The sequence below is a fragment of the Anopheles nili genome, chromosome 2, assembly GCF_943737925.1.
Source record: "Anopheles nili chromosome 2, idAnoNiliSN_F5_01, whole genome shotgun sequence".
NCBI lineage: Eukaryota > Metazoa > Arthropoda > Insecta > Diptera > Culicidae > Anopheles > Anopheles nili.
This window is the reverse complement of record NC_071291.1, coordinates 38,520,160-38,589,978: the sequence shown is the minus strand read 5'-3', so window position 1 is coordinate 38,589,978 and position 69,819 is coordinate 38,520,160. Positions and strand designations below refer to the sequence as shown.

At 50.5% G+C, this 69,819-nt stretch overlaps 5 protein-coding genes across 5 annotated transcripts; all 5 read left to right on the top strand.

The window, feature by feature from the left end:
• Positions 1–1,466: 1,466 nt before the first annotated feature.
• On the top strand, positions 1,467–7,773 carry LOC128730675 (uncharacterized). The gene is made up of 5 exons (XM_053823748.1): positions 1,467–1,836; positions 5,435–5,544; positions 6,673–6,803; positions 6,875–7,158; positions 7,245–7,773. The coding sequence occupies exons 1-5, from the start codon at positions 1,770–1,772 to the stop codon at positions 7,394–7,396; spliced, it is 744 nt and encodes a 247-aa protein (XP_053679723.1). The 5' UTR covers positions 1,467–1,769; the 3' UTR covers positions 7,397–7,773.
• Positions 7,774–9,618: 1,845 nt separating this feature from the next.
• Positions 9,619–12,017, top strand: LOC128731213 (protein takeout). The gene is made up of 5 exons (XM_053824319.1): positions 9,619–9,691; positions 9,991–10,109; positions 11,239–11,494; positions 11,584–11,736; positions 11,869–12,017. Exons 1-5 carry the CDS (start codon positions 9,619–9,621, stop codon positions 12,015–12,017), a joined length of 750 nt encoding a protein of 249 aa, XP_053680294.1.
• Positions 12,018–14,552: 2,535 nt separating this feature from the next.
• On the top strand, positions 14,553–26,216 carry LOC128722676 (uncharacterized). Its single transcript, XM_053816356.1, has 10 exons — positions 14,553–14,868; positions 18,928–19,011; positions 19,078–19,318; positions 19,420–19,553; positions 19,637–19,786; positions 19,859–20,003; positions 23,949–24,160; positions 25,045–25,137; positions 25,212–25,546; positions 25,624–26,216. The coding sequence occupies exons 2-10, from the start codon at positions 18,936–18,938 to the stop codon at positions 25,864–25,866; spliced, it is 1,629 nt and encodes a 542-aa protein (XP_053672331.1). The 5' UTR covers positions 14,553–14,868; positions 18,928–18,935; the 3' UTR covers positions 25,867–26,216.
• Positions 26,217–34,887: 8,671 nt separating this feature from the next.
• Positions 34,888–41,927, top strand: LOC128722015 (protein takeout-like). Its single transcript, XM_053815826.1, has 4 exons — positions 34,888–35,219; positions 40,793–41,167; positions 41,247–41,396; positions 41,470–41,927. Exons 1-4 carry the CDS (start codon positions 35,132–35,134, stop codon positions 41,622–41,624), a joined length of 768 nt encoding a protein of 255 aa, XP_053671801.1. The 5' UTR covers positions 34,888–35,131; the 3' UTR covers positions 41,625–41,927.
• A 5,333-nt stretch (positions 41,928–47,260) lies between these two features.
• LOC128731853 (MFS-type transporter SLC18B1-like) lies at positions 47,261–50,183 on the top strand. The gene is made up of 7 exons (XM_053825001.1): positions 47,261–47,381; positions 48,080–48,728; positions 48,804–48,969; positions 49,057–49,152; positions 49,222–49,560; positions 49,690–49,815; positions 49,933–50,183. The coding sequence occupies exons 1-7, from the start codon at positions 47,271–47,273 to the stop codon at positions 50,015–50,017; spliced, it is 1,572 nt and encodes a 523-aa protein (XP_053680976.1). The 5' UTR covers positions 47,261–47,270; the 3' UTR covers positions 50,018–50,183.
• Positions 50,184–69,819: the final 19,636 nt, after the last annotated feature.

Below are 69,819 nucleotides of genomic sequence, written 5' to 3'. Positions count from 1 at the left end.
ACATACCATCTGATCAGCAACAAAGATTATTACAAGTCAAAAAATGCTGCAAAAAATATGCCCAATTTTTTGTTGTAACAGCTGACATGGCTGTTGGCAATAGCCCAATTCAAATAAAAAAAGCTCGTCGAACTCCACCCAAAAGCTCGTCGAGGTCCGAATGGAAACCATACAAAAATTCAAATACTTTTTATTTGCCATCGAAATGCAAAAAAAAGCAAGGACGGACGGAGGCGCAGAAACTTTCGCTCAAAACCCTCCGAAAACGCACCGCAGCAAAGGGCTGTTCGATTCGAAGCAAACGCCCGTCAAACCACCCCCGTCATAGCGCATGGGTAGTACTTCCGGTCACGGTGTCGATAGCATTGAGCTGACGCTTTCCTTTCGAGCCGTACGTAGGGCCGTCTGCTTCAAGGCGCGCATGTCCGGTTCAAGGTGCGGAAAATTCGCTCGATTCTAGTTTGCGTGCTCCGTTTCGATTATCATCTTGTTCTCTTGTTGCCGCACGATCGCCATAACCAACCACCCGGTCGCAACCGGATTCCTTCACCTTCGACGCCCTTTACGCGGCTTATTTTCGTCTACGAAACGCAAGAACACTCCATTTCCTGAAAACCACTCTTTTTGTTTTGTTGTGCTTCCGTCGGACGTCATCGCTACGGGGATGGATTTTCCGCAGCACAAGCAATCGAAACATTATGGCTTGATGCGAAAACAAATGCGAGATTAAATGTATACCTCGTTGCTGAAAGCTAGCTGGCAAAAAGCAAACAAAAAAAAGGCTAACCTGCCGGTAGCAGCGTGCATCAATTTGCAGCTAATTATCCTTAAATTCAATAATGGAACACGATACTTCGGCAAGGGTCGGCCTTGAAGTTTTTCGCTCTTTGTTAACCCAGCCAGAATGACCGTGCGATACAGGTGCGCGAAAGATAAACAGGGCCTAGGATTTCCTTTAATTTAATTCCATTATTTTGCTACGAAATCTGCACCCATCACCATTTGAGACTCATCGATACAGGGCACCTTTGATTACGTGCGCCTGATCCAAGCGGATGCAACAAAAAAAAACACCAACCCAAGTTAACATCTGACCTGCTCGTCATCGTATCCCGTGTAACGTGTGAGAAGTTACAGCTTGCCCTGTAGCTGCTAAGGGTAGCAAAATCACGCTTGTACACCCTTACCAGACAGGGTGGAACTATTATACCCCCTGATACCACCCGAGGGATGCTCGAAAAAACAAAATTCAAGCCCCCGTCAAAGTACCCAGACTCCGTGGGGTTTGCCCTAAGAGTGAACCAGAACGCGCACGATCACCTTTTCCTGTCTCGCTCGCGCTAACACAACGCGCCTAATCGTGCAACTGCGAATAGCGCGCGCGGGCGCGCGAATGGAATCATTAAAAGAGCGGCAACGCACCGCACGGACCAACAGACACCGGTGTGAGCTCGACGAACGCGGATCGTCGCTTTTTTGGTCAAACGTTCAAGCGCTCTGAACTGCGATCGCACTACCAGCCAAAAACACAGCAAAATCCTCGCAGCATCCGCAGCAGTGTAAAGTGGTTGCGTCCAAAACGGGTCGACCAAAGCCGACTCGGAAGTGTACGGAAGTGTCGGAACGTTGCAGCTGTCAATTGATAGCCGCCAAGTGGTCACAAAAAACCCCCATCGGTCGGTGTGCGTACGCTTTTGGGTCGTATCTGAGAGCCAGTGCCGTGGTCGTTAATCGTGTTGCCGTGAAGCCCTTAATACGCCTCAACCACGATGCTGAAGTACGTCACCGTGTGCTGTGTGTTGGCCTGTGCTGGTTTCGCCGTGGGGCAGGAAATTCGTAAGTACCCCCAATTTGCGGCTGATTTGGTGCATGATGATGATCGCTGATGATCGCTGATCGCTCGTTGTGGGTTAAAGGTATGCGGTTTTGGTTGGGGAATCATTGCGCCCTTCGAACACCGACTTCCTTTTCTGTCGGTGGCACGATCAATCTCCTCCTTGGGCGTGTGTCCTTTTGGGACGCGATGTCCTCTGGTGATGCTTTCCGGGGCACTAAGGGCCACTACCCGGCTCCCTTTTAGAATGCTGATGAGTTCGCCAAGTACTGATCAATCTCGCATCCGACCGGACGTGACTTGGCGTATTCTCGAGTGTCTCGATTCGTCGTGATGTAACGCGTTTTTTTTTGTTCGCTCAGGGTGTGGTACTCACCGTTGAAGATGATGTCCCCGGTTAGGGCGTTGGGCCAGCATCCGTTTGGCAAACGGACGGCATCTAAACGTGTCCCACTTACGATTGCACCAGACCTCAACGCAACGCACGCAACTGTACGCTGTTGCTAAACGTCAGGCTTCGGTCTCGCAATCGCCCACCAACATTCCTGGCGTGGCGCAATTCACTCCGATTCTGGTCGCATTTTTTCCCCCCATCCTCTTCTTCTTCTTTTTGACCCCATGGGACACTCCAATGGGGGTCCTAATGAGGGAATGAAAATAAATAAAAAAAAAACAACATTCCACATCGGGCGGATCACCTTGCACGGGCGCGATTGCAGTTGGCGGTGAGAAAGCGTTGTCGATTGCAGGAAGTAACCTTTGGCTTTGGGTGTGGTATCGATGAAAAGTCCTCTATCAGGTGTGGCGGATCGCTAGAGACCCTTTTCGTAATTGATATTCCGTGAGCGTGAGGTCGAACGATCGACAAAAGCCGATCATACCCGTTGATAGATGAGTGTGTTTTCCATTTTTTTTTTTGCGATCTGCTTTGGACGTAGGTTTTTTTAGTTGCTGGGGGCCATTTTTGAGAGGGCTTTCTTCGTTTCCAAAACGACATTAACAGCCTGCGAGCTGCACCACGAACGGTCATGTTAACCTTTTTCATCCGAGCCGGGGGCTGCCGGAGACTTGGGGGCTGCCTCAAACACATTCGCTAGGTAATTAACCGCTGGAATGGGAAGGTGTAAAAAATAACTCAAATGAAGACATTAATGTTGCCCATCAGTTGCTCGAGGTATCTCGCACGCCCGTGGTTTTTGTTGGGCCAGCCCTCGACCGTCACTCTGCCGAACTTAATTTATTATTTCACCGCCAACCGGCGAGGTCCCGCTGCGGCGAGGTGTCAGTGGGTCAATGTCGAGGCACAGATGCGCGCGCGCAGATGCGTCCGCCCCTGACCAAACGGTCAGCAACAGCAGCAACAGCAGCAGCAGCAGTAGTTCGAAGGTCAGACCAGTCCCGAGACGAAACGCGCTGGAAAGCGATCCGAAAATCGACCCGTCGTGATATCGTGCATGCGGTTGCCGATTGTGTGGTTGCGTAATGACGCCCCGAGGCACCCAATGGCGGGTAACCTGGGAAGCACAATTTCCCAGACCATTGTTTGTGTGGCTGGTTGTGTCTCGAGTATGCGCGTTCACGGGGCGATACTAATCGCGCGCGATATGTGAGGTGTTTTTATTTCCCCATCTTCCAACGAAACCGGAACGTTCTGGGAAGCACGAGAATACGCGATGCCGATCGTGATCCCGGAACCGGTCGGTATCTTAGGCATTTTATGGTATCTCATCAGTGTAAAAGCACCACGTCGGTGGGTGCACGTGCCGTGGTGCAGGCTGCACTCGGCGATGGGGAAAAAAAGGCGTATGGAGAAGAAAAAATCCCTTCAACCTTTCGAGCAGGCTCCCTCATTCGCTGTACAAGCACTCACACTCACCGTACCGGAGCTTAAACGGGAACTTAAACAAACTGACCGAGCCACAGGTGGTATGTTTTCACAACCAAGCAGCCAAGTGTTATGCAACCCCTTTAAAGGGTTCGCCACGGAGGTTTAATAGGGGTGCGGAAAAATTGCACCCGGTGTGAAAAATGTCGCCCGTCGCCCGACGAGTGAAAGTGCAGGAAGTAAGTGCACGGACTCGTTCGCGACCACGCCACTACTCACGGAGGAGGTCTCAGTAGGCGGCGAGATTTGACAGCTGTCAAGTAGCACACTCACCATTGCGTCTTGGACGCACCGTGTCAGTAGATCGTAGCCCCACGATATCGGCCATTCCTCAAGGCCAACCAGAACCGGTGAACCGTGACAAAGAACCCACCCGAAACAGGCGCAGTGACAATCTCGGCGTATTCTTACCGAACATCGACGTGTTGTAGGTCGCAAGCGCGAGACGCTTCTCGAAACGGTCGTCGAACCGGCTGGTCACAGCGCTTCAATCGCACCACTCTAAGTAGATGGTATTTACCCGCTAAACAACCTGCCTTGAGTCCTTGAGGGAGTCCATGAAGTCGAATCTTCACGACATGGCTGACGCATACTGCGGGCGTGCGTTTTAATGGCCGGGGTTGGGCAACGGAACGGTCCGTTGACGGTTTTAGGCGGCTTTTGGGTTTGGTTGGGGTTTTTTTCTCTCTCTCTGACTCGTCACCATCTCCGACTCCGACCTTCCCAGCCGATGACACATGTGCTTAGAAGGCATGATGTACCTCGAGGATGGCCCAGCACTAATTGGAGGGTCGAATTGACCATCAAAAGGAGGCGTATATTTTGTTTTTTGTTCGCTTCTTGTGTGTGCGGTTTTTCATTCCTCCTCCCAGGTAATGATACTCTTGGAAAGCTTTAAGTGTCCACTTACTACCCGCTTGCGATGGCATGTAGACCTCCTTCATAAAGATTTTGCCCTCTTGCGCGTGTAAGACGTAAGCATTGGCGTATCTTGGGCCCAAATTTGCTCAACCAAAGGTCCGTGGGCTTTCTTTCGATTCGAAACCAACCGGTTTCCATCCACTCCACCGGGTGCTGGTTCTCCTCAGGCGCCTGGTACTGTGAGAAGTCGTTAAACTTTTGGCCCCCCGACCTTGATTCGGTGTTCGACCGCGCACGGATTCGTAAGTACCAACCACGAGGTGCCCTCCCAAGCCAGTGGGAAGGCCGTAACGCTCAAATGATGGGGAAGGAAATGCAACCCTCGCCAGACCGCTCGATCGTGCGTTGTTTTCCTCATTGCCATCGGTGTCCGGTTTGCTTTCGTTTAAATTGGTTTGTTTATGGTGCGTCTGAGCACACCGTACACCTTGGTGTAGGACCGTATATTGGGCCCTTCTTTAGAGGTGTTGGACACCAAAACGCCTGTAAACATCGTGAAGCAAATGGGTAAATAAATGAATTTATTTTAATGCTGTTTCATTAGCCGATTTGCTCCATTTTTGGGGGGGAATTAGACCAGATTGAGACTCGTTTTCCATTATGCGATTGGTGCTTGAAACTTCTGTAATCTAAAGCTCTAAGATATTCTAATGCAAAAGAGAGTAATTTACGCTAAAATATAGAGCCGATACATCCTGCTCACCATCTTCTAAGCCCCGTCGTAGTGTTCCATCCAATAGGAGTCTAAAAGCTAACGTTCTCCTTATTTGTCTTACTTCACTTTCGATCGACAGCCCCCTACATCAAGCAATGCCGCCGATCGGAACCAGATCTCCCCGACTGCCTCAAGGGAGCCCTGCAGCACCTGCGCCCGTACCTTTCCAGTGGCATCCCCGAGATAAAGGTAAGCAAGAACGATCGTTGTACAACCCGCCACCTGCTGCTCACCAAATAAAACCGGATCACTTTCGCCAAAATATCGCGCTTTGACCGCGAAATGTCCGACCGGCACGTGCTCGGGGGGTCGAGTTTCGCGGGCTTTTTCTTTTGCCCGAGATCACGATGACGGAGGTGACGGCGGCTCACGGTCGACGGCAATGCTGCATTATGCAATCGCGAAACCGAAAAGTAAATATTGACCACCGAAATCCCCCTTCCAACTGTGGAGGAGCATCGCACGGCACGATTCGCCCACGGCCAGTTCACCGTGAAGGCGAAGTTCAGTGTCAATGGCGTGTTGTTTTCTTAATCTTTCTTTTTTTTATTGGTGCCTACTCGAGTAGAGTCCGGCGTGTCGTCTTCCACCGTCTTTGAAGCCGTTTTTCCGAGATTTGAACGAAAAAAAACTGTGAGTCGGTCGTGAGTTTGGCTAAGAGAGTTTTTTGCTCTTCTGCAAACGATCGATCAGAGATGTTTGTGGCGCAGTTTCGGACCTCTAGCTCGTTTTTTTTTCGTTCCTTTCGCGAAGCTCAAACTTACCGGATCACATTTCTTTCGGCAGAAAACCAAACCTGTTTCCAAACTGGAATTGAGGCTGGTGTTTGAAAAGCGCACGTTGGGTAACCGGACGGTTTTGTGATGTTTACAATAGAAAGAGGTTTCGTGCTCAGTCGCGTTCATAATCTACCAGTACCCTACAAGGCTTCTCCGTTATTAGTAGTACAACCCGCTGTTCACTGCAACGGGCTGCGATTATTTACCGCCAACGTGCTGCGGAACAACGAAACGGGGCCATTGAAGGACCGCTTGTCACGGCGAAGGTTTCCGTCGATGAAGTTCACCGTATGCTTTATGTTTTCCTTATTGTTTTCTAATGGCGGCACGTCCGGTCGAACCGTTCGTTAGCTACCGGTGCACTAACGAGCGCTAAGCGTCACTCTGGTGACACTGAAAACGTCACCCTTGCCTTCAACGGCGTGGCGGGATGTTTATATTTTCGTGAGCCGTGTGCCTCTTTCTCGCTCATTCCGATTCAATCACTTTCGAAACGTTCCCGCCTAATGTCCGTTCACTAATCGGGTTTCCCTCGCAGCTGCCCTCGGTCGAACCGTTCGTGATGGATCAGCTGTCGCTGCAGCTGACCGGAGGACCCCAAGGATATCGGATCAACCTAAAGAACATGGAAGTGTTCGGTGCGAGTAACTTCACCGTCCGGTCGATCAAGTACGTAGTGGTGCTCTCGTAGAGGGTGCTAATTAATGGTAATCTAACATTGTGCTCTAAACTCTTAACAGACTCGCCGACGGTAACAAACCGTTCGAAGCACGCCTGACTATTCCGCGATTGACGATCCACGCCAAGTACACGAGCAGCGGCGTGTTGATCATCATCCCGGCCAGCGGTTCCGGTGACTTCGATGCCGTGTTTGATGGAGTGACTGCCGACGTGAAGGGTCTAGTTTCGACGAACGAAAAACCGACCGGGACGCATCTGCGCGTCGACAAACTCGATCTCAACCTGTCGATCAAGAAGCCGCGCCTGAGCGTGTCCAAGATCTTCAACAACAACCGCATCCTGAGTGAGTTTGGCTTGCACGAGCCGTCCTTGAGCGTGCGTCTCACTAACAGTGTCACTTTTTGTGTCGTTTGCCTATCCCCCCGACAGCGGAAGCGACGAACCTCTTCCTGAAGGAGAACGGCCACGAGGTCCTGCGTGCCCTTCAACCGCAGCTGCAGAAGAAGTTGTCGTCCGAGTTCACCGGCATCGCGAACCAGCTGCTGGACAACGTGCCGCTGCACTTCTTCGTCGTGGACTAGACTCCCTCGGGTTCCGGGTTGCAGGTTTTCCAGGGAAAGGGCACTATGTGATACTGTTGTTGTTAGCCTTAATCTTGAGCGGGCGCCGTTCGGACGCTGAGTTTGTTTCACGCGTTTTCTATCGCGGTTCCAATTGCTTTTGGGATGTCCCTAGCGCTGGCGGTGTGCGACGAGTGCGCCGTCAAACGATCTTTCCCCTGCAGTACAAAAAATAAAAGCAAAAAGCAGTCGTTCGAAATTACTCATCTTATGATGTCGCGGACGCAGTTGGATTGCGCAATCGGGCGCAATCGTTGTTATTCGGGTTTTCATATGAGCGAGTTGCGCAATCCTATTCAACGATGCGAAGAACTTTATAATAAACGTATTTTTATGAAAATAAATCCCCGTTGTTGCTTTGTTTTGATTGATGACAGTGATATGTAGAATGTACCACAAGAATAGTATTGTAATAATTGTACGATTTGGTAAGGAGTAATAAGATGTTTGAAAATTTATTTAATTGGGTTTATTCTGTTAGAATTTATGTTTGTTAAGCTCTGTATACATACCTAACTGCTTAACAAAAAATATATGTGCAATATAAATGTTTGTGCACGAATGTTGAGTGAGTAAAAATGAATATATTAGACATTGTGTTTGAATGGTTTCGCACAGGAAGGGCGTTGAAGGAAGAAATACAAAGAAATTTGCTTTTATTTATTTTATTTTAGGAAAAATGGTTATCATTTCCGCGACTTTACAATCCGAATTACACGACACGCTGGAAATTAGTTTCTATCCTCAAGTATTCCCGCCATGTGGAACCACTAAGGACAAATCGTAGCGCAGATGATTTGGTGCTTCCAAAAGCTACCGCTAGAGTGCACTGCATTGGGCACATGAAAGCTCACTCACAAGCATGTAAGCTCGACGTACTGACAGCATCTGCCTCCCCATGGCTCTGTTGGGGGATGTTTTTACCATCGTTTTTCTTTTGCTTCTTGTCCGGGGGTGTATAACCGATTTCATATCGGTTGTAAACACCAGGGCAATAATTAAAAGCAATAATAAATCATTTGTAAAACTAGTTCAATATCAGTCATGCCCAGAAATCATCAACTTGTTTTCTTAGACTAAGATCAGTAGTTGAGCATATATCTTCATCGTCTCCACAAAAAAATTTGCCTAACTTTTTTAAAACTACTTTAAGATGTGAAAGTTGTATTAAAAAAATGAAAACGAATAAAAAAAGCCCGTTCGTTGTATTATTTTGTAATATTTCAAGCATCCCTCGCTTCAAGGAAAGTCAACTTCAACTAAGTGCATACGATGTTTTTCCAAAGCCGAGTGGCTTACGTGTTGCTTATTTTCATTACCGTTTCATCTTCTCGCTGCACACCACGAGAGTCCAAAGAAAGGCACACTCTTGGGGAGGGTTTCTTACTCTCACGGCACCGTTCGCGGTTTCAGCTCCACCGGAAAGCGTGCTCTCGCTCCCGGGAGAAAGTAGATAAAACAAACATTTTACCACGAACCGCAAAACATTCGCAACAGAACCGCAGCACCAACCACACCAACCATCGTCATCAGTTTGCGTCATCGAAGGGCAACCCGTGGTAAGTACAGCACGAATTTTGGACCTATCGTCGACTAGCTGGCCCTACTGCCGTGACCGTTTGTTTTTGTGTGGTTCTCAGTGTGTGTTGACGAGTGCTGGGGATTTCCACCCCCAACTCAACGGTACAGAGACATTGTTGGCACCGCACGCCCTTTGGCTACTCTCTGTAGGGTGTTGAGTTAGAAATTGGACAGTACACTGCAGGAAGTGAAACCGTGGTCCATCGTTCGACTCGACCGACGTGATGAACGTTGTCACCAAACGCGTACTTTCGAATCACACAAACAAATACGTGCGTGCGTATATCCGTGAGTCACGATCGCGCACATTCAACGGTCCGAAACAAAGAGCCGAACCATTCTCGCTAAATTTGCAGACAAACCAATTAAGTGAGCATAATTTTTCCTCCTTTTATCGCTGCTCGTGCGTGGCGATCCTCTTCCAGAACAACCAGACGCACGCCGCCGCAACCAACGGTACCGACATAGCAAACCAGCAAAAAGCCTCCCCAACCGGTACTGGTGCTGCTCGAGAACATCCCAAGAACTAGTCCAGGCTCTAGCCACTTCATTCTCGCTCATCTTAACCACCGTAACCGACAAACCGAAGCCACCAACGTACAATGGCGGCCACAACGGCGCGTTCGTTGACTCTGATGTTGGTCTGCCTGCAAGCGGTGTTTTCCCAAGACACACGTAAGTAAACCCCCCAGATCCGGATCCTCAACGCGTTGCTGGGTGGCTCCTTTGCGGTGTTACGAAATCGAATCCGCAAAACCGCAGCCCCCAATGCTCTGTGCCACTGTCTTTGCCAATTGTTTAACTTTCATTTGCGGACGTACTTTTTTGTGTGGTTTTTTTCTTCGTCATCTTTTTTGGCTTTCCTCTCCTTACGAGACCGTGGCTCTTTGGGAGGGTGGGTTCGTAATCATAGGCGTGCAGTGAGGCGAAATTAATGTTGCGGCTCTGCCTGCTCTTTCTATCCGCTCTTTCAGCTTACTACATGCACCGGTGTGATCGAGACGCGTCGGACGTGAACGATTGCCTACGGTACGCGGCAAACAAGCTGGCGAGCTACATTCGGCAAGGCATCCCCGAAATTGGCATCGTCGACGTAAGTACCGGATGAATCCGGCCTGATCCAGGTCCGGATCCAGGCGGGGATTGCAAGTAGGGTGCAGCCTGAAAATCGCGTATTGCAGATCATACATCATGCTGCAGAGAGTGCTTCGTAATGGGTCGGTTCGTTTCGGTTTGCTTTTGGCAGCCGCTTCAGTTCATCCATAAAACCTGATCGATGGAACTGATTGATTGCGAGCCCGGCAAACGGTCACATTGGGTGTGTAATGAAGCGAGCAATGATCGCGCGCATTTGCTTCAATTCATTAGCTTTCGGGCACCATTTACTGGGTGTGAAATCAACCGAGCGCGGAGCGGACGAATTTATTTCAATTTAGTGCAGTTACCGTGCAAAAGCTTGCGAGAAAGTAACTAAAATTAAGATTTCAATTTTCCAAACCACCGGAAGCTCAATTTCTTACAATGTTGATCGCAAATAGAGATCAAACCCCCGCCAGACAGTTAATTAGCAACATTCGTGGAGCACACATGGTAGAAAATTGATCATTCGCCCAAAGATTGCCACAGATCAGCCGGATTCACTCGGTTCAGAATTTCTCACGTCAAACTGCCGTTGCGCAAGGGAATTGTAGAATTATATCACCCCTCGAGCGTGAGAGTTTCGTGGAATAGCGAACAGGACAAAAAACCGGTGTGCTGGAGGAATTACCACACCTAATCGATGGGCTTAATCAAATTCTCGACTAAACCGATCGTGTCACTTCAGTAGCGGTTGCGTTAATGAGCCTGTCGTGACGTGATTGAGCGAGGTTTTTATTTATTAATTTCTGTCCGTTGATTGGCATAGATCGACGACGTGATACAAAAGCTGTTGGAAGAACATTTGTAAACATTCTAGAAGCTCCCGTTTGGGTGAAGCTTTCGATGGAAGCAACACGATCCCGTCGAGTTCTCGTTCGCATCGACCATTTCGATCACGTATCAGCGAACCGATCCGATTAACGGACGTAAACGTGGAGTGGCATACATGATTAAGCGTTTTTTAGGGTCCCTGTCCCTCTCCAGCCGGTCAGTGGGTCAAAAGGAAGAGTCCAAGCGGTAGCGATTTGCATGCACACCCTCCATTTTGCATTAACACCCTTGCCCTTTCTGATCCGGCGTAGGTGGAGCCAGTCGTTGTGGATGAGATCAGCATCGCCCTTGGTAGCGGTCCGGATGGTTACAGGGCCAGCTTCCGCAACATCGAGGCGTACGGTGTAAGCAACCTATCGATCGTGAACGTGCGTTCGGATATCGACACTATGCAGTACCAGATGACGATCGAGATCCCGAAAATCAAAGCCACCGCCCAATACCAATCGTCTGGTGTGCTGCTGCTGATCCAGGCATCTGGTGCCGGCGAGTACTGGGGCGAGTACGGTGAGTATGGCGTTCTGAGCCGTTCGGAGTGTGTTCGCCCCCTGACACCGATTGTGATCGTTTTTCTTTCTCTTCCCAAAACCACACAGAGGGTGTTAAGGCGAAGACCTACTTTAAGGCAACGCCGTACCAGGGTGAAGATGGATTGACCTACCTGACGGTTGACCAGACGAAGATGGATTTCAGCGTGAAGGAGATCAAGATGGGCGTGGAGAACATCGCAAACCAGAACGCCATTATTCGTGAGTGTGCGCCGTTCGTCGGCGGTTCGTCGCTTTCTCGACCAGCGTTGAAATCATTCGTACAATCTTTTTTGTGGGTTTGTTTCTTTTTTTTGTTGTTGCTCCGTTGTGCCCTTGTGCCCCTATTTGCAGATGCTGCGATGAATCTGTTCATCAACACAAACGCCCAAGAGCTGCTGAAGGAGATGAAACCCCAGCTGCGAACGAAACTGACCGAACATTTGCACTCCTTCCTGCAGCAGCTGTTCGATCGCATTCCGGTTGAGCAGTGGCTGGATTAGCGCGGAGAAGGAAGCCCGAACCGGCCGGTGATTTTTCCGGTGCTGATATTTATTGTACTTCTAGCCATAAAATGTCGAATAAATTGCTGGTGCCCGCCGTGCGCTTGATCCAGCAACCGTTGCCGGTTGGTTGTGTGTTTTTTTTTTGTTCGCTCACTGCCGTCAATAGCATTGATTCGCTTTGTTCCTGTGAAGGGTTAGGTGATCGGTTGGGTGATCGCCTGCTGGAAGGGTAATTACGCTTCCGTAAAGCGTTCAGTTCACCGACGATGGCTATCATTGAAGTATTGACGCCATAAACGCCCATAAATTATCGCGAATCTCGATCGCGAAGGGTCGCTGCTGATTGGTGGGCGATTGTTCTCGATGCTGCCGTCACTGACAAGGATGCGACGGTGTACCGTGGATAATTGGGGAAAATTTCCATCCAATACAAGCAACACCACACACTCTCTCATCCGTGCCAAGTCGTCTTTAAAGATCACGTCGGGAGGATTCGGGAGGTTCTCCTTGCTGGTGAGGGCGCGATCGTCAATCATTTCAAAATCCGCGAAACGCGTGTAGAAATCAATCACCTACCGGTCTAAGGGCCATTAATATTCAACATCGCAACGGGGCGCGTCCGCAAAACGGGTTTTGCGCTTCGAGCGAATCCTGACCGATGGATCAGGCCGGCTTGATTTGCCTAATCGCCCCGAGCTCATCGTTTGATTGATGGAGCATTCCGTCAGCTTTCATCACACCGTTTCAAGTGATCACCGTGACCGTCGTGCCGGTACGCACCAACGTCAAGGTCAACGGCGTGTTGTCGTTGATTTTTTGCGCATCCCTACCACCCACAAGAAAAAAAGTGTTGGTTGAGTTTCAAGTGACCCCGCCACCGGAAGAGAAGCGACGAGCTTTGTGCTTTTCTTTTTTGTTGGCTTCCTTTTTTCCTTCTTTTCGGGTGTTTACCTGTAAACAGAGCAATCGCCCCATGACGTCAGTGGTGCCGAAAAATAATTCCAAACCGGTAGATAAACATATCACATGCCGTTGCCTGTCGAAGTACGCTTTATGGCCCTCGAGTTTGATGTTTGAACGGTACGAGAATGCTTAAGGCGCCTCGTATGTGTGTGTGTGTGTGGGGGGGGTTGCTTCTGGTAGGTTCTTCCGCGGACAAAATCGCATCCACGAGGAGGGCGAACCATTGTTCAAGGCCAACCCCCGGATACGCGGATGATTATATCGTTTTTGCCCCCTTCTCATGCCAGAGAGGCGTTGTGTAATCCGAACTGGAGGGAAGATGTGATGTTGGTTGCATTAACACCCTCCGATCGGAATGGGAACGTAAAGCGGCTGATCTTTGAACGATCGCGATCGTCGCTGGATCATTATGCTAATGCTGGTGGAGGGAGAAAAGCGCCCTAGCTAAGGGTTAAGACCAGTGTTGTTTGTAAATCGTCTGTTGCCCTATGCAGCCAGCTAAAGATTAGCGATAAAGCCGATTGAAGGAGGTCGATTAAGTAGCAATAATGTCTGCACATTGCTTCGATCGCAAAAGGTGTATGTCGATGTCAATGTTTCGCACAATATTCAATACAGCGTCTACAAAAAAATTGATTCAATAGCGTAGAAGAACGTGTGAAGCTTAATTGCACACATTATGATCAACGTGTACGGATTATTCTTTATATAAATCCTCAGATGACTGTGCACTTGCATTCAAACATGATCTCTCATTTTTTTATACGCCATTATCGAGACAGCGTTTAAAGGTTAGAAAACGGCTTTTCATGCGCATGATCGTTGTGCATGCACTCCGCCAAACCGCACTGCATCGACCCTTTCGTCCATCTACGCCGTTGTTAGGGGCCCTTTTTTTCCGCCACCGTCATCCCTATTGCTCAACCCAAAACGACACGGAAGGAGCTGGAAATGGTGTCATTCGCTTCCTCGTCACGCCACGACGAAGCAAAAAACTGTCCCCAAGCCCACCGAGCTCACGGAGTCCACCTCCACCTAGGAATCAGGCCGGAATGTGACGTACCGTACGTGGCTGGGGGGAAGGCCGGTGGCCATCCGGTGGAATCCAGAATCCACCCTAGCCCTACCTTCCCCGGAATACATTATTTCACCCTTCGATCACTTGCGATCGCGATCGTGCACGCGCTCGGGCAGAACATCCTATCGCCATCCGGCCTGTCTCGTTCACCTACACCAGCCTGGTAGCAACCCCTTAAATGCCCATCCCCTCAGCTGGTGCCCCCGCAAGAGATGCCCCTACCAACGAATGAAAGAGCTGAGCGGGTGGCACGAACGCACGATCACGGCGTCGCGGTTGTCTCTCTCCGACTCCGGCTGCCCTTGCCGTGGTATATAAAACTTATGCTGCCGATTGCCACATCCCGCAGTCGGTCGCTGAAATTCTCACCATTCCGTTTCGGGCGGTTCATTTGCAAAAACGTCACCGTCTCGATCGCACGCGAACAGCGCTGTGATCTTGAGCGCGCGCGCGTTCGCTAGCCTTCCAACGATCCTTGCGGTGGTGAAGTGGTGAAGTTTTTTTTTCATAACGTTTTTTCCTGTACGTGCTGGCATTCGGTGGGATTTACGCGCAAGTGCATCTAGTGCGTCGGTGATCGTCAACCTGCGTCACCTGGAGCCAGCTGGGATTTGTGTGTGTGTTTTTCCTGTCGAGTGACTTCAACGCAAACAAGCGACGAACTCCCTTGCGCGATCGCTAAACGTTGATCCGGGTGTCCCGGGTGGGTTATTGCGCGAGTGCCACTGCGCGTCGGTATTTTAGGTAGCTCAAAAGAACGTCCGAAACCAGTCCTTCTGCCGTTGCCAACACGTTCCAGCCTGTAAGGTAAGCACCTCCCAAACAGACGATCCTTCCCAGGGAATGGGACTCACCATCGTTTGGCCGTTTTGCGCTGTGGTCACCGTGGTTCGATCGCGTGTATGTGTGCTCGTTACTTTTCTCCACTTCGACCCCGTTAGATGGCGGGGCCACTCGCAAACCCCCTGAGAGGCCCGCGGTGCATCGTGTGGAGGGTGCGCGCGTGCACCGTGCACCTGTTTCGGTGCGTTCCAAGGCGAACCGGTGCAAAAAAGAAAAACTTTTCGCGTTCCACCACGGCGTTTGATCGATCCGCGGTCGGTTTACCGTACGGTGCGTTTTCGAAACCCCCTCTGCGGTTGCCGTAGATAAAAGTAATCAGCGTGTGTATGTGTGTGCCGGGGACGCCTAGACCGAGCCGACCGCGCGTTGTTTTGGGGTTGCACAATCCATCTCGCGGGGAACGAAAGGTTGCTCGGTGGAGGCGCGAGGTGTTTTGTGCAACGGAGGAGAGCTTCGAAATAGGATGCCACTCGCCAGGTGGAGCCTTCCGGAAGGGATTCGAAACGTTTCCAAAAAATGCACGCATCCAATGAAACCGTTAGCTCGAGTTCGATCGACGAATCAACGTCATCGACGGAAGAATGCACAATCAGCCAGTCCGGTCGGTTTGGTAGGAAAACTTTGAATGACCCGCTTCAACCCCCGGTGGGTTGCCTCATCACCCGTGGGGTGAGCGAACATTTTGCCCGCAGCGGGCGCGTTTATTTTCGCCACATTTCCCTGGCGGAAACTCGGAAGGTCAGCTACACCGAGAGCGCCAGCACGAGATTGCAAACATCTTCTCCCCCATTTCGGGGGCTGGCTAACTGCCGGAGGATGGTAGGGCTCACTGGAGTGGCGATCCACCCCAAAATGGAAACCCCACCCTTTAGCTCGTGGATAAAAACCACCATAAGACACACACGCACACACACAAATATCCCTCCCCACAGTAGCTCACGGGAACGCCAATCCCACCGACATAATCCGAACCCGAGAGCCGGTTTAGCTGATTCCGACCTTCTCAACCGGGCTGTCGACAGGCCTTTCCACCCCCCCCCCCCGTCTTTCCTCCCCCTACCAACCCCACCCCTTTCTCTCATTCCTCCAGCGTTCCATCCTAGCGTCCTTCTCAGTGGAGTATTTCGTGAAGTATCCGAAAAAAAGGCCCCACCTATGGGTGGTGAGGCTGCAATCATGTTCCACTCCATGTAAGTGTGTATTTGTGCGTGCGTGTGTGTGTGCTGTGTTTTCCCCACCGATCGCAACCCGGCGCATCGATGGTGAGGAATTCAAGATTCAAGATCACCCGGCGACACCGAAAAACTGCATTTTCAAGGTTCCCGAACTTACAAAAACAAAAGCGCCCCCCGTCCCCGTCCCCGTCCCCTTTTCCCACCCTTCACTCTCACCTCCCTCCTACCACCCCTCCCGGGGTGAGTGGAATGCACATGCAGCCGTGTGAGGAGCGCTGCACCAGCGGAGATGCAGCACGCGATCGCAGCCACGTGCTGGTGGAGTGATGCAACGCCACATCGGTGGAGTGGAAAGGGCTTCACGGGATGGGGTGCTGATAAAACGGGTGGTGGAAGGGGGGGGCGGGGGGGGGGGGCACCGGACGGAGGGAGGCTACTTTTCCAAGGCTAAACCCACCCGGTGGGGCTTTTCTTTTCCACTCACCGGCCGAATTCCACCACGAGCCGTTCGGACCCAGGATCACCGAAATCGAGCCTCCCGGTGGTGGGAGGGAGGGAAGAGCGTCCCCTCCCGTAAACCGGTTGCCGGAGGGTGCTTTTGGAAAGGTACCAACCCGCTGGCTCCCGTCACTCGGTGGCGCCATTTTTGCTAAGCTCATCTACTTTCATCCATCCGCTCGGAAGACAGCGCGCTTGGGACGTCAAGAATCGACGCAGACAGATAGAGAAGATCACACCTTCTGAGAAGTGACACCACACCAACCCATAGTACTGGGCAAACGGAATGAAAGGACGAAGCTTCTGCCGAAACAGGCCCTCTCCGAACCGGGTGCATCAGAATCGGGCTGCCGGTTGGCATTCGGCTCACCTTGACGGATGGTATTAAGTTCTGTCACCGCTCACGGTGTGGCGCTGCTGTTTCTCTCTCTCTCTCTCTCTCTCTCTTCTCTTGCCCAGCAACCGTTCTGATGTAATCCACCCCACTCGGTTCTGTAGCCGGTCCCGCTCCTTTCGGTTTCGTCAGCAGGCGCGTATCGATTTCTAGCGCGTCAGCGATGGCACACCACCAGAAAGGGGTGAACCTTGAAAAGTACATGACTTCAACATCCGCCAAGCGACGAACCCCAACGCTCGGGGACCCCTTCGCGGGTGCCACCGCAGCATCCCTCGACGACGTCGGGGGGGGGGGGGGGGGGGGGGGTTGCATGCGAGCGAGCGAAGGAGAAAAGAAGCTCGAAAAAAAAAATAGTGACAGAAACGACCGCCACCACTCGATCTCGATGGTGTAATGGTGGTTTTGCAAAACCGTCGGGGTTTTGTTTATCTGCTCGCCGCGCAACCGATGATGAGGCAAGAGTCCTGTGGAAATCTCGTGATAGTCGCTCGATCGAAGCAGAGCGGGCGGAGGGAGGCCCCCACGGTTGGGGCACAGTTGTTTCTGCAGTTCTGAGTGCCAGCGTTGAATTGGACGCGTTAAACGCGCGGTTGGAAGTGGCTTATGTACGGTGGGAAACGTCATGTTGTGGTTTACTGATGCTCCATCAAAGCAACCGGGGTGGAAATTTGAAATGGAATTTGAGATTATCCCGTTTATGGGAGAGTGGGAAAATTCATCGAATTAACTCCTTCTGACTGAGATCATTCGTTACTCGTCAACTTACAAAAGCGAACACCTCCGTGCCATTCTCGCGCTGTTAGATCAGATCCAGTGAGAGGCTTTTTAGTTGCATAAAATTGATTTGCTAATAGAAAATAATACGGTCTCGTAAACAACACCACAGTTGAAAGGTGCAACGGTTCACGCGCTCGCTTAATTACGATCCACGACAAGAAAGTAGCTTCTCGATCGGGATGTAATTATTCGTTCAATGTCAGGCGTCAGGCGCGTAAATCACCACCCCCGACCAGCAGGATGGTCGGCCCTTTAGAACACCGAGGGCCCATGCAGCTGATCGCTATCTAGAATGCACCGGTGCAGCTGTGAATGCACCGGTTGGTTGGGTCAACCTTGCGAGGGCACAAGAACTCGCTGGCTAATTATCCGCCCTCTCCACGACCGGTGTGGCACCGTTTGGGAATGGCGTTTGGCAGAAGAAGAAGAAGAGAGAGAGAGAGAGAGAGAGAAAAAAAAAACAAAAACCCGCACACGGTCAACCTGCGGAACCTTTGATTAGTGTTTCAGCTCGCGTCGCTTTTCTTCAAGGGTCTAAGGAGCCAATTAGGAGGCGTGAGTTTAAAAATAAAACACCAACCAAAGGACACACAAACAGGTGGTTCGATTTCGCGATCGAGCAGGTCGGTGTTTGCAATTAACCACACCGTGGAACAGCGACCCCGAAACCGACCGACCGGGGACGTTCTGCACACACACACGCGCGTCCCCAGGTCGACTAATAGCGACCTCTAACGAGCGGCTCATGATGATGGGCTAACGATCGGGCACAATCAACCGTTACAGAACGTTGTGGTATCTCCTCCGCCATTGACCCTCCGTGATTAGGGCTGTTGACTTCTTGTGTCAGAGGTGGCTGGACCTTTGGAAAGGGAGAAGGGAAAACGCCACCGGAAGGGCAGCTCTCAATGACCGATCGGTACCGTGTAATGGGGGAAAAATTGCAACAACCAGTGGGTGAGTTGTAATTGTTCTGGCCGTCCTCCTAACTGACTGACCATTAGAAATAGATGAAAGCCACCGTAACCTCGGAAGAGGAGGCCGATGCGATCGTCATTAGTAGTAGCTAGCACATTAGGGAGTGGAAAATTACCCGGCTCGTGAGGTTCTGAGCCTCTTATACGCTTGTCACGTTACCGACGCTCACACACGGGTGGTTCTTCTTCATCTCCTCAGATCACAAAATGCATCACTTCAACGCACTGTGGCTTTCGGTGGCATTGGTGGCTTTCCACGCGACTGTCGGAGCTGTCGATCTGCGTAAGTCGAAGTAACTGCTCGTGGGTGTGCCTCTCAAAAACTCACGTCTTTATTCGTCCTTTTCAGCGGAATATCTGCACGTTTGTCACCGCGAGGACCCTAAGCTGACGGAGTGCATGAAGGAATCGATCGAGACGCTTCGGCCGTATTTGGCTCGTGGAATCCCCGAACTTGACATTCCCTCGATCGATCCGATCCACCTAGGGGACCTGATCGTGGCCGAAAGTGTGCCTGGCCAGGGCGTTAGCATTTCGGCGAAGGACATTAAGGCGTATGGACCGTCGAACTTCAAGCTAAAGAAGCTCAAGTAAGTACAAGGGGCTGTCTGAATCGGACCGATCTGTGTCGTTTGTATTCCAGGATCAGGATATACCATTTAGTTTATCTCATTTTTCTAATCATCCACAGTGTCGTGGAGTATGGTAAGATTTATTCGTTCGAGCTGGAGTTGCCCCACCTCTACGTCGAAGGTCGATACGTTGTGGACGGTCGAATTCTACTGCTTCCTGTGAAGGGTTCGGGCAAATTTACCGGAAACTTCAGTAAGTAGAGCGGTGTGGCATGAAATGCCAGAAAGGATTTGTAAGGATGAAACTGATATATACTTTTTTCTTCCCTGCACCAGCTCAAGGCATCGGCAGTGTGCGTATTAAGGGCGATCGGAAGCGCATCAACGGTAAGGATCACCTGTCGCTTGCCAAACTCGACATCAAGATCCGGGTGTCTGATGGTCGCGTGAAGCTGGAGAACCTGTTTGGAGGTGATCGAGTGCTAGGTAAATGATAACGAGCGACTCTGTGACCATGGTGCCGGTACTCAACAACTCCACTTTTCGGCTTTTCTGCAGGTGAGATCATCAACGAGACCATCAACCAGAACTTCAACCTGCTCAGCACCGAGCTGATCCCGCTGATCGAGAAAGCCCTGCAGCGGATATTCAAACGGACGGGCAACAAAATCCTTGAGCGTTTCCCCGAGGAGGTTCTCTTCCCGTGAGCCAAGCAGGGGGAACTCGAACGTTGGGCCAAACATTATTTGTGATTAGCTATCGCTTAAGTGGTGTACCGTGTAGATTTTTATTTGCGCCATTTGCCGTTGGTTTGATTTTGTTTTGTTGTGTTTGCATTCTACCATCTCTCGTTATAATTTTCTCTATTACCGTATGTGTCTAGGGCGTTGCAGAACGCGTCGTGCCAGACACCAAAACGGTCGCACTTTCACATGAACTGTATATAGTAAGCTTAGTCAAAATCGGATACTACTTGGATCAAAGTGACACGTGGCAATTGTGACAATGGTTATAATAAAGAAAACTCTCTGAATTTTATGATCCAATATTCATGCTGTATTATGCTCTCAATAGCCATCATATCACAAGTTGCTTGATTAAATGATTACAAATCGCACAAGAGATACGCTGTTATGCTTAATTCAAATATAAATGATGAAGCATGACACGACAATTTCAAGGTCAAGCGTTGTTTAGATGCTAGTGAGGTACAATTGTTGTCCTGTATACAAATCACATGGTTATGCATGTTTGAAATTAGATTACAAAAACATAAAAAAACCGCTAAAAGCTTCGTAATTCACGACTAATCACGCGGACTGCTGGTTGAATGAAATATTTCAAAAGTTGTATCAGCCTGAAGTTATGCAATGATACTGCAGTCCATTTACATCAGCCCAGGCTGAACTAATATTTAAAACATGTCATTTCATTAACGCTATCCCGTAATGTGTAAAGGACAACATCACATGGATAGAAATTTTTTACAAAACCTCATTCAACCTTGTTGGCTACATTTTAAACGAATGTTACAAAATAAGTACACCTTGTATTGGAATGCTGGATGCTTCGGCAAAGTTCTCTACTATCTGCGACTCATCTTTTGCAAACATTGCAGTAGCTATATTTACGAAGCGCCTTGCAAAAACTTCTCGCATGCCATTAGATTGCGGCATGTGTAATCATTGACGGTGCGAAAAAAAAGATTCATTTTATTTACAAGATCGATTACAATTCGTTACCACAACACGAAATGTTTGATCAACAGCCCGCAGCCTGCGGTACCCACCTACCATTCCGGGCGGCTAACTCTTTTGCGTTCTGCGATCGCGTCGTCCAAGCGTGCAATATTATAGACAACATTTCCTATACACACCCTCTTCTTTCTTTCTCTCTTTCTCTCGCTCTGTCTCTTTCACCTTCAACGTTTCTTTCGGCGAATTTGAATGAGTTTTCTAAAGGCAAAAAAAATCAAACATCATAACGCGTGACATAACGTAACACACCGAGCCAGACACAATTATGCCGCTGGACGACTTTAGCACCTCATGCGGAACCCCAACTGGTGACGCGAACGCATGTTCTTGCAGTACGTGAATCGGGTCGGTTGGAGTGAGCAAAAAAAATCCCCTCACAAGTAACAAATTGATTTTGCAATCCGACACCGTACCGAACCGGGACGGCAACGCCAATCGCAAATAAACGGTTCATTAATTGATTAATATCGGCAAGTTAACACCCGGCTCGTGGCATCAGCTGGGCTACTGAACCCACTCACAAATGTATGTTCAATTCACGTGCGCAGAGAGAAAAAAAAACAGGAAACAAAAACTCAACTGCCTTCACCAGCGTAGTGAACGCATCGTTACATCATTTGTTGCTGATCCCACTCGGAGTAATTGAATCATCGTTTCGTGACGTTTTCGCCAACATTCGCGGTAAAAATCACAAAAACAAAACGCTTAAAACCTACCTAATGAGCCCAAACACACATTAATCGAGCTTCGGCTGGCCAGCTAAAGCGTTGTAAAATAAACACCAGCAAAGGTGCCGGCGCGAGCATAATGTTTCCGATTTATTCATGAGCTTTTTTTTTCCGCGCCAGCCGCATAACCCCGACGGTTAATGATCGCGATCGCGAGCCAACATCGCAGAGTCAACCGACGCCGGATTGAATGATGGTCAGTAGGTGAATCTACACAGATCTCGGAGGCACTCGGGGGCGAACGAGCTGGCGAGATGACGAGGAGATGATGAAATTATGCAACACCCACAAGCCAGCCGGCTCGAACCGGCCTAGCACCATCGCGAGAAGGCATCGCTCACTTATCAACCGGACCCCGGCACGTTTCGTAAGCACTTATCGGTCATTATCGGTCCGCGGTTCGCCAGGAACCAGGTGCGATCGGGAACCATTTTCCCGCTTTCCAGAGAAAGTTCACCCACGGGGTGTCGATGGCCGCAACGACGATGGTTAGCTCTCTCTCTCTCTCTCTCGCTCACTCGATCGTCTGCTTTGTTACAGCATACGAGCATCGATCGCGGGTCGAACTCGCGCCTTTAGGTCACCGTGATGCGAAGCTTTCCGTGGCGCTTGGCAGCGGGAGTAAAATAAATCACGAACCCATCCGAAACGGTGAGCAGGAAGCGCGAGACCTCGAGCAGACAGAACCGTTTCGAGCTCGTACGAAGACGCTCACCATCGGCTTGTTGCGTGTTTTGTGGCGCACGGCACCAAACGCGGCACCGAAAAGTGCGGCCAAAAAGTGTACGGATTTGGAGGTTTATTTGCCACCACGAGGAAGTGGATTATTATCAACACGTTGCACAACCCCTCGCTGGAGCCTTGTATGGGGTTGGGTGGTGCTTACGGCTAATTACGGCGCACGCCACCGATGTAATAGAGGTGCATTGAACGCAAGAGCGTGCCCATGTTAGTGGCTGGGGTGCCAAAATGGGACGAGGTGTGCACATTTTTTAAAACCCTTCTTTTTTAAACGAAAGGTGTTAAACGATACTTCATTTCCGAAACGAATGCTTCTAATTTTATGATCCACGGGCTGTAATAATGAGGCGGAAGCGAATTGAACCACTTTTGCTGGAAGGTCATTTGAGTATCGGTGTCAATAGCGCCTCATTTTCGCTCATATATCGCAATCCAGTGGGAGCTACTTTTACTCTCCCCATTCCAGGTCTCTGAAAAGTGAAAAAACGGCGTGAAAAATCCACAATACCCAGGACGACAACGAAGGTAGGCCGCACGAGGTGAAATAGAGAATGTGAAATTCCTTCAGTGAAAGAGCAAGAGAGAGAGAGAGAGCGAGAGTCATGCTGGTGCACAACGATGGTGCATTAAAACAATCACCAATGACGGCAGGATAGCTAGGGGTTTGGGACCCCACCGCCATCGGAATGACGCCCCTCTCTACACAAGCGCACCAAACCGATGGATGGCCGCGTGGACGAAGTGGGCGCCTCGTTGTCCATTAAGCGCACAACCCTCGACCACAACGGACGCCTGTCTGTGATCGCCAAAGTGATCGTGCCCGTGATCGTACCAACCAATTTGCCGTTCCGTTCTGAGACGTTTCTCGCTTGCCGGTGCGTTGAAGTCTTTCGTTGAAATATTTCGTTGCAAAATCGCCGTGCTCTCAGTGTTGCGGTTTTTTTTTACATTCTTTTTCGAACGTCATCTGTTCAGTTCGCGTGTTTGTGATTCGGCGTCCATCGTGATCGTTAGCTGCTGGTTCGGAACTTGTGCTCGTTTGCATCGTGGGTGCTGCAAGGTGCGTTTTGCGCAAGCACACGCCACCGGTACGCCACGACGGTGTACGAAAAGTCGGAAAACCGGCACTAACCGGCGTAGTGGCGCAATCGTGCAGCGATCGCGTAGGCCGATTAATTCTAACCAGCATCGTGCGCGTCTAGGGACCGCCCTGGCAGGACCACCACCGCGTTCGGGTTTTCATTTTTTTTTGTTTTGAACGTGGTGTAACTTTTGCGAAACACACTGACTGACGAGTCCCCCCATAGTCGACACAAAAAGGAACCACATCCTCCGGTGGGGCCACAGTTTAACCAAACCAGTGACACCGTGCAGAGTGCATTGCACCTGTGGCAATTGACAGGGGCTTCGGTTCAGCGACAGGTTCTGCGTTGTGATGGAACGTTCTGGAGGTGCACAGGTCGATTCCGGTCGAGGCCGGTCACCGTGGTTGACACGGCGCAGGCCCAATATGGTCATCGGTGTGGTGGCTTGGGTCGCCGCGATCGGTTTGCTGTTGCCGATTGTTTTTCACCCGATCGAGGCGAAGGAAATCGCCATCAGAAATAAGGACATGCCGCAGTTCAAAACAAAACGTGAGTAGCCAGCAGACTTCTATAGCATGCGGTTGTTAATTTGGGCTCAGCATCATCAGATCGCTGGTATTATATAATGATCAATAGCCATAGCTAGCGTCCGGTCTTCAGGCTACAAAACCAATAGGCATTTCCTTGCCACTTGTCGGTCGGGGCACATATTTTAGGCTAATTTTCATTGCCCTCAGTCTACTGCACAAATTAGCAGTGTTAATTAATTACCACTAGAAGGAAATGCATGTGATAATTTCTCTGAAAGGCATCTAACCGTCCGTGCGAAGCAGGATTCATGTTTAATTAAACCGTTCCCCACCATGATGCCGTAACACTGGCTCCTGCAAAGCGTCCTCTCGATGCCACCAGATCAAGCAGACGGCAGCACAAACGACACCATACCTCGCAGTACGTGCAGGCAGTTCGGTTATCCTTCACCGCACGAGCGTACATCGTGGCAAGTGGTGGTTGCGTCATCTGCACGCCACCTGCACGCTGCATACCGAGCGTATTTTTGCATCGAATCAGCACCACCAGGAGCCACCCGGTGTGTAGCGTGCCGCGAATACGACCCACCGGAATGACCGTATCGGGAGGGCGTACGGGCGCTCACCGGCCCCAAGATTTATCGGTCAGTAAGTCAGGCGTCGGACTCGAGGAGAAAGCCCGACCACCGTTACCGATGGAAAGTAAAAACGAAACGGGCCGCGAATCCTGACGTAACGAGGCGCGCGTTATGTGTTATGGGGTTTGTTTTGGTTTTGAACTTCAAAGTTTCTTTTAACCACGCGAAATTGCATCACGTTCGCTGGTAGAAGATGTCGCGCTAGCATAACGTCAAGGAGCAGTTGTGCTTGGTTTGATCGGTTTTTCTCTCCATTTTCCCACAGCTGAGTGGTTGCGAGTTTGCAAGCGAGCGAACCCCAACGAGGACGATTGCTTCCGGAAGCTGTTCGAGGGCACGTTCCCTTACATCGCGAAGGGTAAGTGTGCGCCTCCATTGAAGCGCAAAGGCAACGTTAAACAGTCAACCATCTTTCACTCCCTCATTCTGCAGGAATTCCCGAGATCGGTGTGCAACCGTTCGACCCGTTGCGGATAGAATCGATCCAGGTGTCGCGTGGTTCCGGTGGATTGACGCTTAGCGGTGGCTTCAAGAAGCTGAGCATTAAAGGACCCTCGAATACGACCGTCCGTCGGGCGTTCCTCGATTTCGACAAGCAAGCGCTCAGCTTCGAGCTGGAGATTCCAAAGTTGCGCATCGATGCCAGCTACAATCTCAAGGGTAACGTACTGCTGCTGCCGCTGGTTGGTGATGGGGATGTCACGATGACGCTCAAGAACGTGAAGACGACGGTTGTGACCAAGTTTTCCGTGCGTCCGCTACCGGAGGTAAGTTTGCGACGGCTCGCCCATTCTCACCCAAGCGCTGATGGCTGATACACCGTTTCCCTGCTGAAAATTTACAGGATGCCATTTTTATTGAGGAAATGAAAGTGACCTTCCACGTCGGTGGAATGCGCATTCATCTGGACAACCTGTTCCAAGGGAATCAAGTGCTTGGGGCCTCGCTGAACCTGTTCCTCAATCAGAACGCGAACGAAGTCATCGCCGAGCTGCGGTCGGATCTTGAGCACGGGCTGGCCGACATCTTCACCGGGCTCTGGAACGAGCTGTTTAACAAGCTGCCGCTGAAGCTGTGGATCGCCTGAGCACCGGGAAGTGCGATGGTTTGATGCCTTGGCGACGTGTAAATAGTAGATTGATAATAGCTGATAATATCGGACGCTGCAGGCGGTGCTGGGGTTCTTCGCTGATCGGGAGGGATCCGCACGAGAAACACGTTCAAATTATAGTGATGTTAGTGTAGGGATTGCACACGACATAGTATCCATTGTCCCAAGTGCTGTACATATGAGGAGAGGAAATAAATTAACAACGGAACGTTGTTCGTTTGCTGTTCGTTGCAGGTGATGAGTATAATACAACGCATAAGAATATTGATACTAGCAATATAGTGTATTGATGTATGAGGCTAGGTAAAAATATAAAATTACGCTTTAAAAATTTAACGAACGTTGAATCATGTGCACAAAAATCGAAAGAATATTCCACAAGTATATGGGTGAAAATACCATTTAATTATTGCTAGATTAACATTTTTTTAATCTACATAGTGGTACAAAATTGGTAAGAAGCCAATTTGTGACAACTAAGGCATAAATGAGCCACACAATATCGTTTTTCCTATCTCGAAGATATCTCATAATCTTCGAAAAGTTGATCGCACATATTTTAAATTCGTTTCCAGCTCTTTTGCTCTATAAATAATACATTAAAAATCAGCGCTCTAAAAGGGTTTTTCATGGAATATACATTCAAAAGTTAACTGTGCATGAAAAAAGATATTAATGAAATCAATTTGCAGCAGTGTTCGGCTAAACCCTGTTGAAATACACTTTGCATAACCAAAGGCGCTTTCTATTTTCGAAACCAAACATGGTGCGCATTTGACCGTTGGCTGTAATAAAAAAATCCAAAAATGAATATTCTAATCATAGTCAATTAGCACATTGATAGCGCATTTTAAAGCCACGTTTGCTACGTTTGCCACAAACAACCGGTGGAATATTCCTTCCGCAAAACAGTAATAATATTTAAGCTTCAAACATCGCCAACCTTCGAGAAGGGGCAGATTATGGTCATACCATCGCACCGTTGGCATGCGCTACGCAAATCGGATACGCGGATCCGGCTGAGCGTCGGGTGTGGCTTTCGATTCTAGGCACTTCGGCTGAGGTTTCCTGGCAAACAGCGCGCTCTGCTTGACATCCCGCCGAGGGGTGCAAACATTTACCTTCGGCAGCGACTGGCAGCTTCTCCACCGAAACAAAGCATGCGCATAATTTACAGACAGCGACGGAAAAAAGGCAGCACCCGTTGGACACAAAAAAAATATCAGCACAAAACACGTATGCTGAAAAACGTGCTCGTTGATGGATAGCAAATTTATGATCATACATCAAAGTGGTCTGGCTAGTGCAAAAGGTCAAGAATGTGCTTGCGGTGATAATCGCCCGGTTGTAAGGCATGCATCAGCGTAATGAACACCCATTGAGGGACTCCCGTGACACTGGGAAGGAACTGGTAGTAGCCATGCGGTCATCCGAGTCGTAGCTACATGATTTCGCTAGCGTTCGGGATCATTTGAATCGGTCGATCGAGGCGACATATTCGACATTGAACTTTATTGATCGCGAAGGCACTGTTAGTAATCCCTGCCCGACACACGGGCCAATATTTCGTCACCTTCGGGGTTGGGTTGTGCAAAGATTTCGTACGATAAAAAGAAAACGCAACAATCGCATAAACCTGCGCCTGTTGGCAGGTGCGAGCATGACGACGCAGAGCATTCATACATCAAGCTGTGCTTGTGAGCAAACCGTGAGCCTTTTCTCTCCCACCGAACGATTGGAAACGCCTCTCTGAAAGCCTGCCGAACCACTCCATACATTAGAGAGATGCCGTCCGGCCAGCTTAACCTTCTCGTCCTTGACTGGTGCTCCCGGGGAGGGGTGTTACTGTGCTATCAATCGGATCGGCATGTGAGGGAGTTTAATTTACGATTTAATCTCAACCTTACGAGTTGCTAATGAAAGGTTACATCAGGCGCGTTTCAAGATGGATGAAAGTCTTTAACCCACTGGTTGAGTTCCTGAACGAGGTAGCCCTTGGAGGGAACGCGCGATACCATCAACTCGTTCGCAGGCACGACACGAGCGAGGTCCTAACAGAAGATTAATGTGATCGAAACGGTGCAACTGTCCTGTCGGCACCGGAAAAAGGGTCACAATCGTGTCACGGAAGAGCCCCTGCTCGAGCGAATGCAAACGCCGAGTACCGGGAGGTCGTACACGGTTCAAATAAATATGTCGCTGCCACGCGGTGACAGAGGACCTCAGCTCTCGATCGTGCGACTGTTACGCCTCGGTAACCGTCAACTGACTCCGTAGCTGACTCCTCACGCAACGGTGTTGCTCCGGTTGATGCGATTTAGATGCGCTTACCGGCAGATAGAGGCCATCGATGTAGAATCGGTAACGAATTGGCGAAGGCTTCACTAATGCCATTCATAGACGCGAGCATAATCCCGCTTCGACGCCACGTCGTTGATTCAAGCGACGGGGCAGTATTTTAGTAGCCAGTGGCTGGGCGATCAGCCATTTGCATAAAGGCTAAGAACCAAATGGCATCATCTCGTGGAGGGCTAACCGGCTTGCTCTCGCTAACGAGGAGCACATTTCGTGTCACATTTCCACCGAAGCGCGTCACATTCGCTTTTCTTCGGCAACCTCATTTCCCTGCTGCTGTTTCCAAACGTTCGCTAAATTAATTCCACTTATCGCATTTTCCGCATGCTCGCTTCGACGGCAACGTCAACGCCGGGCAACCTTGGTTGAGACTCGCAACCTTCTCGCCACTTATCAGCCACAATAGAGAGTGAGAGATAGAGCAACAAAAAACACACAGCCCAAACACAGAATGCCACGGTTGAAATCAATTCTAAATCATTCGCAACGCGGCGCGTGAAAAGGCGAGTAGAAGAGCGACTATAACAAACAAAAAAAACACGCACAAATTCATCCGGCTTTCCTCACGCCTGTCAGGCGCTCGACCAGGTTGACCACTTGGGGGTTGGGTTTTTCGTGGTCGTGGTCACCCCCGGGACAAGGACAGGCCCAGAATGGGCATCCGCGGATTGGTTTTTTTTGGTTTATTTCGATAGATCATTTTTTTTCATCTTCCCCATTCACTCGAATACGCATATCAACCCGATTGCGGATGCCGTCCATGGCCTTCTCTGATTGCGAAGTGTCAAGATCAATGAGATCCGGTCCAGTTTTCAAGCGCGCATGCGTATCGATTTGGTGAGATGGTGGATGGTGCCAACAGGGTGACTTTTTTTGCGTATCGTAGTTGGCTGAGTCGCGTCGAGTTTGGTTTGAGACAAAGGCCTGACTGACAGTAACGCGCGCGCTAAAAATCCCCATCAAGCCCCCATTTATGGGGTGGATGGGTTTCGAACGCGCCCTTTCAGTAAAGCAAACAAAAATTTGGAAACCCACCGACGGCCCGTTTGCGGTGGGAATGCGGTTCGTTGAGCGGTGGAAAACAATCAACCCTTTTTCCACTGACTCACGAAAACGAATGGAGCCGCATGGTGATCCAGAGGGACGGGAAACGGGGGGGGGGGAGGGCAAAAAGTGCACTATGGGAATTCCTAAATTCCACCGACATGTGGAAACGGCCCCATGCCGGTTGCTTCAATCGCGAACGATAAATCGCCCCACTCGCGCGGTGAAACATTGACCTGAGAACCGCACGGCGATGAAACAATGTTCGAGAAATAAACCCAAATCAAAACCGGCGCGTCATTCGATTGTTCTGTTTCGCGGTTCAAATGCAAGCCTCATTACGGTGGGCAGGTGTTTTTTTTTCTCCTCAACAAACTCAAATAAGCTTTATAATGCCCCGTGACAACCGCGTTGCATTCAAATTGGATTTTCGACATTTTTGCAGCCGCCAACGCAAACACCCGAAAGGCGTTTCAAACTCACTTTCTTCCAGCCGCGGTCAAGAAAATGCCACCAAAACCTGTTGGTGCGGAAACGATATTGGATTGGAGATTGGATGTTTCTCTCTTCCTATCAGCCTCTTCCCCAGAACAAACTCGTTCTGCGCGCAATGTCTGCTGGTTCTGCTGGTGGCGAATATTCTCGACCACATTGGACGTTGATGGCGTCAGAAGGCATCACCGATCGGGCTCGAAAATGCTAATAAACCTCGCGAACGAATCGCTCGATGCGTTGGTGCTCGTGCTCGCAGGCGATTAGCATCAAAATGGCGACAAAAAGAAACCCTACCGAGGTTCCAACGTGATTTTGCTTCCGATTTCCATCGCTCGTCCTCGACGCTCAACGACAAAACGACACGATCTACCCTTGAACGATGCTCTGGAACGATGGCCACCCAGAATGGGGCCAATAACGGGTGGGCAACGACAAAAAACAGGATTCCCACACGGTGACACGCGCAAAATTACGCCCATCGTGTGGCTAAAGGGCACCAAAGGGCCCGATAACTGTAACGCTCCATTTACGCGAAGGGCACTTTTAATCGGTGGTGGTTTCGCCCAACCCAGCACCGGCGATCGGTTGGGTGATTTTATCTTACGCAACCAGCGCGACCCTACCTTGACTCAGATGCTCGCCACGGTATCATAAATGGTGAGCTGTTTTGTTTTTATGCCACAACACCCGGCGTTGCTGATATCAGCGTTCGCGGGTGCGATCACTATCGCGTCACTGATTTGGATAACTCTGCTGAATCAATTTGTGTATTTGCCGGTCGTTAACAGCAGGCAGCATGCGCGATGAACAACTCGCCCAATGTCACAATGGAGCATCGTGTTCACTGGGCCTAAAAAGGGCACGTTTAATGCGCATGAGGGCGGAGAGCTTTCGAGCTAATAATACATCGGGTTTTGTCGCATGTTAAAACCACCCCCATAGGAATGAAAACTGGAGCGTGTCGCGTGTGTCCGGCATCGATGCTGTGCGCTTCCTTTCGCGAAACAAACCCCCAAAAGGTGGTCGAAAAAAAAGCACCATCGTCGGAGCCATCCACCCCGGTCGAAGCCATTCAAGGACATGCCGGTGTGCATGCACCGACGGAAACAACCTTTCGCTCGTCCTGTGGCGTCTTCTCCTGGAGGTGCCGAATGCGCCAACGTATCCGGGCGTCCTCCAAATCTGCATTCCGTTTAATGCACTTCCGTGTCTTTGAGTTTCATCGAGCCACGATCGCACCACTCGGTTGATAACGTGCCATTCCCGGTTCGAACGGGGACGAGTTCCTTGAACTGTTCGTGATCCGATTCCGGCGAGTCGAAGCTTTAGGAGAGCAAAAAAAAAACAACAACCCCTCCGTTCGCGAGACTATCGGAAGCGTCCTCATGCTCGGGGGTCGATTTGGTTATCAACAAATAATTTGTGGTCACGATCGTGGCTGAACGTGGAGGCCGCACTGGTTGGGATCAATTATTAATTCTCGCATCGTTATTCAATCGTCAGTGTAACGACCGGAAGTTAATCGAGGTACAGGGGCGCTTCTCTGGGACCCTGGGAAATTGTTTACAGCTCGGGGAGGTTTTTTTTTTTCACCCCACCGAAAATGGCCAACCCTAACAAAGGGGGTGACTATTTTTAGCTGCACCGTTACGCGTTCGAAATTATTACATTCGAAGGTCACGTCACGATTCGGCGCACCGGTAACGAGGGAATTTGTCACCAAAACCGGGCTCACATGGAGCTGTTTAGCTTAACTTTATCAAACATCCATCCATCAGCCACACTCTACCCGATCCAGGCGGGTGCAGCTTGCTATGGCCAACCAGGAACATGTTACGGAAGCGTTATTGCGAGAATATGCTGAATTAAATGCCACTCTTGTAAACCGGTATTTACCCCATACCGACACCAGGGAACCGAGAACGCACCGACCGATCCTTTTCTGCCGTACAGCGTGCACAAAGAACTGGCACGACGCGACAAGCGACGAACCGGCTCGATCTGCGTTGGTGGACGTTTTCCGCCCAACCGAATCCAAGCAGCCCGTGATTCGAGCAGAAACAACTTCTCGCACCCTTCCAACCGAGTGCGCGTGCTGGTTTCCATCGCAACGAGAAGGAATGATGAAAAACAACCAAAAAAAAAAGAGCTAAAAAGGAGCACCGCCTGCTGCTGCTCGGTGAGGTGAATTTTCGTGCGGAGAAGCACAAATTCGAGCAGAACCGGGCGAAAGAGAGTTTCACCCTTCCTGCTATTGTTTTGTGGCCCACCGTGGCCTGACCGGAGAGTCCGAGAGCGTGCGTGAGTGAGCCCCAATGGTCCGGTTACCGCTCGAACCGCGCGCAAAAGCACGTGCCATATAAAAGTGTCCCGCGACGAATGTGGCGCCTCCATTCGTTCGCGCGCAGTCGTACGTAGTGCATCGCCGTAGTGCGTATTGTGAGTGTGATATTTGTGCTCTGTCTGCCTGTTTTTGTTCGCACCTGTCTCGATCTCTCTTTCTCCCTTGCTCTCTCTCTCTCTCACTCTCTCGTGGTGGAGCAGCTTCTTGGGCGCCTTTTTCGGCGTTAACCCGTCTCGAACGTGAACCATTTGCAATAGGGTGGGAACAAAAACACAACCGAAACTCGTTAGCATTCGGCCTTGCCGTGGGATTACCAGACTCCACGCTTGCTTGAAGAAAGGCACAAGCGACAGCGAAAAAGTTACCCTTAACTCCCTCCTAAAGCCTCCTTTTACGACACGCTGAAAATGGCACTCCGTATCGTGGGGTGGGACGTTGTTCGCTGCGTTTACCCAACCGAATGTGTGTGTGTATGTGTGTGTGTATGTTGGTTGTTTGTGTGCTTGTGGCTTATGCGTGAATGAATAGTCCGTACCCAGGCACGGTGGTCGCCTAATTTGGTGGAAATGTCTCGCCCCTGTGGGGAACAGCAGCAGCAGCAGTGCGAAAATCCACCCCCAGGGCTGCTTTCGGGAGGGCTAGGAGTTCGAGCTACGACTCAGCACCATTTACGCCAGCTCGCTAGTGCATTTTCTATTATCCAACAGCGCGTGCTCGAAACGGCCGCGGCCAAGACTCCGACGCCGGTTTTGCCAATCTCCTTTGGGAGCACCGTTTTAAAAAGCTCTGACTGACTCTATCTGTCGATCAGCTCGGTTGGCGATCGGTGATTTGCGTGACCTCAAGCTCCTTCCACCGAAAGGACGAACTACCACCACCGAAAGGGGCAATATCGAATTGAACCCGTGGTGCGTAAACAAAGCACCTAGCCCTCACGCGGATGGGAAGATCAAACAAGCCTTTCGGTGTGGCTCTGGCGTCATTCGAGCCGCGTCACCGATCTTCACCGGTGCCGGTGGAATGAAATGCGAAATTGAATAATAAACAGCCCGGGACTGGCGAACCGGACTGACGTTATATAATTCAATTACTACGTTACAAGTTCGCTTCTCAGTTTCTGCCACCACCCGAGATGCGGCCACTACTGCTGCTGGTGCGACCAGAAGCTGCCCGTCCTGTGTCGTCTTTGGTTTTGGTCTTGTCACAACCGCAGGTCTACGGTCCACGAGCTTTACGGTGCACCGGCTGCACCGAAACCACGAGCCGCCGGTGTGTATCTTCGGATTGCAAGAAGCCGGTTTTTCCTGCTACCACCACTCGATTGGGGAGCGATCCGCTCGGACGGACAGAACTGGGTCAAACCGAAAGTCCACCCGAAAGGGGGTTGCTGCGAAAAATGTGAAAGCGAGAGAGTGAGAGAGAGAAAGAAAGGGAGCCATGCATCAGTTGATCAACACCGGGCACGGTGTGGGTCGCAAATCCAGCAGGGATTTGTGGGACGATCGTCAAAGTGATCTGCCACGGGCGAGATTTGCTCTATTTCCAGAAGATTCGGCATTGGAGGTCCTATGAACCGAAGATTAGGCTTGGTTTCGGCATGGGGAGAGTTCCAAAGCATGTTCAAGATGACTCCATGTTGGATCACTTTTCTCTAGCACATGGATATGCACTAGTAATAGCTAATATTTTTTTTTATTTCATGCTTGCAGAGAATGATGCAAGGTCTGGTTCAAATTAAGACGTTCTGTTTGATATTTTTTAGCAGCGAAATTGATCAAACATCGGCTTTATCACGCCTTAATCAAATGGCGAAGAAGATCTATTTTTAACCGTTCGAAAAATGGCCCACTACAGATGTTTGAGATCTAACTCTGTTTGGTCTGATTAAATTACACAGGACATTAAATTCTCAACATCCTTTATGAAAGGATGTTGCTAGAACTCGTTTCGTTTAGGCATCTGCTCCACCGTTTCGACATCTTGGGAAACATATCAATAGCATTGTGAGCAGACGCAGAAAGTCCATCCCCAGGCTTCTTATGAGCTTCTACGCCCCAACGCGCATTGTCACGTTGCACGTGCCGTGCTTTTGATGCGTGCCTTATGCGGAAGACCACCCGAACACCCGCAATAAAGCCATCCGGCTGCGATGTTTTGCGAGCCAACCGTTAGCTGCGCAATCCAAGCAATCAGCCCTAACCTCCACTTAGAATCAGCCTCTCAGTTAGCACGAACGAGTCGTTAATATTTACGACGTTCGACGAATCTACCCGCATACGGCACCCTTACGGCAGGGCGCTCGATTCTCTGACCCAAACGCATCGACACAAGAATTTCGATACAGGAATGTGCTCCCAGGGGTCCCACATGGTCACAGGAGGGTGCAATTTAGCTTCTCGTATTATGGTCTAATGTCCCTCAGTGTGGTTCTACGCCGGCACATTAGCGTGCACGAGCAGTTAATCACTGATCCCTGCGTCACGCCCGCGGGAACGAGGTGATTATTACTAACCGGACAGCCGAAGTGCTTCCACCCGAGCGAACAAACCCACCCCACAACTGGTTCACTAATATACCACCCTTGAAAGGAGGGAACCGACCCGATGATGATGTCAGGGGTGCAAAGTGCACAAAAGGGGTGGACATAATGATACCCGGTTCAGGACCCGATCGGGTGCGCACCTAAACCTGGTTGTCCTTCACAGCCAACTCGATCCCCACTCACTCGATCGTGATCCTCGATGATCCTCGCGAGCTCAGTCACCCCCTTTTCACTCAGCATTTTTCTTTCCATTTTCCGTACCCCCACGAACGACGATGTGCTCTTCAAGACATTAAATAAACATTCGTGTCAAGTGAAGTGTGCAACTTAGTGCGTCAATTACGGTGCGAGGCGATACAACACCCAACTGACAGACCTTGACCGATCGGTCCCGAAGGACTAACGGAGACAGCTGCCGGAGAAAACAGAAAATCACCCTCTTCAGCAAAAACCCGCACACGATGCAGCCACCGATGGCCGTCCGATGTCTGCTGGCCTGGAGCCTGCTGCTGATCGTCACCACCACTGCCGCTGGGTTGTATGAAAGACGTAAGTGTTTTGACCCAGCTTCCAAGGCCCAATCAAGGGGGTGCCGTTTTGTGTCTGGTGTATGTGTGTGTGAGAGAGGTGGAGGAAAAATTATGTACACTCAAAAATGACAAAAGCATGAAACGAATCCCACTGGAGTGACCCTTTTGTCGCGATCGACACGCACGCGCGCTCGCAATAACCTTCAACAGTTCGCCTACCCGCCACTAGGGGGCGCGCCGTTTTATTCGTTTGTTATCCATTTGCGTTCGGTTGTAGCGCTTGCCGTGGATTTTGAATTTAAATTGTTAATTTTGGAACCGTGCTCCTGCCAAGGTTGGCGCGATATCGTGAGGTGGTATCCCCAGGCACGGTTTTGGCGGTGAAGATGACTCAACCGGCGCGCCTTGGCGTTGGCTCGCAAACACACTAGACGGGGGCGATTTTCTTTTGAGTTCAAGGTGATCCTCTCCGATTGGGTGGATGCGCATCCCCGAAAAGATTACCCTACTGGGTGTGATCTTGAAACGTGCACTCGCGCCTGTCGCTGTGTGTGTCCTCTTTGGTTCCTAGGCTCTTATACGTGCCTCGTGCCGGAAAAAAAGGGACCCTCAGTTAAGCGTGCGCGTGTTGCGTGTGCACAATGCACAAAACGAAAGTGGCCTCCGTTCGTGCGTGAGCTGGCTTCCGTGGGCCCCCCTTTTCGATGCGGAACTCGGTTTGCGGACGCTTTTACGCTCACCACGGACGATCGGGACTTCCTTGATGCCGGGGCGTTTTGGTTTTTCCGCAGGCGCGGGCGCAAGCGATTTGATTCAATTCGTTTTGAGGTTTTTTTTTACGCTTTTAGTGCCGTATGGGTTTTACTTTTTCTTCTCTCTCTCTCCGGTTTTATTTCCCCCACGTGCAGTGTTTTCCTTTATTTCTCTTTCTTTCTCTGGCTCTCTCTCTCTCTCTCTCTCTCTCTCGGAATGCGTTTTTATTTTCATCGGTTTTTTTTCTCCATCGACCGTGTGTCATCATAATTTGATCGCACGCGTTCGCGCTATTACATCAGGCTGGCCGTTTTCTTCTTTACTACCGACTCGTTTCATTGCACGCTGGCGTTTTAAAATTAGCGCTCATCCGAATGAAGCAGGCGTATAACAAAAGCAGAAATAACAAGAAGCGGCCAGCCGTCCACGGCCAACACGGCCGGGTGCGTCACGTGAATCGCTCAGTCAGGCGCGCCAGGAAAGCAACATAACCTGCCCTCTCATCTCGTATAAGCGCAATCTGATGATGACGGCAAACGCAACACACACACACACCGGGCACTCGCATAGGAACCGGAGCCGACCTACAAAAACCGTGCGAGAAGCGCCACACCCGTAGGGCTCGGCTCGTCTGGCTCAAGCTGGCGGTTAACACGGTTTCGCTTCGCCAAGACGGGAGACTTGAATGAGAGTAAAAGTGAGAAACCCCCGCGTACGAGATTCCAGCGCCAGTTCGGCGCTCGGGTAATGGAAAGAGGGAGTTTACAAGAGCTGGCGCATAATGTACCCCATCCTACCTCGGTGACCTATTTTCACCCGATCGCTTCCACCAGCTCGCCAGCGAGAGGGCACACGTTCCTCGCCGAACACGCGTACATTCCCGGGCCCGAAAAGGTTTCTAGTGGCTGGTTTTTCGTTGGCTCTCTCGCGCCTGCATCCCGTCACTTTTACTTGCCGTCGCAACAGCTGATCGTAAATGCACGCGCGAGTCTTTGCTGCTGCTGGGTTTTGCAGGCTCACCCCTAAGCGGCCAGAAAAACGGTTTTGTAGCGCCACGGTCCACGAAAGGATAGAAATTTCACTATCGAAAGGTTAGCGCATCTTTGGATGGCATCGCTTAGGTGTTTTTTAAACACGCGTGCAAAAAAAAAGAAGCACAAATAAAAAACTCTTCAAACCGATCCCTCCACCGAGAGCCACCTTAGACACACACACACACACACACACACACACACACACACACACACACACACACGGATCGATGGGAGGCCATAGTGTGCCACTTTGGGTGGCAAAGGAATTACGCAAGCGCGCCCAACGGGCCACACAATAAAAAATAACTCGTTTCAAGTTCACGAGGTGTCCGTGTGTGTGTGTGTGTGTATTTTGTTGTTTGTTCGTTCACCTCCATATATTTATTTTTATTATGTTTCGTGTCCATGATGCGCTTTTGTTTGGTTTATCAATTCATTCGGTCGCACTTGCTGCGGTGGTGAGTGAACTTGAGCCACCATCCTGCTGCTGCTGCTGCTGCTGCTGTATGCCGATGGCTCAATGGATGGCTCCTTTCGGCAAAAGCTCGCGCAAAAGACCTTGCTAACCACCAAAAAGGAGGGTTGGCAGCCCTGTGTGTGCAGCCAAAGGCGACGCCGGCTCGCGATCACTTCTAGGACACGCTTGCGACAAACCTGCGTGGCTAATGATAAAAATTATGATGAAACGGACACACACCGTGGCGTGCCCTCGATCCGTGGTGCCTCGATTGCGCCGACCCTGGCCAGGGCAGGAAGTTGAGCCCAAGCCCTGTTGGGCGGGTTGGGCAAATCGCGCATGAGTCGCCGTGGTGCCGGGATCCGGACCGGCTCGCTCAGCATGATGATGACGAAAGTGCCTTCAGCCTGCTGTTGCTGTTGCTGCACATGCTGGGTGCTGCAGAAAAGTGCCGACGTTTTGCAAGACACCTTTCGACGGTGTTTGCTGATGCTGGAGGGCGCATGGAGGGCGAACACAAATGTTTGCCTATTTTGCTCTCGCACACACACACACACGCGCGCGCGGATACACAAAACAGCACTTTACGCGGTCGGGACGTTAAGCGGACGCTTCTCGAGACCGGTCCCGGTGCTGAAGGTGGGCTCTGGAATGTGCCAACCCAGCCGGGTGAAACGGCACACTTTTGAAAGCTGTCAACCTCCCGAAAGTGCGACCCTGACTCATTTCGAAAGGACCTGTGTGTGTGTGTGTGACCGGGTGTGCGGTCGAAACGTGATCGTGCTGCATCAGAACCGCCGACGAAGGGTTTTTTTCTTATTGTGGTCAGTAGGTTCTCGAACACGGCGTCCGAGGCCGTGGCCAAAAAAAAACACGGGACGGTGCATTCGCGGACAAAGGCAGTCCTTCGAGGTTGCCTCCCGTCGATCACTTCGAGCCTCTGTGACGATCACCCTGCTGCTGCTGCTGCTGGATTGCTTCTTTGTACCGTTGGCAAATCGCAACGCGACACTTCACATGTGAACTTGATTTCGCTTGGCGCTTGGCCACCGTTAGTCGCTGCTACCTTCGGAAGGGTTTTTATTTTGCCAATTCCACCGTAAACCGTAACAATAACTTTAGCCCAGGCGAGCGTTGTGGCGCAAGTCGAACAGCTGGCCGGAATTGCTCGCGAACGGTTCACCGCTTAAGGGGGACCGCAACCGAGCCAGTGGGGCCCAATAAATGGCGCTATTTCGTCGCGCCACATTGTTTCAGGGTTTGCGGTCGCGCGCGGTTTTTTGTCCTCAGGAAACGAGGGGGAACGGGGGGGGGGGGAGGGGCTGTTACCATGACCACCCTCCCCCCCCCCAAACCCTGCGCCTCAGAACCGATTCTACACCCTCGGCTTGTTGCTGTTTTTGGGCCGACGGCGATGTTGCAATCGTTGTTTGTTTTTAATTACACCACACGCAATGGCACGTCCACTCCGTTCTGGCCCACCCCGTTCTGGGGTTTTTTTTCGCACCCCCTACCCCATGCCACATCAAGAATGGTGTCTTTCTTCGGTCACAGCCACAGGTTTGTCGCTGAATGCTCTGCAAAAGCACTCCACCGGGTGGCGCAATCGCTCACGTGATCTTTGGGCTCGAGTTATTGGCGTCTTCTCACGCCACGCTCGAAGGGCTCGAAGGCGTGAGGATCCGTCCCAGTGCGTGATGGTAAGGGCCAGCAAGGCCACCCGAACAAACGCACACACACACGCCTGCCCAACTGGCAAACATGTCCTGTAGCGCTGCGTGGTGATGTAGTAATCGAACGCACCACGCAACGAGCTGAGAGCTGAGAGCTCCAAGAATGCAGCCCGAGAGCGTGTGTTTTGCAAATAGTGCATCTTTTACGCACACGCGTACACGATCGATCGCCCCATTAGTGTGGCGATCCCTTTAAGGGCGCCCCGACCGTGATGGGTGATCGATGGAACAGGTTTGCAGCCACTCGTTCTCTCTCTCTCTCTCTCTCTCTCTCTCTTTAACACCTTCGGAGAACCATTTTGGACCCATGCGTGCGGGTCAAATCCTGCTCAAAATGAGCCACTCCTGCTGCCGATCAGCTTTACGGTCCTTTTGTCCAGGGTGCCGGTGAGAATGGTTCAATTAGCGTGCCACCGCTCAATTACACGGAACTCGTTTTGCGCCTGTCGAACGATCTTTCTCTCCCGCGCAACGGGTGATTACGTCCCAACTTTTACTTCCTTCATTGTGCATTCATGTAAATCCAGGCAATCCGGGCCAAGGATCGTTTAGCGCACAAAATTCAAGGTCCTCACGCCGCCCTGCTGACGAGCGTGATGGAGGCGAGTTGAGGCAAGCGTCGAAAATCACTCTAGCACTCAGGTGATTCGTTGGGTTTTCCACGATGGACTTCGGGTCTGGCGTGTGTGGCATGGGCGTAATTCGTAAGATGCGTAAGTGGAGCGATGGAAATTACTTCCCTACTGTGCGCGTACCGGTGGCACTTCCTATTTGGCGTTGTTTCAGCCTCACCTTGCACCGATCGTTATCTGCGCCGTGGTAGCTCGGTTCACCGATTGGAATCACTTCACCACGCTCGTTATTGCTCGCACGTTGGAATGTTGCAATATTGCGCATGAGCTCGCATGGGAGCACATTGAGAATCCACGAGTTCGGTGTGGTGGAGTAATTCGCCGAGAATTGCCACCATCCAGTGCCGGTCCACTTCGAACCAGCTCAAGAAGGCCACCATTGTGACGGTGAGGTGACCACAATGGCGCGTGGTGCAACGGTTCGCTCTCCATCCGCACATCTGGCGCGGATTCTATCACCATCATTTATCATCGCTCAAGGTGCGCGCGGTTGGCAAATACGACAGGCTGGTGAAATAACACCCCGTACCGATGGGTGGATCGGCAATGCGGTTGCAGCGAACGGAAATGAAAATTCGCTTCATGCGCTGCATAGCACCGCCCGGAGTGGTGCGAAAATGCTTCACCAGGTGTCTTAAATCCTTCGTCCGCCTCGGTCTACCGTGAACGCGCGTATTTCCCGGATGTACGAGGCCCTCGAAACGATCCGTGGGGAGGGGGCCCACTTTCGATTCGTTTTACGCTCTAAAAGCGCGTCACATTGCATAAAGCTTCGCAGCGGAGCGATTTTTATCGGCAAGCTGATTAACTCGGTTACAACGTCAACATCACCGCGGAATGACGTGTCGCAATTGGCGAGCGATTCAGCGGATTTGCACACGATCGATCGGTTTGCGCCTGCCGCTATGCAACAGGCATGACACGATCGCACGAGTTATGCCATTCTAACGCTTATTTTCACGCGTTTCTTTTCTCCCGTGCAGCCGCGTACATTCGACCCTGCCGACGCAATGACCCGGAAATCAACAAGTGCATCCGGAACTCGCTCAACTACGTCCGGCCGTATGTCGCGTTGGGATTGCCTGAGCTTAAGACACCGCCACTAGAACCGCTGCGCATCGAAGAGCTTGCGATGGAGAACAACGCCGGTGCCGTGAGGATAAAGGCTCTGTTCTCGGATATCGTGGCGTTGGGTGCCGGTAACTACACCATCAAGGAAGTACGAAGTGATCTGAAGAAGCTGCGCATCGACATGAGCCTCACGATTCCGCGGGTCGAATCACGTGGCAAGTACGAAGTCAGCGGAAACGTGCTTCTGTTGCCGGTGCGTTCGTTCGGCGAGTTCTGGACGGAGTTCTGTAAGTAAAGCCAACGTCGTAGAGTGCTCTCCAAAGACTTCCAAAGTGACACCCATTTGGGGGGATTTTTCTCTTGCAGCGGACATCAGCGCCATCGCCAAGATCTACGGTAAGGCCATCGAGCGTGATGGAGAGTCGTTCATGGGCATCGAGAAAATCACGATCGATTTCACGATGAAGAACGCTCGCTTCAAGGTGAAGGATCATGCTAACACGCAGAACGTACTCGGTAAGTGTTGTGCCTTCAGTGTGCTGTTTAGGAGAGTCCTGCTAACAATGCGCTGTATGTATCCTTTACGCAGGTGAGGCAATCAACCAGTTCCTCAACCAGAACGCGAACGAGCTGATCCAGGAGATGAGACCGGCGGCGTCCCAGAGCATCGGTAAGCTCTTCCGGAAGTTCCTGAACGATGCCTTCACCAACCTGCCGACGCGGTTGTGGCTGTTGGATGACTAAGGACGACGTCCTTCAGATCGTAGGGTTAATTTTGTTCATTAAGCATAGGTGATATTCGTAGCGTAGTATCCGAGATCGCGTAGTTGTTGGCATTCGTGTCCTTTTCGGACACGGAGCGTTGGTCGCCGAAATTCGACTTACCTTTCGAGAGTGTTTCTAAAACAACCGCACAAAACCGCACAAGCGTACCGTTCGTTTGGTGCGACCAGCATCCTTAGGCAGGCTAGAATGTTTAGTTGTTAAAAATTGCGCCTGAAAACAAAAAAACCACGAGGGCGCAGTTAGCAGCGCAAAATGAAAACATGTACAAAACTGTGCTCCATGAAATCCAGCATCTGGGCACTCCCAAAAACCGTTTCGGCAGCCAAAAGAAAAACCAATCGACGAGTCAGAAGAAAGCAAAAGCGAGAGCAACGGCCGTTAGTGGACGCGGATCACGTGCTTAGACGTAAGGTGTAAATATATTTCGTCGTGATGATGCAAAGAGTGGCAGCAAAAGCGATTTTCAAAACAACCACACACACACACAGAGTTAATAAAGCAGTGAAAAACCGAATCCAGCGCCGGGTGAAGCCTTTTCCATTTGACCTTGCGCCGTGGAGCGATGAAAAGAAACCGCGACCTAAAATGGCGGTGAAATTAGCCTACTTCGATGGACTGACAGCGGTCAAAATGGCGATCTTTAACGCATATGTTATGTCGCTTTGGCGAGCATTTGCTTAGCTCTCGTGACATAACGCGCGGTTGCAATTTTGTCAATCGTTTTTGCCTCCCAACCGTGGCGATGTGAAATCGATTGCTGTCTCTACCGGCAAATGATTCGATCCCTCAATGCACTTTAATTCGACTCTCATTTCAATCCACTGCCCAAACTTGAACGGTGCAGCTTTTGGGTAGTTACGTACGTCAACTTCACCGAGCATTGCATTGCCACCAGCTTGGCGCCACCGACGTGCAATCTGATCCGCTAGCCTCCCAAGTCGCCCTACAAAAAGGGCCACGGCCTGCGCCACCGAGTTCGCCCGTCGCCAGCGACATGGCCCACATCTGGCCATCCCCGTGGAGGACTAATTTTCCGCTCAAATTTATTGCTTCCGTCTTTTCGAGCACTCGCGCCTTATCTGCACCTCGGCGCCTTTGTCGTCATTGACCAGCGCGCAGGAAATCGAATCGAGTCCGGAGGCCCTATTTTCGATCCGCCGCCCTATCGGTTCCGACCAGGCGACACTGTCACTCTGTGCCCCCTCATGCGTTCCGCTTCACACCCCAAAGGGGGAGAGTTTATTTTTAGCCCAACAAACCACCCATCCATTGTGCCTTGCGTCCGTGCATCCGTGTCGCGACGACGCTCGAGGCCTCCGGTTCAACGTAACACCGATCGCTGGGCCCTGGGCCAAGCCCTGGACACTGGTTTGCACCGGTTTGGCCACTCCACGGGTGCTATCTGGCCGGTTGGCGCACCAGATGCAACGCCGGCAACGAGCGCAAGTAATCTAGGTAGGAAGAAGCGTGGCGGCCCTTTCAGCGGTCTGGCCGCCCTCGAGCCCAACCCGATTGTTCTAGAGCGAGACCTTAAACGGGGTGCTTATCTGCGTTGCGAGGCTTTGCAACGAAGCGATCGGTGCGTGATACCAAACCCGACGTCAGTGTTTTGCTGCTGCTACTACTGCTGAAGACAGCTTCCAATACGCAATGAGTGCGACCAAACACCGGGCAAATCCCTGGCTGTCTTCTGGAGGTGTATTATCTCTGATTCCATGGGTGAACTTCCACCTGGCCGGGTGAATCATGAGTGTGTATGTACGTTTCCATTTAAAAGCATTCTTTACCTTGCACTATGGGATTTCCGGTATCGCTTATAATTATGCTGTAGGCCCATCGTCGTCCATCAAACGGCCTAAAACCCGTCCTCTAATCAGCTGATAATAGTCGGGATGACTTGAGATTTTCCGTTTTGTTTTTGCCCGTCACGAGTTGGGCGTGTTTACGTTAAAAAAAACTGGGTTGCTGCTTTTGTTACCAAAAATCCAGCTCGAAAACATCTTCACGTTCGCACGAGCCCATAAACACGGACGATTAGGAACGAATCACATGATTAGGCGCATACCGATCAAGGCCATCCTAGGCGTCGGTCAGGTTTTCAACCGCGAAAATCGGACGATGGCTAATTTTGCACAATTTAGCAAACCGATGACCGACAACCGGGTGATTCCTTCCTGGAGCCCGCCGTTCCGGAGCGAATGCGCGATAAAGCTAATTGCCCAATCGTGCTGTGAATAATTTATAACCGGTCAAATTGATGCTGCGACGCAGCTCGAGGATGGGCCACTGTACGTCGTTTTCAAAATTGTACCCGCTGGCTAATGATAACGGTCGGTTTTTTGCGGTCAATTTTCCTGACGATCATTGGCGACCCATTCATGGCTCGGTTGACGGTGGGATTGAGCGTGACGACAAGGGTAGAATGGACGTGCCCGCAGTTTGGCATTAACTACGATTAATTGCGTAGCTGTCGGGGGATTTAATTATTCATAACGCGCAATCGTTGCCCGTTGGAAAGGATATGCAGATGAGGACGAAAAAGGAAAGAATATAATGAACAGAATCACAAGGACATAAGGACCGCACGTAAACGATCTTATGAGATGCCGTTGTGTCTTTATACCTTGAAGCTAGCCCAACTGGTTTTCAATTGTCGATTAAAACGTTCCGAACATGACCATCCCTTCAAGTTTCGCACAATCCCGAACCGTAGGCAAGAGATGCTACCTCCAGGCGCTATCAGTTGCTCGAAACAAAAAACTAAGGATCCCAAACATCGCCAATCGGATCCACGCTTGCTAACGGCGAGCTAAAAATTTGTGTGCCCAAAAGTAGACGATTTTTTTCCCTTTCTTTGAGCGGCTCCATTCTTTTGTCTCTTCCCAAAGAAAAACGTCAACGGTGTGCTATCAGCGAAACCGGGCGCTTTGGCCGTGAGCACGACAGTCTTCTTAACCTTTGACCTTGCGTAAGTTAGTTGCACGCAGCACCGACCTAACTCGGACGACTGATTCTGCAACGATCGAGACGGGCTCGGGTGAACTATTTCGACCGTTTGGTGGCGGAAGGTTTTTTTTGTTTGTATTCTGATTGCCGCTTCACATGCCGAAACGGTCCGAATGACAATCTTTTTAGAGTTGTTGCATCATCCATCGCTGAGGTTCGACAGGGTGGGCTCGCTGTTGCTAATTGCGATTTGAAAGAGCAGGCTCAGGAATTCCTCAAACAAGGAGCACGCCTTGGAACGGAAATCATCTTTAAGATCGCGATCACCCTAAACATTTAAACGGGTAAAGAATTCTCCCTACAATCCTCACGCTGGTGTCGATTTTCCTTTCCGTGACGTGATTCGATTTCCCTTTCATCGTAATTGTGAGTCACTCAGTGGTCGCGTGGCGCTTCGTGCGTCTTATCAATTTCTCCTAACCTTTTGCAAGGGGCTTGTTAGAAATTTCGCTAATAACATGCCCCTCTGCATGATCGCCTGCCATCTCTGCCCACCGTTCCTCCAAGCAAAGCGTCCCAGCATAACATGCAGTTGCGCACGTTTGCCCTGTTGGTCGCATTCTACCCCGCGGTAAGGTCCCTGCCGGTTGTGATTCATGATATGGGTACAGGCTCTCTGCTGCAGGTGCCGCTTTCCTATTACTGGCGTGCTGGTGGCCGCAGGGCTTCGGATGATAGTACGCCTGATAACGAGTTCCCCGACACCCAAATAGAAGCAAAAATCAGCGCCGCAGCCTGAGCAACAGACTCTGCGGAACAAATTCACAATGGGAGGTCCAATTAAACTGTGTGTTCTGTAGGTTTTTTAAAAAGTAACATGGTTGCGTGATGTGCAAACATCGAATTCAGAACGTGTTTTGTTTATCGTTTCATCATGCTTTATTATTTTCAAGACTTCAGGTCGTAGCATCATGCTACGGATCAATTTTACAGAGGTTTTTGTACCTTAGGGTACCCTAAATTATGAGCTTCGAGAAAAAAGAACAGTCGGAGTAATAGTATCAGCTCAAAAGGCTTGGCGATTCGTTAAGTTTTCAAATTAATTTATCATTTTCACAGCGATAGAAGTTACCCAAATACGGAATTCCCAAAGAAATGTTTGACATTTGATGAATTCGGCTTATGATCAGTTGATCATACAGATATGCGATCGTGTGAATAATAAAGAATATCATACAAAGGAATGAAACAAGCAAGTGTCATATTCCAGTCTGTAAAAAATGTACCTCTTTAGTCACCAAAAGTATTGTATGGCGGGAATCAAACGCATACTATTTCCCACCAAAGACCGCCTGATCTCTAAGAGTCAAACAATTATAATTACAAACGATCATTCAAATGAGAGCACGTTGGGTGCATGTTTACCCGGAACAACAACTCCAGCCAGCCCGCATGCCAGATGCATAATTTCACCAACGCGTATATCCGCGACCCATTATGCGCCCATAGTGCACCGGAGCGTTGATAACGAAACGGCTACCTAATCCGAATGCCCGAGCCCGACGAGTGCACAAAGCACACGATCACCATCTCGTGGCGTACCGACACACACCGGCCTGATACGCTATACCGCAGCATCCCGAGCGATCAGGCACCAACCCACCTCGATCAGCGTAACCGCAATCAGTGCCTTCAGCGACGCAGACAACGACCGATCGTCCCGGTTTCCGGCTCAGTCGGTGCTCGTCCGTGTGCTCCCAGCAGCGGTCCACTTCGAAGCAGTGTTCGTTACAGTATTTCCTCGCCATCTATCCTTTTTTGTCGTGTGCTTCCAAGCCTTCGTGCGCCCCTGGCTCCGTATCCTGCCGAATAAGTGCTTCTTGTGTTCGTCATCGACGTAAAAAAAATGCCGCTTAGTAGTGAAAGGATCCTTCCTGCCAGCCAATAGTAGTTCGCAAGCACCCTTATTCACAGGGAGTCCTGGCCAGCGTTCAAACGGACATTGTTTGCGTGGCGTGGTGCGTGGAACGTGGCCAAGAAAGAAAAAGCTACCAACGGCGCAACCGAACTGGCGATTATCGTGCTGGGAGCGGTCGAGCTGTCCGATTCGGTTCAACAGCAAAAGGCAGCAGCAGCAGCTCAGAACGTGCTGATTCTTTGTGTGTTTGCGAGCCCCATATCGGAAACCGTGAGGTTCGGCGATTGAACGCGAGTTCACCGAAAGGCGCCCCCTGAGCTATCGCCATCGATAGGGAGGTGTTCTAGCCACGACGACCATCGCCCGGTGCCAAAGGTGTGCCAAAGGCGCACACAGGGACGATGCTACTTTCAGCGTTTGGTCCGGTGTCAGCTTGCTGACCTGCCCGATCCGATAGTGGCCGTGTCCTGCGTTCTTGCGCGGCCTCATTAGTGCCCAATTACTAGTGGTATTAGTGCACCGCAACGGTGTGTGTGTGCGTGCGTGTGTCTGAGTGTATGTGGGTGTGTGAAACGCCGAAAGCGAGGTGAAAGTGTCTTTCGCACCAGTGTTAGATTGCATCCATTGCGGACATTTGTCCCACGGTGTTGTGAGTGTTTTCGCGTGTGTCTGTGTGTGTGCACACGTTGGTGGAATCTCCAGGACGATCTCCTTGCAGTAGCCTCGACGACACCCGCACAATGGCACTCGATTTCACACGGCGCCAGTGGCTTACGCTGATGATCATGGGGTTGGCCGACTTCTGCAATGCAATCTGTGTCAGCTTACAGGCACCATTCTTCCCCAACGAGGTACGTAGTAGGCTTTGTTTTGTAAATACAGCGTCACGTCACGGTGAACGTCAAAAAAGAAAAGGGGAGAAAAAAAAACGTCACACTCCAGCCTCACTCAGCACGGGATTGTGGGTTTAGGTGTTTCGAAAATAAAAAAAAAACACTCGACCCCAAGCGAATTCCCTTTCGCGGAACAAACTAACACCCCTACGAAGGTCGTAAGTTATCGCCACGATTGGCGAGGGGGTGGGAGGGAGTAGAAAAATTCCTCGTGTCCGCTGGCTGGTTCTGTCGTAATCAGCGCGCCGTCGGGAGGTAATTTCCTCGTCGAGAGAATCAAAATGTGGATCAGTGCCACGAAAATTGATAAACAATTCGCCCTGACCATGACTCACGGTTGTTGTTGGTGACGGTTTCGTGGCGTTCGAAGGAGAACCCAACCTAGCAGGAAAACACAACAACTGATCGTGACGTAGCGTGAAACCCACCGGTCCATGATGGCTTGGATGGCTAGGTGTCAGAAGGCGCCAACTCCCGGTACGGCTCGAATTACACACGATCGTTCGAATGTCACCGATTCCGTTATCTAACCGTGGCACTCGCGAGCCCGTGTATTGATTGCCGTGAATGATCGCGAAGAGAACAATCTTCTTCTTTTTTTTTGCCATTCATTTTCTTCATTTTTCTACACCCCCTAACGCGTTTTTCATCCCCAGGCGGAATCGAAAGGAGCCACCGCCACCGAGTACGGGCTCGTGTTCGGAATCTTCGAGCTGGTGGTGTTCATCATCTCACCCGTGTACGGTCAGTACATCAACCGGATCGGACCGAAAGTATTATTCAACAGTGGCATCTTCACAACCGGCACCTCGGCCATCCTGTTTGGGTTGCTCGATCGCGTGCCAGGACACGTGCCCTTCATCACGCTCGCGTTCGTGATACGCATCGTCGAAGCGCTTGGGAATGCCGCCTTCCTGACGGCTTCGTTCGCCATCATCGCGAAAGAGTTCCCAAACAATGTGGCCACGACGTTTGCCTCGCTCGAGACCTGCTTCGGGTTGGGGTTGATCGTTGGCCCAATGGTTGGAGGCGCACTGTACAGCGTCGGTGGCTACTATCTGCCGTTTGTCGTGCTCGGTTCGGCCCTTTTTGTGACGGCCATCCTGACGCTTTGCATCCTGCCAAAACACCCCCATGAGCAGCCACCGAATCGGGATAAGGCCGCCTCGCTGCTGGCGGTGTTGAAGATCCCTGGTGTGGTTGTGTGTGCCCTGGCCATTTGTGCTACAAGCGCCTCGATCGGGTTCCTGAGCGCTACCATGGAACCACACCTACGTCAGTTCGATCTCAGCCCTATCCTGCTAGGTAAGTGATCGTGTGTTATTCTGCTGCGTGTAGCCGACTAACCACAAACATCGCTCATAAAAACCTCCTGAACAGGTGTCGTGTTCGTCATCAACGGTGGAGTGTACGCTTTGACCGCTCCAGCTTGGGGCTGGGGTGTTGATAAGTTTCTCAACCCAAAAATCGTCTCCACCATCGGATGTTTTCTGATCGTCGGTGGCTTCTGCCTTGTAGGTCCTGCGTCATTCATCCCGCTTGAAACGTAAGCAATCCAGAGAGAAAGCCACCAGCTTCCGGCAGGTTCTGAGATCACAAGAAAAAACACTAACCTGCGCTGCATTCTTTGCAGGAACCTCTCGTACATCATCACGGGGCTGGTGCTACACGGACTGGGCATCGCAGCAGTGCTCGTTTCCAGCTTCACGGACGCACTCAACATATCAATGTAAGTAGCTCCGATAACCCTCACCCGCGTGCCGGCATTTGAACCACACGATTTTCTTCTCGCCCACAGCAAGAAAGGGCTCCCAGACAACATCGAGACGTACGGGCTCATATCAGGCCTCTGGACGTCGACGTTCGCGTTCGGGGCCTTCGTTGGTCCGTCCGTTAGCGGGCTGCTGTTCGATGCGATCGGTTTCCGGGCATCCACCGTGTTCATCATCGGGCTGCAGCTGCTCGTCGGTATCATCACTATCCTGTTTTTGATCTGCGAGCGATCACCGGCACCCTTCAAGGAGCTGTCGTCGGTTGAGTCGTTGATCAAGCATCCTGCCACCGGTTCGCAGGATGGCGATTCTCACAACGAAAGCTCGGTCAGCCGAACGAGCAGCCTCGACATCACCTACCGCGGGTAAGTTCCAACGATGCTCAAGGGGTTGGGACGGGTTCAAGGATCAAGGATTGATGATATTCCACCGAACGCATCACAACGGCGAGCGAATAAAATACCCATAAAACCTTGCTCTTTTCACGCTTACAGCAGCAAGGCGGGATTCTCCGGCAGTCAGAGTTCGCTCATCGGTTCTTGGCGCCCGTCGGTAAACAACCTGCTAATCAGCAACAGCTATCAAAGCAAACAAGGACACTGGGCACGTTCCGTCACGGAGTAAGTTACCCGCGAACCCGCCAAGGGCCCCGAAACATTCGCGTGACCCTGCGACACCCTGGGACGTCGTGCTGATCACTTCCGGTATTTTTGTTGTTGTTGTTCTCCCCACCACAGGCTCGAGACGAACAGTGGCACACAGTACGGCACGCATTATGGCAGTTTTGATGCTCGGCCCGGTTATCACGACACGATGGCATAAGGACCTGAGTCTCCTGAGGCGAAACACACGCCCTCAGCGAACGCCATCGTGCGGTCCGTGCCTGCGGATCCTTCCGGTTTCGGGTTTCATCCGAGACCGTGCCGTTTTCACGGGCGGAACACCCGCCCATTACCTGCCAAAAGACAACCAGCTTAACTAGTTGTAACCTACCTCGTAAGCGTCGAAAGCGCGCACGTTTTCGACACAATGACGCACGCTCTCCGAGTGGGGTCTGATTCCGATCTGGGACGCTGCAGCACGCCGCCGATCGCCCTGGCATGTTTTTCTTCTTTTTTTCTTCTTCTTCTTCTTCCGTCTGTCTGCTTCCCTTTCCCTGTTTTCCTCCCTTTGGCCACGTTACTCTCCACCCGGAGACCGATACGAACGCCGTCGAGGTCGGTTTGGGGCGGTGGAAAATCAGGGCCAGACGACATGCCGCTTTCCCGTAAATGCCGGTGGGCTGTTGGCTGGCTGACAGTCTCCTTCATTTTTGTTTTGTTTTGTTTTTAACGTCTCTCGGTACACCCACGAACGTCACCTGTCCCGCACCACACTCGCACACTGGCCGGACGATATTCGCTTTTCGATAGGGCTAGTTTTTAATTCATCCCTGCGTCCACCCGCGACTACGATTTGTAGGTTAAAGGGTGTCTTTTTAGCTAGCTAGTTGGGAGTGTGTTTGCTTTTCATTTTTGCCCAAAACCCACACCAAGTGGAACCACACTCAACTAGCCCGTGCCGGCAATGGCGCGACTCAAACAGGACGAACGATCGTCCCAGGACAGCAGGGCGGATGGACGCAGTGCAGCATTACGTGTGTATGTGTGAGTGAGTGTGTGTGTGTGCATGTGTGATGTTGATAAGTTTTGTGCGGCGAAATGGGAGTATGTTAGATAAGGCATGTGAGCAAACACGCGAGTGGAATGGAAATAAAATATTGTATTTATAATCAATAGCAGAGCGGCGCGAACCGTGATTTTGATTCCGAACGTTTGTCCTCCCGGGGCTTTTGCGGTGGGCTGCAAAAAGGATGCTGTGAACGATCGCCCAGATCACGTTGTGGTATCTTTTTTTCTGCGTTTTATGAAGGGTTGTTCGAGTGAAAGGAGGCGTTTCCTGAGTTTTGGAATGACGTCGTGCAGATTGTGGCAGGATGCAGCGTCACTTGGTCGCAAACAATCTTATCTACAGTCTACGGAGGGCGATCAAACAATCAACCCTGCTTGATGACACGATCGGTTCATTCATTTCCGCATTGTAATAACAGGAGAGTACTACGCAGCTTGTGAGACAAATATCACCTCGCTAGTACCGCAATGGCATCAAAAACATCCGTTCTGTGGTATTGCAAGAAAGAAAAAGTCTATTTCGCTATGAATTAAACAAACGCTTACAGTTCTCGTACAACGAATGATAAAAGCCAACCACATAGCATTGTTCCAGCGCAATCTAACACCTGAAAAGCGGACGGGAACGATTTGATCAATAAACTAATTCAAACTATCGTTTTTGTCGATGGATTCGAAAAATATCACACTCGTGTAATTAGCTTTCATGATGTTACTAAACCATTTATTGCATAATGTCTTGGATGGATTTGTTATGTTCTTTACGCTTTCTTCTCTGTTACTTGAAGCTCTGTTACTTTGTTAAAAATAGATAATCTTTTTCTGGATACTATTTCCTAAATTTACTGGTCGTTACAAACATGTAACTTAGAATCAGGCACAAGAACCATATGAGTAGCTCCATCTCATTGTGGTTTTGCATAATGACACATAGATGGCGCTAGCACGAATCGAAACACAGTGCAGAGCAAATGTTTCAGTGCACACTAAAAAGTAAGTACTTTTGCAAATCTAGCAAAATTTTATCAAATTTGCTACTGGTATCCTTTTTTTATCATAGTTTGTGCTACGATCGAAATATCAAGCCAGACCTTTAAATTCCACTTAAACAAGACATTTTTCTGGACTTATCACACTTGTTCCTTCTTTTCATCATATCACTACTCGTCGGCTGGCAGTTTTTCACCGCCTCCAGGCAAAACTGTACCGACAAAAAGCGATCGAACGACTTGAAAGCGCAAGTGACGACGAACCGGTCAACCGTGCGTGCTCCCATCCCGTCCATACCGGCGTCTAGACCACCCAACACCGGTGTCGCGTTGCCCACAGCGCTTTCACACAAACCACCTTCGGTTCGGGCACAGCAAGCTCGCTGGTTTGCTGGTATGATTCGCGGACGTATCCGCGATCGTCGACGGGAAAAAAAGCACACCACCGCCACTTCGGGCACGAACCGATCGCCGGCCCCAGTTCAGTTGAGTTTCAGAGCTCGCAGCGTATGGAGGCCCAGTGCGATCAGCCCAACCGGCCCAACAGCACTAGCAAGGTAGGCAAGCCGGTCACACAACCGGTTTGATGGTGCGCGAGTGCGCCTACCCACGCCAAGGTTCGCGTGGAGGTGGACGTTTTGAGCCAGACTCGCGAAAAGGTTACGCCAGTGGTTGCCGTGCGCATGTGTCGGGATGCGTTTCGTGTCCGTTTGTGAGTGTGCCAAGTGTGCCATCCGGAGTCTGCAGCGGTTGCAAGACGATCGTTAAAGTGCAACCACCGATTCAAATCGATCGTGCGGTCAGTGGCAGTTTGGCGTCATTTTTCGATTTCTGTTAGGCAGAAGGACCACCGAGCCGAGGATCGCAAGCTAAAAAGTGCAACGAACGATAGGGCCCACCAGATTGCTGAACCTCACACGTGGCGAGGTCGTTCAACTGTCGCCTTAAAATCAGCACCTTGCATTCGCGCAACAAATTTGGCGACAGCATCGCGTTAGATCGCGATCACGCGTCCTCGATCGGTGCTAATTCGCGACATTCCCAACAGTTTCGAGTTTCATGATGGTCCAATTTGCTTTCTCGCCCCATTCGAAAATCCGTACTTCATAAATGGCATGATTTGTGCGTTTCACTCACACCACCCGCTTCCATCTTTCGTCCCTTCATTTTGCGTCCTTTCCGAGCTGGCTGGAATCCCAAAACCCACCACCGCCGATCGTCATCACCGTTTCCGTCTTTTATTCTTTTCTCGCCACGCAATTTTTCCGTCCCCCCGTTCGCAGTCGCGCGCTGTCTTTCTCCATTCTTTTTTTTTATTTGCGCCACCACAACCGGCCCATTTCTTCGCAGCTTCACGATCCGTCTTTTTGCGAACCAGCTTCGCACCAACACAGGGACGTGCGCCAAAACCCGTTGCCATCTTGGTACGCGGACAGTTCGCGGCAGGATGGTAATTGGAAGGCCCCGCGGGAGCTGAACTGCGAAAGGAATGGTTGAAGAAGGCCGTTTTATGGCGAGCCAAGGGCCACCGTGTGCAGTTGTAACTGGCGTACACTTCGTTTAAAATGACCGTTTGCTAGGGCTCTGCGACCTGTTTGAACGGAAGATCAGGCTCGCCGGTGATCCTCACACTGATCCTCGAAAGCGAAACTCGAATACTGTGAAAACTGCACACAAACTTGATCGCTCCAAAACGCTCAGCATTGCTGTACTTTTTGGAGATCTTTTTTTTCATAATTTTACCATCGTCACTCGTTTGACAGATCGCATGTGGACGAAGTGTACATTTTGAAGTGAAATAACGTGGTGAAATAAGAAAGTGAAGTAGATTGTGTTGAAATACAAAGAATAAATCGCACTACAAACTGCTTGTGAGCGAAATTCGTGAGTGACAGATAACCTTAAACGAATAGCGCCATATTTTCCCGTTCATCGGCACGTGCAATAAATGGTAAGAAATCATATATCTCTAGCATATTTCAGCACCATTCCAGCCAACGCACAAGTGCACCTCTAACTGGGTCAACACCCAGTAGTCGATCCCCAATTTGAACGGCTCAGACGTTCAGAAAAATGCCCCTTTCGCGGCCTTGTCAGAAACGGAGTGGGAGCGAGAGCGAAAAATAAAAGAACGAAAGATTTAATCCGGCACCAAGCAACGAACCCCGCTGCCGTGTCGGTGACTCAGTGCGGTAGGTTTTGAATTTGATCCGAGAAGGGGTCGCATTTATGGCACCCTTCTACATGCACCGTTCAAGAACGCGTACTGCCCGAGACGGCAAGCGAGCTGAAAGTCGTTTCGCGCAATAAATCAAACATAGCACCAATCTGAAGCGAGATTGCTCGTTTAAGAACCGGAATGCGTGTAGAAAGAAGAATTGGTATTTTTAGCTTTTAGCTCGCGATTTTTGCCAACCCAAAGCACCGCTTATTGGAAAGGTCGCACAACGACCAAAAACGGCCACCAGCCTTTGGAAAGAGGGAAACAAACTCGCTGATTGAAAGGTTCCGTTTTCTCACGGCTTCTCGGTCGGGCAAAGGGGTACTAATTGAACTTTACAGCCATAGGGTGGGCCATAAAAAGCCGCGTCCTCCAACCGCCCACCAACCTGCCAGGAAGTGGGACCGATTCGGCCGAATTTATCTCTCCACTGACTGCCACGACCAGAGTGCTCTGTAATTCCCCGGGATTTGGCCCGATTTCGTCGAAAGTAAATACACAACGTGTTACATAACGGCGCCGGGTATTGTAACTTTCTCCGACAGCCTGCATCAGGCTGGCTGTGCGATCGATTCCAAACTCCCCTTCTCCACACTCTACATTTTCCCGGTGCATCTTCGGGGTGAATCTTCATCCCTGCCAGCAACACCGGCATTTGACCCGCCCCAAACACAATGCTGGCGGTAAATCACGAGCAGCCGGTAATGTTGCAATCAAGCCACCCAAAAGGTGCGATCATCACAACCCCGATCGAGTGGTTCCGCCAGACAAACAAAACAACGACAAACACCACCCAGCTGTCGCAAGGCTTTGGTGCATCACACGCACTGCCTGAGCGGCTCGAGTTGCTCAAGCGGGCGCTAAACAAAACACGAAAACTATATATATATAAACGGAGGCCCCATCCAAAAACACATCACAACACCAACGGTTCCTTGCCTAACAGCGGGCGAACACCTGCCGCGTGAAGGTGTAATCAATTGCGCAGCCTAAAAGGGCCAAAGGGTGGGAGTCGCGCGAAAGCACGTGACCCTATCGCGACGCATTTCACGAGCACGCGCGCGAATGTGAGAAGCGCTCGGTGCAATGTGAGAAACGTTGCATTATTTATGTTGCTCCAGATTTCGTACCAAAAGCGGGCGTCTTTCACCCACTTAAGGGGTTGATTATCTACTGGTGGTTCACTGGCTTTGGTGGCGTCATCGAGCCCGAGCGTGACATCTCCGGTGTGGGATGGACGTATTAACGGTTCACTGATAAGCAACCGCATTTTAAGGCGTGTCGGGCGTAATACAAGCCGGTGTATTCGTCCTTGAGCCCGCTGATCAATGGACCGTGGGTGGCTCAGATCAGAAAAGGATGCGCAAGGAGCGGAAAATGTAATCCGCACGGGTCATGATCGTGCCACTAAAGACGCTGTTTCGTTTAACACGATAAAGCATCTCGGACGAGCTAGCAGCAGATCGAATCGGGGGGGGGGGCTCATTTTCCACACACGCGCCTCAGGATTGGGATGATGCAATGACACCCCAGGGTGTTTGGCGCTTGGGTGATTTTTTCAATCGACAATCGAGTCGCAACGTCATGTGCGCTGTTTTGTAGGGGTTTCGACCCTCTAACCTCAAGCCAACGACCTTGGGCAAGGTCTTCGAGGAGGGTTTTTGACAAAGGTTTGGGTGACTTCCTGATCCACTGGTGCGTGCGAGTCGGTCGCTTCCTCGTGTGGCAGCTCACCTTTTCCGGTCTGACGAACGCAACGCAAAATCAAACACACGCACGCTCGTTCCGCCTTGCATCGATCATATTTTACGCCCAATCGTCAACGTTGCCCAAACGCGTATCAAAAGTTGTTTCCACGTACGATTGTTTTTTCGTTAATCTTCTCGATTCGCCTTGAGCATCATTAGAGCCCACCGGAGGTGGTGGGTTTTTGTTTTTTTTTTCACCCTCTGTGTTTTCTACGCCACGAACCAAATAGGAAACCCTTTCGAAGCTGCGCCATCACGGTCGCGTTTCGTGGGCCATCTAGCGCGACCGCTTAGAACCCGGTTTAATTACGTCCACCGTGGGCGATCTCACGAGGAGACGGATTGGATGGGTTTTGCGTGTCGAACGATTTCACGTCTTCGATGAGGAGAGTTGCGGGATTTTTTGAAAACCCACGAACGGTAATACGCCCAAATCACGCGATTGCGAACCGCGGAAAATGGTGTTGGTTTGTAATAGTGTGCGCAAATTCATCCCCCCTACATCAGGAACAGATCAACCTGATTACTTGCGGCACTTCCTGGTACCTGTGTGTTTTGCTCGCGGATGACGGTTCTTCCATTCAATGCCGTTCTAAAGGACAAAAACATAACCTTTCACATTCCTCCAGTTCGAGCAGGAGTTCATATTATTAATGTTGCCCTTCTTATCCTCCACGAGATCGAGCCACAACACAAAAAGTGTCGGCATCGCAAAACGGATCTCCAATCGTTCGTTTCCTTTCCCAAAAGCACGGCCGTCGTTCACCACCTTCGTGGCGAAACGTGGCCTACTAAGTGGCGAGTGAGTGGATAAATATTAAATATTAGCCCACTAGTTTATCACCCATCAAGCGCGAGCTAAACGATTGTCACACTCGCTGGCACGATCGCCAAACAACATGCTCCCACGTGATCTTTGACACCTGCTAATTAATTTGCAATTCGACCCAACGACTGCTCACTCACTCTCCTGAAGCGTTTTTGCAACATTTTCCTCCAGCTCGCTGGAATCTCGCATTTCAAGCTTCACTATTTTTGAAATCATCAATCCCAGCAGCCCAATATCGTGTAGTGTCAGGAGCTTTTCAATTCCCTCGCTCAGGCGCCCGGGTATATGATTGATCGGTTTCGGTTGCATCCCAAACGACCTCCCCCCCCGGGTCGATCTCCACCGGAACGGAAAGCGAAAGTTTCCCGCCTTCCCCGTGGCAGGGTGAGAAAGTGCGACTTTCGAGCGAGCGAAAGGTGTGAAGCCTCCCAAAAGTGCACACGAATTCGGATCGATTCTTCGGGCTCCATGCGCCCCGATGCACCGCAATGCAATCCCGCCCAGTTGCGATCAATTTTCACCGTTCCCTCTTATCCTGCCGCGTGAGGAAACGTGAGCCCAAAACCGTTGGTTGGTTGGAGTTGGTTGGGGTGAAGAAAAAAACACACACACACCCCATTTCATCCCCTTTCGGGTGGCTCGGCAGAGACGCATTTAGCGAGTTTTCGAGGCTTCGTTTTTGTTTTCGTGTCGTTATTCGTGGCTCACCTTTATCACCTCGCCCAAGCAAACCGGCCCGCTCGTCCCATTATCGTGGTGATAGTAAACAAAGTTGTTTCTACAATTAACGTTATCTCTGGCGTGGCACACGAGCCCCCCAAGGGAAGGGAAGAGGCTGCCCGCGAGCGGGAAAGGAAGCCAAAATAGCAGCCGGATGGAAGTCGAACCGGCTCCGTTCGCTCGGTTCAAAGTGACTCCCGTCACTCGCGCGCTTTCGAAGGAAATAAAACACCGTTCGAAAGAAAGTGCCACCGCGCGTGGTGGAGGGAAAAACACATGTGCGCGAAAGGAAAGCGAAAGTTTTGGAGCCCACACGAGTGGAGACGAAATTCCGGCCGCCTCGAATTTCGTACCGGGGACGCAATCGGGACGTCTGGGGATCGAAAGAGCGGCTTCAGGGCCCGCTGGGAAGCATTAATTTGTTTGCGACAGGGCATTATTGCTATGGCAGGGTGAGCCACGAAACCGCCCTGTTTGCTTGGCTTTCGATAAACGATAGATGGCGATAGATCACAAGCGAAATTGTCATGTTGGAAACAAAGCAAAGCTTAAGGAAAACACACGCATGTGGCTTTCATTAGCGGAAGCTTTACTCGTGGTTCACTGATTATCGCGCCGAAACAAGAAAACAAAACCAATGCGGCGACGAATGGCAATTTTTCAGGCAATAAAAATCCGCACATTTATTACCGCGAGTGTTCGGTGTGCTCCAGTTACCGCCGGCGGGCCACTTTCGGCCACAAAGAAAAAAAAACCCGAGTGGGGGTCCTTTTTTTGCGACTTTTTTTTTGTTTTGCTTCATTTTGTTTGCACCGCGCCGATCCAATGCCGATAAAGGCGCGCTAAAAGTTAATAAACGTCCTTCGGATCGTGCTGCTTTTTGCACAACTCCACCAGCCAGCAGCTGGCTGGTGGCATTAAGCAAGTGTTCGTGTAAGGGAACGAGCAGAGAAGTGGGAGTGTAAAACTGTTAAATTCAATTAAGCCTGCTCGCGCGGTACACACGGACCAAGGGTAAAGGAGCTCGAGCAATAATCGCAACAGAAAAAAAAATCAACATTCGCATAATCGAACAGAGGCATGCCCCGAAGGAAGGAGAGATCAACGAAAGAAAAAAATATGCGAGAAACCCCACTGAAAAGGCAAATAATGTCAACCGGGTGTGGAGCAGCCCAATGTTGCATGTTATGCACGCCATCGCATCACGAAGGTGACCGCCGGTGCATCGAGATGCATCGCGAGATGCAGCGCATGCTGCGGCACTGTTGATGAGCGTTCCCAAAGCCGAAGGTTGGTATGCGATTGCAGCATGACCGTGTCGGTTCCGTTGCGACACACATTCATGGATGCATTATTGATCGCGCTGCAACCGATGCAATTTTGAGCGATGCATCGGTCGAGTGGGAAGCTGTTGTCGCTTTCAATAAATCAATGCATGCGCTCGTTGCTAGTAAATCAACGAAACGATAAATCATTTACAATTAAAACTGGAAGCTGTTGCCGCCATGACACTGGAACGTTGGGCTCATGACTGCTTAAGGCGGCAAACAAGCGCTAGAAGTGCTGCGTAAGGACTACATGACAGTCGATCGAGCCGCGCCGTCTCTCAAACAGACTCGCGCCCTGCACAACACATCCGCCACAGGAAGCTCTTATGCAAATTGTTGCAGCCACAAGCATCAACTTTCCATTCAACGTTGCACTGCGGCTCGCCTGTCGATCGTGCCGTGTCCATTTTTCATCTCGTGCAACTCGTGCTCCCGACGTAACCGGTGGCGGGATGCTCACTTTTTCCCCGGTCGCTAATTACACTCCAAAAGGCTCATCAGCATACGTCAAAACGGTAGTGAAAATGCGGCCCAAGCACTCGTCGCGAGGCACTCGTGATTAAATTAACGCTAGACGCGGGTCTCGCCGTGTCCTCTAATGGCGAGCGGTAACGATAACGATTTTCATATCCCCCCCATCTCTCGAAAGCTCCAAGACGTCCGTTTTCCCGACCGTTTTCCTACAACGGACGGACGGTGTTGTGAAATTAAAAGCAACCGCGCGGTCGAGCCCTAACCTTCTCAAACCTTCGTCGCCGTCGGAGACGGGGGTGCACTTTCGAAACGAGTTGGCCACCGACGGCGCCCACACGCGGGAAGGATAGCAACGAAAGGTGCACGTGCCTGGGCACCGGGCCGCATTCCGGGGGCAATTAAAACCCCGCTCGCGCACCATAAATGACCAAATTTGCGCTTTCCAGAAGATCACCAAACGTGGCGCGACTGGCGAGGTGCGTCGAGGTTCTAGGCGCAAGTGTACGCTGCTTCTCGGCAGTTTGCATTATTAGCGGGATATAAATGAGCCCTACCGGTACCCGGTGGACTGGTTTTGCGCCAACCCTACGCTCTGGGACGCAAAAAAAAACCGTATCAATTACGGCCGGGTTTGGGTTCCCGACTTTCGTTACACAACCGCGCATTTGCTGAGGGTAGAACATGGGCGCTAAACCGAGCTAAACCACCTGCCGGTGCAACTTTGGGATCAACTTGCGATATACGACCCCCATCCGACTGTCGCCGTGTGTCGCAATCCTTTCGATCCGTTCAGCTAAACCGCGCGGGACTTGTGCTTTTACAAATGCTTTAGTATTTCACCGCACCGATCGATCGAAGGTTCGCCTGGTCGGTTGCTAGCTGGAAATAAGTTGGCGTTGGCTAAGTTCCTGTTTTGTTTTGCTCACACACGCGAGCCCATGTAACGGATTATTAATTGGGTGGGTGGAAGCTTTGTTTTTTCGTCGAGTTTTTCCTTCGATTGCGCGATTTTACGCTGCTCAATGTTTTTGGGGGCAAGTGTTATCAGTGGGCTGTTATGCTTTCAACAGAAATCGCCAAAAACAACCACCCTCCAGCGTTTGAGATACGCTGGGAGTGTTGAAACTGAAGCCTTGTTCAGCGAGCTCGACTCAACTGTACCTAGCACGATCGTAAGCGCAAGCGGATGTGTACTGTTTGCTTCAAGTTTCAGGCTTTATTGCTTGTCGGAAACAGGTTGGTTGCCGGAATGTGGCTTCCATCCGTTTTTATGAAACGTACGCTCGGATTCTGTGACAGGAAGCAATTAAAACTGCGGCAAACAAACCATCAACGTTTACGCCACTATGAAATGGCATTCAAATCTGTAGATCGCAACGAAGGCAACGCCTTTGTGGGCTAGAACTTATTTTTAAATACAATTGGAAGTGTTTTTTTTCCAAGGTAGCGGGTTGAACACAGTGTGTTAATAAAGAGACACAATTTTGAGAGTATATGAAACATTTCGATCCATACGGTTGTTAACAAACATAAAAACAAACGGCCAAAGAAATCGGTCACCCCAACGCGAATTACACAACACGCATCAATGTCTCGGCACTCGAAACGACGCCGACGAAAGATGCCCTACATGCGATGAGTGTTTTTTTTTCAGTGCCATTATTAATCAAGGATTTCCATCGACGACCAAAATCCCCACCAAGTTCACCAATCCGTCTGAAACTCCGAGTTCGCTCTCGCCCTCGCAGTTGCTCACGTAAAGTCCGCTTACTCATAGCGAGCTGCCAACCCACCCACTAGCAAAATACCTGACCATCCAACACCGGTTTCCAGCCGAACCGGGTCCTCCCGGTGAACGTAACAACGGCGTTGAATATTTAAATTGTGCGAGCAGCCCCCTAACTGAGGCGCTGAGTAACGCCTCACGTGGGGTTTTAATGCGATGATCAAGCGAATTCTGGATCCGCGGGAAATTCTCGAATTCTAGATTGTGCGCGCTCAAGGAAAGCCACTTTCGCAAAAGAGGCTCAAGTTCGGACGGCATACACACACACAGAAAAAAGTCACACTTTGTCCCGAGAGAACGAAACCGGCGCCCCGCGTGACCGGATCTGAAGGTCGTTCGGCCATTTTGAGGCAGATTTTGACTCGTCGAGAATAAACAGTGTGTGTTTTTTTATTATTCTCCTTCTCTTGCTCTCTCTCTCGCTCTCTCCAGGGGTCCTAGCACCTGGCTCTAGAGCCAAATTCTCACGTCCCGCAGCTGAGTGAAGAATATTTAATGCTTTCAGCGTGAATCTTTTAGCGAATGGCACACAGCCCCAAAGGGGGAGGCTTTTTTTTTTGGTGGCAATATTCTAGAACCGTGGCCATCTGCAAACAAAGCCACCAACCGGGTCTAGGGGACGGTTCTGCAAGCTGATTGCCCGAGAACTGGCAAGGTGGCGTAAAAGAAAAAAAAAACCCGCGCACACAAATTACGAAACAAGCGCTAGCCCCATGCGCTTTGGGAAGTTTCCGTTAAAATTCAATCACACGAGCTGAAGCGAGCGTCCAAGCGAGGAACACCGAGTTGCGTAGAATGCGTCCCCGATAATCAACCGGCCGGTTTTCTTGAGTTGGGAAGAAAAATCAACCCAATCACAAGCGGTATCGATAACTGTACCCGGGCAGTTTCGGGAAAACGCACATTCTGGACCCGCAAAAGTGATTGGTTTTCCGAGGCAATTTTCACACCGCCGACCATTTTCACGTAGAAAAAAAAGCTAGCCTCAACCGTGTCTCGAGGGCATGAATGAATTGAGTTTTGCGAGATGAGTTTGCAGAGGTAATGATTGTGCATGAATGTGATCGCGCAGTGTGGCCGGTCATGGTAGTCGATCAAAACAAATCTGGCTGCTTAGGCTGTCCGTTTTTTGGCCTGTTTGCGTCTTGTTCTCTTGGTTCTTTTTTGTTTAATTTAATAACCAACCCATCATTGAACCATCGTCTCGGTTTTTTGCTCTCTCACTCTCTCTCTCTCTCTCTCTTCGATTGGCTTCCACGCTCGTCCCACAGACCGGTTTCGAAGGCTGCTTTCGCAATCCGCGAATTCGAACGCGCGCAATCGTCAAGAATCCATCCATCCAGCCTCTCGCTGGCAGGCTCTCGTCGATCGTGACGGTGCCCTTCGATCGCCGCCCCTTCGTGAGTCAGGCATTTTAGGCGACCTGTCGTTTTGGGTGGCTCGCGCGGGCTGTGACCTTTCCGTGAGTCAGCGATCGTCGCGATCCTCTAGGGATATATTAAGACCCCTGCACGGTTTTACAGTTACACTAGCGCTCGGCCCGGCATACCGGCATACCGGCAGGAAGTGACCACCGAGGGCTGGTAGGGAAACATCGAATCATAAAAATGCCTCCACCCGGCCAAGAGCGAGGTAAACGCACTCGCCCCCCACCAAAATCTGGGAGTGGCGTCCAGACGGAATTGGAAACCGTTCGATTCGGGCACGATGACGCAGCGTGTGCGTGTGCGTGTGTGTATTCAAATGAGCCCTCCGGAATAGGCGCTTCAGCCGCGTCAGTTGATTATGATCGCGCTCGCTCGATGATCACGGATCGATGACGCTTTCGACGACAATCTTTCGACGCGCCCGTTGTTGGTAGAGCGAATGAAGAAGAACGGCACGGTCAAGGAAAAAAAAAAGAGGCCACAGTGCGTTGATGAGCCTGCGACGGGAACATCCAGCACCGGTACTCTCGGGACGGTGGGCTGTGATTTTGCTAACCGATCGCTGGTTGCGCGAGCGAGCGGATCGAAACGATGGTTCCACATAATTCCCGTGGCCGTCCGGAAACAGGTTTCCATTAGCCGAACAGCTTTCGACCGGTGTCCCCGTGTCAAAGGGTGAGGGACGTGATCCGGGCCAATCGAACGTAGAAGAAGCGACCGAACGAAGACGATCAGGAAAAATAACATAAACTGACATTCCAACTCCGAACTCGCGCTGGCTCGACATTGGAGATGCTGCGACTCGCCACGGCGCATCTTCACCGTCACAGGCCGTTGCATCACGATCGATGGCCTTCTGGTGTTGCCCTCGGTGGATGGGGAGTGAAATTTTTGGCTCTTTTGAACCACCGGGGAGTGCGATAAATATGGCTTATTACGGTACCACTGCCAATGTGCGGTGCCATTGGGGGTCTATTGCAATCTGTTGTCGCGTGAGGGCAAACGCATCACCATTTCGAGAAGATTACAGGGCATGTTTGGTGACCAACGAGCTAAAATACCTAACTTAATGTGCCAATATGTTATCACACAAATGGTGAAATTTACTTGAAATCGACAACACAAACATTAAAGCTTAGGACTTTGATCGTTTTGTACGACCAATGTGGAGGCCGTCGAATATTTAAATGCCGTTTTTACCGTTGATAATCTTTTATTTGAATTTTAAAGATAATTTGAGCGTTCCCTTCTACGTTTACAATTGAAATTCCAACAACCATTGGCCATACAAAATCTAATGAAAATATTGCCATAAATTCATTCATTTATAGTTTTCTCCGGCGATTGATTCGCTTCAAATTGACGATATGTTTGCTTGTAAAATTATTTTCCAATTGAATAACAAATCGCTGCGAATATTAAAGACACAACACGATCGACTGCACCTTTTGCTTCACCCCAAAGGCACATTTATCTCCAACGTCTCGATAACAAGCTTATTTTTCAACCACTTTACGTGCCACTTTTATTCACACGTTTCGTCTTCTTCTCCATCCATTTGCAGCTCCACCATTCGATGACTGCCCCACCAGCATGATCCCGTGTTCGTTGGGTTAAACACATTCCGTAAGTACGCGTTCCGCCGTCGCTAGAATAAACTTCTGCCCGGCCTTTGGTCCTCGTACCATCAAACCGGTAGCCGAAACCATCCGTTGGCCACCGTCGTCGTTCGCAGACAGCGTAAAATTAATTCGCCCCAAACTGAACGCAATATTATTTTACGTTTATTAGCCTCCTATTGATCGGCGGAGTCCCTACCACGCCGATCGGGCTTGACAAGCGCGCCTGGTGCGGACGCACCTCGAGCAACTGCTCGTCGTAAATCAACACTTCTATTCAAATGGAATGTTCAAACTTCTCGTCAATACGCCCGGATGATGTAATGGTTGGTGGCGCGTACACAATTTCGCGGTTTCTTCTTCTGCCCATTTTACACTGCCTGCGCTGCTCATCATCGGCTGCAGACACTGCGCTTCGAATTCGTCTCGAATTCCAATCACGTGAGCCGTAACGAAGTTGATGACTAAAGCGAGATTATGGGAACCACACCGCCCAGTGTGGCCTTGTCATGGGTTTTTTTATTATGCGTCTTTTTGGCAGCGTTTGTTCTACTCGGTAGTCTTCGTCCAGTTCTCGCTCTCGCGCAGTGGGTTTCTTCGCTTACATTGCTCACAAAAGTATCCTTCCGTGCGTGCTGCTGCCTTCCGAGAAGCGTCCGAGCGCCGCGGGTCGCTGGAAATGGGATTTATTAAGCTAACTAAGGACCCTCCTGCGGGACGTCCGGGAGATTATAATTTATCGAACAAGTATTCCCGAAGGACCGCTAATGCAGACTCGGCAAACGTGTCCGTTGAAAGGGATTCATTCGGTGGGGTTTCAGTTTCATTTGGATTTTAGTTTCATTTTTTATAACACATTCTGCACTCTGACAACCACCGCAATCCCATCACTGCGTGACCACCACGCTAATGCCGCACGATCGAGCGAATCCTGCTGCGGTGTCTGCCAGCGTAAAAGAATTTCCACGTCAATTTGAGGGCTGCTGCACTCTGCGAGGCGAACGAATACTACCTGCGGCGACGAGTCCTTGGACTGAGTAATGTGCACGACCGCAGCGGAGCACACAACAACCGATCCCGTGAAGGAGACCATTTTTCTGCGAATTTTTACGAATTCCTTGACCCGTTGATGCCGCCCCGTCACGAAGCGACCGGGTTCGTCGCTTGCCGTTTCTTCCCAACATCGCTCGGGCGTTGAAGTCTTTCGTTCCCAAGTGGCCTCTCTACGCGTGCGAGAGACCTATCCATCGCGGAACAAATTTGTTCTTCCTTTTTTATTTTCGCTCTCTTTTTGCGTGACCCTGATTCGTGTTTGTGCGTGTGAATGTGTGTGTGTGTGCATACGCGTGTGTGTGTGTGTGGTTATTAAAAGATTTTCTTTTCGCTGCCGAGATAACTCAAGCACGCCAAATGGATGGTATTGTAAATACACTTTTACCGCGGGAATGGGTACAATTTGTCAAATAGATAAGCTTCGCATTTTAAACGCACCCTGTTCCTCAACGTAGATGAAGACTGAAGACGACGCCGACATACCAAAAACACGGCTGTAACCATTGATGATTAGATAAGCGATAATTCTTAATTCCTTCGAGCGGGCATTCCAGCTCGTCAAACGGTTTTTGTGTGCTTTTTCTTTCCGTTTTCAAACCCCACTTCATTTAACACAGTGAGGTTGGGTATCATCTCGCTGACTTGTATCCCCACCCCCCCCCCCCCCTCCCACCACCTCTCCCACACTATTGTGCCACATGGGCACTAGTACGCGCGCGCGCGCGCTCGTCCACGCCCACTCCCGTTCTCAGGCTGATACCGATGATCTTTAATTGTTTTAATTACGCCCGGGAAAAAGCGTCATAAATTATGAAACGGAATACCGTTGCCACCATGAGCCGTGGTTGCAAGAGAGGATTTTTTTTGCACCCAGTACGTCTAGTAGTAGTCTCTCTCTCTGTCTCTCTCTCTGTCTCTCTCTCTCTCGCTTCATTCTTTGCAATTCTTCTGCGTGACTGCAACGTCAGCGAAGTGCAAATGACGATTGTTACCGGTGCGACGCGATGAGACGCTGTCGCTAATTCGATTACAACGCCCGGGATAATTGGCCCGTGATCGTCGTGTTGTCGCCGACCGTTAGACGGCTGCCAGCGGATAATGCGATCACCGATCACACCGACAGGGCACACCGCTGGCGAGACGGTTTTTGACCAGACGTGCCAATTGCGACCGAAACCACCGTGTGACACCGAGGGCTGTGAGAGAATAGCCATTTTGTGCTCCATCCGTCTGGCAAAACCGGTGACGTGGTGCAGTAATGCCCTGCGGAGGTGACGAAGCCTAGGCGACCTAAGGCGTGGCCGAGCAACCGCCTAAAGCTGAATGTACGTAGAAATCCTACCACAACTACCACGGCCCAGGACGGAACCAAGACACCGAGACGGTACGCGCAACAACACACCAAAAACTGGCTCTCCTTGCGATCGAGAGCGATCGAGAGCGATCGGGGCGCGTGCTGGGCACCTCGTAGGAGTCGTAGGATCACTTTTACTTTCATCCCTCGCGTGGTCGCCCCTGCGTGGCGACACCATCCGTTAGCTAATTAAACGCACCGCGCCATATGCGATCGGTTTCGTTCGCTGCAGGCGCGGCAACAACCCTGCAAGGCTGACAGAACCGGCTGGCTAACGGGTGGCTAAAGCAGAACAGTTAGTAGGCCTCCGGGGCGTTTGTCACGGCCCCAGGAGCAGGGCATACGCTCACGGCTAGCGGGCGTACTGTCGATTTAATGTAGTTTAAAAATACTTTCCCGTGCACGCCGAGACAAGCGAATTCGATATGATTTTGTTGCAAGATGTGATGTGGTATTGATGCACGATTCGCTATGAAAACGGTGTAGTAAGTTTTATCATTAGCGAGATGAATATTTTATCGCTAATATTTACGACCTAACACCCGTGTAATGAGCTTCAAAGGCTTTTGATAGTTCATCAAAACAAAAATTAAGCGCTATTTTTATTTTTATCGCTGATTTTATGATTTTTATAACTAAGGATAATGGTTTAAGTTAATCATTGACATTAAAATAAATTCAGTGATAGTCAATTGACGGGAGAAAATATCGATTTTAAACAAAGCTTTTTAAAAGCTCATTCCAAATCCATTGCTTACATTAGAAACGGTGGATCATAAAATCATAAAATGAACGCAATGCAGGATATACTCATGAATTACATGTGGTTAAAAAGCGTCTCTAAATGATGGCTTAAACCCAACATCAACCGCTTCCAGCGCCTTTACACCACCATTACTTCACCTGAAACACCGTCAATAATCGAACAGTATGACCAATATCGGTTACGATCCTCCGGTTGGATCGTAACACAGACCCGGTCAGTGGCGTGCAGCACTAAACTCCTGGCGTTGCTCATGTCCAATGCATCTGACCGATCGATTATGCAGTTGATTGGCGATCCGATCGGACGATACCACGGTCGATCTTTTCAGCTTTTTATTCCTTCATCTATTGCTCCTTTCGCACCCGGTGATCGCATCTTGCAATTCGGGTGCTGGCGCTAACACACCACCCCACTGACAGCAGCAATTACCGGTGCACGTTGTTTGCATACTGAAATCGATGTTACAAGACATTCACAAAAAAAAACAGCCGTGACTAAAAGACTACCTTACCAAACCGGCACTTCTCTCATCACCTGCCAACAGCCCATACAAAATGCGCCCGAAGGCGGAGGGTTTTTGCTATTTACCTGCCGCAAACGCCACCAGGTCACGCGCATTCCAAATTTTGCGCAATGAAGAAATTATCATATTTGCGAAAATGAACCCACACGCCGGGCATCTCGCCTTTCCACCACCTACCCGGTGTGGTTCCACCACTAAAGCACCGGTGTGGTTGCGCGATCGAATGCAATTTTAAACCGCTTTTTCCTATTGTGATGCTTTGTGCGCTTCCCGCGCATTCCGGGCAAAAGCGCGCTGTTGCGCATCTAACCCCGTGGAAAAACCCTACTGTGAGCCCAACCCTCCCCATTCGGACGGTGGAAAATCGGTCACATGTGCAGCGAAGACGTCAAGGGGGAGTTCCTATTTTTACCTTTCGCCATCAAGCCTCCGAGCGAGTACAAGATAACATTGTGCCATCGTGGGCTTCGGTTTCGCTGCATCCTTATCGCAATTGATCTCTAACCCTCGCGCGCAACTGCCACAAGGTGTTGATTTGTATTCTTTCTTGTTTTTTTTTTCTTCCTCATTTGTTTAATTCTGCACCCAAGCATATGTTGTGCTAGGCGTTTGCATATGCACACCCTTCGGTGGATTCCGTCCCCAAACCCGACTGTGCCACTGTGATGGTTTCTATCGCAAACCTGTCCCCGTTACAAACAACCCACGGTCGGGATTACATCACCGGTGGCGACCTCCTCCCGCCGCAGCAAGTGTCGGGCTAAGGGGGAGAAACTGTTTGCAGAATAATTCGCATTTCATTTCACTCCACTTGCAATCAGTCTGCGCGACCCCGCAACGCCGTTTATTTCACGCCGGGAGCTTTTTTTTTCTGCGCCTTTTTCTTGTTGGCTTTTTTTTTTTCGGCCCAACTTTGCTGACTCTTTTTGGCTTATGTCATACACGAAACTTACGCGAATCGCAGTTGGGTGCATTGGTCCACGCGAATCAGTCACCTTACCCTTGGAGGCGCCCTTTGAGAAGGGTGGCAAACGACAGAACGTGCCCCGGTTCGGTAAGCGGTGGCTCGCAAGCGTTAACATTTCGCGAACGAAACCATGCACGACGCTGGCCTCGCGCTTCCGGCAGGGTTCATTGGGATGCAGATATTTCTTACGCGGCTCCAAAAACGTGCCCTGGAAGCAGCAACGGAAAGTGGCAACACAAACCTTCAGAAGATAATGGGTGCTCGGAACTGGGATTGCTCTGGCAGCACAAAATGCATCTCACAAACGATACTGAGGTCACCGAAGCTTCTGGGGGAGTTGGTTGAGCTGGTTGAAATGGAAAATGGTTCACCGTTTAGCGATGGCGTGCGAAAAATGAACAAGTGAACTTCCCGATTTCAAGCTCACGAGTTGCCCTACTCACTTCGGGTTCGGGTAGCTACCCCAGCTAGATGGATTATTAACACTACCCTTACCGTTATCGTGTGAGAACAATCACGCGGCCGGCCGGAAGAATGAATTAATTTCGCACCGATTTGATGCAGCCTCGAAAGGAAATGCGAGCCACCATCCTGTGTGGTGCCGGTGCCGGTTTGAATTCCGGAACGAATGGGGCACAAATTTACGCACGTTTCTTCTGTGGGCCACAAAAACCACAAGGCCCACCAGGCTGACCCAGTGGCTTTGAAAAATGTGAAGCGACAAAGCGCCCCAATCAAAAATGCTAATGCTAGTTGATCGTGGAGGTTTCCGCGGGAAGCCACGGGCACCGATGAAGGGCAGCGTGCTTTTGCGGATGATGATGAGATGAGCTTTTCACGGGTTGGAAAATGCGCCCCCCGTGGATGCCAGTTCACCGTGCAGCGTGCTGGTTGCGAGTGCTGATGTAAGGTTGCGCACGTCACGAAGGATGGGAGTGTTTGGAGCTCCGGTTTGAACCCGAGTTTGATGGTTGCCTTCACTAATCGAATTCGCGGGCCCATTTTGGTTGCCCTTTCGGTGGTGCCCGGACACGATCAAGCCCACAGAGTCTACACGGGATCGAGAGACTAATACAGCCTCCGCCATGACGCAATGTGAGCGTTCACTGATACCAAGGAGCGAACCGCGCCAATGTTGATCGATGTGACC

Excerpts from the sequence above, each read along its gene's own strand:
- LOC128730675 (XM_053823748.1), top strand. The coding sequence starts at position 1,770 with ATGCTGAAGTACGTCACCGTGTGCTGTGTGTTGGCCTGTGCTGGTTTC. Across the intron at positions 1,837-5,434 it reads CGCCGTGGGGCAGGAAATTC|CCCCCTACATCAAGCAATGC; the intron begins GTAAGTACCCCC and ends TTCGATCGACAG. Across the intron at positions 6,804-6,874 it reads TTCACCGTCCGGTCGATCAA|ACTCGCCGACGGTAACAAAC; the intron begins GTACGTAGTGGT and ends AACTCTTAACAG.
- LOC128731213 (XM_053824319.1), top strand. The coding sequence starts at position 9,619 with ATGGCGGCCACAACGGCGCGTTCGTTGACTCTGATGTTGGTCTGCCTG. Across the intron at positions 10,110-11,238 it reads CCGAAATTGGCATCGTCGAC|GTGGAGCCAGTCGTTGTGGA; the intron begins GTAAGTACCGGA and ends GATCCGGCGTAG. Across the intron at positions 11,737-11,868 it reads AAACCAGAACGCCATTATTC|ATGCTGCGATGAATCTGTTC; the intron begins GTGAGTGTGCGC and ends CCCTATTTGCAG.
- LOC128722676 (XM_053816356.1), top strand. The coding sequence starts at position 18,936 with ATGCATCACTTCAACGCACTGTGGCTTTCGGTGGCATTGGTGGCTTTC. Across the intron at positions 19,554-19,636 it reads CAAATTTACCGGAAACTTCA|CTCAAGGCATCGGCAGTGTG; the intron begins GTAAGTAGAGCG and ends TCCCTGCACCAG. Across the intron at positions 25,547-25,623 it reads CCGTGCGTCCGCTACCGGAG|GATGCCATTTTTATTGAGGA; the intron begins GTAAGTTTGCGA and ends GAAAATTTACAG.
- LOC128722015 (XM_053815826.1), top strand. The coding sequence starts at position 35,132 with ATGCAGCCACCGATGGCCGTCCGATGTCTGCTGGCCTGGAGCCTGCTG. Across the intron at positions 35,220-40,792 it reads CGCTGGGTTGTATGAAAGAC|CCGCGTACATTCGACCCTGC; the intron begins GTAAGTGTTTTG and ends TCTCCCGTGCAG. Across the intron at positions 41,168-41,246 it reads CGAGTTCTGGACGGAGTTCT|CGGACATCAGCGCCATCGCC; the intron begins GTAAGTAAAGCC and ends TTTCTCTTGCAG.
- LOC128731853 (XM_053825001.1), top strand. The coding sequence starts at position 47,271 with ATGGCACTCGATTTCACACGGCGCCAGTGGCTTACGCTGATGATCATG. Across the intron at positions 48,970-49,056 it reads TCATTCATCCCGCTTGAAAC|GAACCTCTCGTACATCATCA; the intron begins GTAAGCAATCCA and ends CATTCTTTGCAG. Across the intron at positions 49,153-49,221 it reads GACGCACTCAACATATCAAT|CAAGAAAGGGCTCCCAGACA; the intron begins GTAAGTAGCTCC and ends TCTCGCCCACAG.